General features: G+C 32.6%; 5 protein-coding genes and 3 long non-coding RNA genes across 10 annotated transcripts; 2 read left to right on the forward strand and 6 right to left on the reverse strand.

Annotated features, from left to right (window-relative positions):
• Positions 1-18430: 18430 nt before the first annotated feature.
• LOC130498556 (uncharacterized) lies at positions 18431-19066 on the reverse strand. The gene is made up of 2 exons (XR_008937453.1): positions 18884-19066; positions 18431-18786 (listed from the first exon to the last, which is right to left on the reverse strand). It is a non-coding gene; the product is annotated as an uncharacterized LOC130498556 (long non-coding RNA).
• Positions 19067-26140: 7074 nt separating this feature from the next.
• Positions 26141-30996, reverse strand: LOC108860563 (protein DETOXIFICATION 6). Its single transcript, XM_056991774.1, has 7 exons — positions 30670-30996; positions 30037-30581; positions 29877-29963; positions 27103-27159; positions 26778-27016; positions 26487-26692; positions 26141-26406 (listed from the first exon to the last, which is right to left on the reverse strand). The coding sequence occupies exons 1-7, from the start codon at positions 30922-30924 to the stop codon at positions 26344-26346; spliced, it is 1452 nt and encodes a 483-aa protein (XP_056847754.1). The 5' UTR covers positions 30925-30996; the 3' UTR covers positions 26141-26343.
• Positions 30997-37832: 6836 nt separating this feature from the next.
• On the reverse strand, positions 37833-42183 carry LOC108858252 (two-component response regulator ORR21). The gene is made up of 7 exons (XM_056991906.1): positions 41834-42183; positions 40130-40206; positions 39986-40040; positions 39342-39408; positions 39159-39234; positions 38491-39060; positions 37833-38404 (listed from the first exon to the last, which is right to left on the reverse strand). The coding sequence occupies exons 1-7, from the start codon at positions 42126-42128 to the stop codon at positions 38096-38098; spliced, it is 1449 nt and encodes a 482-aa protein (XP_056847886.1). The 5' UTR covers positions 42129-42183; the 3' UTR covers positions 37833-38095.
• Positions 42184-47130: 4947 nt separating this feature from the next.
• Positions 47131-47526, forward strand: LOC108839150 (uncharacterized). Its single transcript, XM_018611973.1, has one exon. The coding sequence runs from the start codon at positions 47131-47133 to the stop codon at positions 47524-47526; it is 396 nt and encodes a 131-aa protein (XP_018467475.1).
• A 3070-nt stretch (positions 47527-50596) lies between these two features.
• On the reverse strand, positions 50597-53095 carry LOC108805128 (glucose-1-phosphate adenylyltransferase small subunit, chloroplastic). The gene is made up of 7 exons (XM_018577097.2): positions 52768-53095; positions 51965-52531; positions 51719-51898; positions 51434-51649; positions 51246-51344; positions 51038-51157; positions 50597-50956 (listed from the first exon to the last, which is right to left on the reverse strand). Exons 1-7 carry the CDS (start codon positions 53026-53028, stop codon positions 50840-50842), a joined length of 1560 nt encoding a protein of 519 aa, XP_018432599.1. The 5' UTR covers positions 53029-53095; the 3' UTR covers positions 50597-50839.
• A 7975-nt stretch (positions 53096-61070) lies between these two features.
• Positions 61071-63178, reverse strand: LOC130498453 (uncharacterized). 3 transcript variants are annotated; one of them, XR_008937345.1, is made up of 3 exons: positions 62977-63144; positions 61460-62817; positions 61071-61370 (listed from the first exon to the last, which is right to left on the reverse strand). It is a non-coding gene; the product is annotated as an uncharacterized LOC130498453 (long non-coding RNA). The 3 variants fall into 3 exon arrangements; XR_008937347.1 differs by having other exon boundaries at positions 61460-61805; positions 61959-63144; XR_008937346.1 differs by having other exon boundaries at positions 61460-63178.
• A 1291-nt stretch (positions 63179-64469) lies between these two features.
• LOC108859252 (uncharacterized) lies at positions 64470-65746 on the reverse strand. The gene is made up of 3 exons (XR_001950461.2): positions 65395-65746; positions 64932-65230; positions 64470-64743 (listed from the first exon to the last, which is right to left on the reverse strand). It is a non-coding gene; the product is annotated as an uncharacterized LOC108859252 (long non-coding RNA).
• A 464-nt stretch (positions 65747-66210) lies between these two features.
• LOC108860013 (F-box/kelch-repeat protein At3g16740-like) lies at positions 66211-67574 on the forward strand. The gene is given in 2 exon segments (XM_018633921.2): positions 66211-67188; positions 67191-67574. Coding segments are annotated over 2 exon segments (1158 nt in total). The 5' UTR covers positions 66211-66315; the 3' UTR covers positions 67476-67574.
• The last annotated feature ends 4515 nt before the right edge of the window (positions 67575-72089 follow it).

The raw sequence follows: 72089 nt of genomic DNA on the forward strand, positions 1-72089 counted from the left end.
GATGAAACCTTTAAGACGCTAACATGGCTTCACGTTGAATCAGATCCTGAAGCCAAGAGGGGCCCTGGTGTGCAACATAAGATTGCCTCCGCTGGTCCTTAATCACGCTGTTGGAGATTTCCAAAGCTATTGAGTTACAACCCACCGGTACCCATCCTACATTGCAGGTCTCAAAGGAGAGAAACAGAGTGTATATGTTTGAGATACGATCTCTCACCACTGAGACTGTAGACCCCTGGTTGAGGAGGTGATGCAATGCTGTGCTTGAAAACTCAAAAATCATCTTATGGAACTTAAGATCTATCATCGCTTGCACAGCCCATGAGAAAGTCTCTATCGCTGCTTGAGCTTCCGATAAGATAGTTGAGAACATCCGTCGACTGTGACAAAGTACTTGACCCCTTGTATCACGGACAATCCAGGAGCTTCCACAAGTAGAGGTTGGCGCAGACCACGAGCATCCTAGCCTTGTTGGGGCTGCCGGAAGCTGTGTGCTTACTGCCACCTCCGTATTATGAAGCTTGTGCCACACGTTAGCCTCTTCTACGGCCTTTTCTAAAATTTCCACTGCTGAAAACCGGACCTGTTCAAAAGAGAGAATATTCCTAGCCTTCCAGATTTGCCAAAGGATCCACGGAAAGGCTAAGCGTATCTCTGGTCGCAGAGTCTTGTTCCTGCTACACATGAAAAGGTAGTGAATATTTAAGAATGTGGAGCTTAGTGAGAAGCCTGCCGGTGGGAGGGGAAGTTGGGACCGATTCCACACTTCACGAGCCCTTGGACAATGGAATAGCATATGACAGATAGATTCGGGAGCTTCTCCACATATAGAACAGGTCGGATCAATCTGAATTCCTCTTGTACAGAGCTGTTGTTTGACAGCCAAGGCTCCTGAAAGTATACGCCAGAGAAAGTGCCGGAGTTTAGGAGGAGCTTTAGCCTTCCACAAACTGCTCCATAATCTTCTTTCCAACAGAGGCATATTGTTAGAAGTCGGCGCTTGAAGGTCCTGAAGCTCCTGCAACAGCTTATAGCCCGATTTGGAATTGTAGAAGCCATTGTTAGCAAAGCACCATTTGAAAGAATCAACTCTCGACAAGTTAGGTTTGACTTTGAGTACTCGCTCCACATCTTCCTCTGCAACGATTTGTCTGATGAGATTTACGTTCCAAAGACCAGTATCTTGGTCCAACAAATCACTCACCGTCATTGTGAGGTCAACCATAGCATCTGGATGATAGTTTGGAGGCCTAGGAATCGTCTCCACAACCCAGTTGTCAAGCCATACTCTTGTTGCTTCCCCATTACCAATATCCTTCACTAGACCTTGCTTGAGAAGTTCACGACCGTGTAGAATGCTACGCCAAGCGTACGAAGGCCTACGTCCTACGACACCATCTAGGAAACCATCACGAGGGAAGTATCTTGCTTTGAGGATACCAGCCATCAGAGACTCCGGCTTCTGAAAGATCCTCCATGCCTGTTTAGCGAGGAGCGATTGATTAAACTTCTCGATATCATGGAATCCCAACCCTCAGAGTTCTTTATCTTTACATAATTTCTGCCACGCCACCCATGCAATCTTTTTCCTATTATTGCCACTACTCCACCAAAACTCGATCATTGTGCTCGTGATCTTGGAGCAAACTTCTTTTGGCAATTTGAAACAAGACATTGCATAGACTGGTAAGGCTAGTGCAATGGATTTCAACAGTATCTCTTTACCTCCTTGCGTCAACGACTTGGAGAACCATCCATTGAGGCACCCTTGAAGCTTCTCGCGAATGAAGCTCATGAGCTTAATTTTGGAGCCGCTAAAGCACTCCGGTAGTCCGAGATAAGTTCCTTCGCCTCCTTCTTTATGTATGCCAAGGATCTCTTGTACCTCTGCTCACCTCTCGTTAGAGATTTTTGCTCCAAAGATGATTGAGGACTTTTGAGGATTAACCATTTGGCCCGAGGCTTCCCCGTAAGAGGAGAGGCACGCAATGAGCTCCGATGCCTCGTCCTTGTTTGCTTTACATAAAAGTAAGCTATCATCAGCAAACAAAAGGTGATGAACCGAGGGACACTCCGCTGCAATCTTGATACCACTCAGTCGTCCTTCTTCTTCCGACAGTGTCAGGCGATGAACCAAAGCTTCAGCACAAAGTATAAACAAGAAGGGAGACAACGGGTCGCCTTGGCGAATGCCACGTTCTGGTTTGATAAAACCATGGGAGACTCCATTCATCAGGATAGAAAATGAGACTGTCCTCACACACGCCATGATCCATCGAATCCACACCCTATCAAAACCCATCTTTTCCATTAAAACTTCCAGGAAGTTCCATTCAACTCGGTCGTAAGCCTTCGACATGTCGGTTTTAACAGCCATCCATCCCTCTGCTACGGAGTCATTAGTATGCAACCCATGAATCATCTCGTGGGCGATGATAATATTATCTGATATTAAGCGACCAGAAACAAAGGCTCCTTGTGTATCAGATATAATATCAGGCAATAGACCTTTAAGCCGGTTACAAAGTATCTTCGATATGATCTTGTATTGGACAGAGCATAGGCTTATCGGTCTCATATCTTGAACCTTTGTCGGATTGGCTATCTTTGGCAGCAAGCTCAGTTGAGTATGGTTCCAACCATTAGGGATAATAGCAGACCTGAAAAACTCTTTGATTTCCTGTGTTAGGCTTGGTCCGACGATGTGCCAAAATTTCTGGTAGAATAATCCTGTAAGACCATCTTCACCAGGAGCGCTACTTCCTTTTACACTGAAAGCCGCTTGTTTGATTTCACTGTCAGAGACCAGTCTAGTCAGATGAGTGTTCATACTCTCTGTTACTTTAGGCCTGAAACCACGGAAGATGGATTCCAAATCATGAGGATTGGAGCTGGTGAAGAGGTCTCTGTAGAAGTTCACTGCAATGTTGCCTTTAGCTCCCTCTGAGAAATTTTCTCTACCAAGCTCGTCAAGTAGCATCAAGATACGGTTCTGAATCCGACGAACTTTCACACAGTTGTGGAAGTATTTGGTGTTGCGATCACCGGCACGTAACCATTCTTCACGGCACTTCTGTCTCCAGAATAACTCTTCCTCACGCAAGGCCTCCGCAAGCTCATGTTTCAAGGCATTCATAACAGTGAAGGATGGAGATCTTTTAGATACTTCTGCCTCAAGTTTAGCTCTCAGACGAGTAATTTTCTCTCTGGAATTCAAATCAGAGTTCTTCTTCCAGTCCATAATCTTCTGACGACAGCGTCTTATACGATCCACTGTTCTGTTATGGTCACCTTTTTTCCCCTCCCAGCTCTGTCTCACAAGATCTTCAAACCCTTCCCTAGAGATCATTCGTTTGTCAAAGAAGAATCTTGTTGAGACTTTCTTTCTCTTGAGCAAAACTGATGTGAATAGGTCTATGATCGGAAGCCCATAGCTCTAAGTATTCACAGTTTGATCTAGGATAGGAAGAGAGCCATTCACTGTTTCCAAAGCTTTTATCTAGCTTGCATTGGACCCAGTCATCTTCCCTTACACCCGCCCAAGAGAGGACATTTCCAGAAGATTTCAGTTCCTTAAGCTTGCAGTTCTGAATCATGTTCCGAAAATCCCAAAAACTCTTATCACTCCTCGTAGCTCCACCACTCTTCTCTTCATTAGAGACCAGCTCGTTAAAATCACCAGCAAGCAACCAAGTGATCCCACACCATCCTTTCTTCTATGTCTCCTTAGGGAGGTCTCCTTGTGAAACAAAACTCTCAAAGATGTAAGCACATGCTTTTCAGTTACCACCAATCGTGAAAACATATATATATATTACCTCTTCGGGAAGCAACTGAACGGAATACGACTATTTTATCTCGTTGAAGCTTTCCATACCATCCAGTGATGTTAATCGGTGCGATCTCAGAGGAGTTTCATGGAGAGACGCCACTCTGACTCTTTTATATCGTTCAAGACTGTCCACATGAGTCATGCATGATCTTATCACCATCTGCACGAATAAAATAAAACGTTAGGGCTCTGCTAAATGTTCGTCCGAAGTTTTTTTTGATGCTAGGATTATGGCTTTATCACGTATAGTATGATGAATTGCTTTAAAATATCACGTGAGGGCTCTGTTATTTTTGTCGATTTTGTATGGGCAGAAGTATTCGTCTAACACGATGTAAAAGGAATATTAGTGTTTGCATTAAATTCACAATTTTGGTGAGAAAAGTTCTGTGCATGACATCTAAGCATTTTTAAAAATAAATGTTTCTAGTGAAGCCACATCTTGCCAAGCAACTTTTAAGGTAAATTTTAAAAGTGATTCTCCTTTAATATATAAGGGATTAATACTTAAAAACTACTTTATACTTTTAGCTGCCACTTCAGTTCTATTTTAAAATCTAACTACTATTATAGTAACATGATATCGGACCATACTGAATAAATATTATTTCTTAGGTAACAACATCTTGCAGTTTTTATTATAACTAGGCCGTTTTCCGCGCTACGCGCGGATAATTGATTTTAAAGTTTTACAAACTCTTTAGCATGAGCTGATTTTGGATGTTTAAATCTTGAATGTAACTATGTTTAGAAATTCGTAAACTGTAATAAAAATTGTGTTTTATGAGTTTGCCAAAAGACCACGATTAACTTCAGAATACATAGACATCAAAATGTTATTTTTAGTTGGGATTTCTTAAAGATCGTCCTCAGAGTTGTATTGGCTTTTTTTGCTCGAACTCAAGCATTAAACTTGATTGTTTTTTTTTGTGATAAATTGTTGTTATATTTTCTGGTGAGGGTATTAAACTTGATTGTTTATTATACATCAGAATTTTTTGATGACTTTAATGTGTTATCAAAGTAAAACTCTAAAGCCGGTGATGAAGTAAGCAACAAATTGAATATCTTGATTTTATGAGGTATTCATCTGTTTGAATAATTAATTATCCGATTCGATTTGTAGCCATCGAGATATATGGTATCCTAGATAACGTAAAAATATAATTTTAATCAGATATCTGATTCTATCCGTTCAAATAAAACTAATATTAAAAATAAATTTAAAATTAAAATAATATAAAATAATAATATTTTACTACAAAAATAAAAATATATATGCTTTTAAAAATTCTGAACAACTAATATATAAATATTATATAATAAATTTATATAAAATATAATATTTATATATTATATTTGAAATTCTTTAAATATATGTATTTATTTATATGCATATAAAAGACTGTATTGGATATTCGTTCCTTATTTTTTAGTATTTGTGATTTTATTCGTTTCTTACAAATATTGCATATTCGTATTTGTTTTACTTCGTAAAATTATAGATATTCGATTTTTTGGTACAAATAGAAGTGAATAACAAATCGAATCAAAATTTTACGGATATTTTTCTCAGCCTTAATAAGAAAACCTTTTGTAAAATGCGTCGGTGGTTAATTTTGAAAGTTGTGTATGTAATTGTTGTTTAATTTTTTTTGTTTTTTTATAGTATTTGATATCTATTTATTTTAATAATACATTGTTGCAAAAAAAATATAACTCTCATGTTGTACTTTAGTGCACTTATCTAGTTATAACATTTAGTAATGAAAATCCCATTAAGATAATTTACAAAAAAAAAAACCCATTAAGATATTCAAAATGAATCGTCAACGACACACAAACCCATGCATTTCTTATTCTCTTCTCTTCACAGATAGTTTTTTTTTTGATAAATTCTCTTCACAGATAGTTAGTTACTTAGTTATTTCTATTCTTACATTGTAGATGTCAGGCTTAACTCCAGATTACCGTCTTTGGCTATTTAAAGAATCGTGCTCTTGGAGAACGACACTCCATGCGGAAACCATAATTTGTGATAAGTATCTTGTAATATCAGTGAATAAAATTTCCATGTTATTGTGGGCCAAAAAGTTTACGGGAACAGACAAAACCCATTACTCTAGATGTTGAGGGAAGTTCAGTGAAATGCAACCGACAAAAGCACATATGTCCATAATTCCATTACATCTACGTTAGTACTTCTGTATTAAGATGTTGAGTATTATGACATGGAGCTGACAGTCACTTTGAGAGAGAGAGAGAGAGAGAGAGAGAGAGAGAGAGAGAGAGAGAGAGAGAGAGAGAGAGAGAGAGAGAGAGAGAGAGAGAGTACTTTTTAGGCAACTAAATTTGACAGCAATGACAACACCCATTACTATGTTACGTAGAAGTCATTGAAGTGATGAAATTTTTTGATTAAAGCAACGATAGTGAGGTGACCTCCAAATCTTTTGGGATTCACTATGGTGTGAGCAAGAGAACGGGAAGGGTATTGCGACATGCTTCCCATGATTGGTCGTTGTTGGATGTTTTTGTTAGTTTGAGATGCCCTGAAACATATCCCCATTTTGAAAGAAGTAGACAGAAATAACTATATCAAATTTGTAAGATACTAAATAGACGACAAAATAAATGATATACACATGGCGGTTTATATATACCTCAAGAATTCACGAGCCTGCTCGTGACGCTACACCTTAAATGCTTGAAAAAGTTTTTGATGAAGATGTATATTCTGTATCAGTTCATGAAGTACTACAGGAGGTAGTACATGTGTGTGTCATGAAAATAGGCTGAGTTGGAGTTCGTGTCTTGTGATGTCCGTGGGCTTGTTAAACTTGGAGAAGAAGTAATATAATTACTGGAACATTTACATTAAGTGTAAATGGTATTACTTGGAGAGGAAAAGGCAAAAGAGTTATTCCTTAAGAGAAAAAGGAAAATTGTTTAAGTTGCTTTTGGAAGAACTTGAGGAGCAAGTTCTGGTTATCTATACAAGGAGGACGTGCCTCTATGGAGAAAGGTGTCTCTGCAAAAAAAAAACAGTTGAGAGATCGTTCTGGTGTTGCTTGTGTGATCAAGCCTTTGATGTCACTGTTCTGCGTTAGGTGTTGACGTAGTTGGTGAAGTACTTCCGAGAAGTGGAAGATTGAAGTCTGAACTCAAGGGGAGTTTAGCTCGGGGTTTGGAGGATCCTGATAAACAGAAGTCTAGACTCTAGGGTGAGTTTTAGCTTAGGATTGGGCTAATCCTAAAGGATTCTTGTAATAGAAAAGATTGGTGTAAGAATTTCTTGTTCTAGTGAATTCGAAAAGAGAAACTTGTGTCTTTTACTTTCTGCACTTTAATTCTCTGCTCTCGCTACATCAACAAGTGGTATCAGAGCGGGTCACCTAAGTTACTGGTGTGTGATCTGGGAGAGTGAGAACAGAAACTGGTTCAGGAAGAAGGACATAGTCTGTGATGGCGGCATATCAAGAGGGAACGTCTATGACAAAACCCCCACGTCTTGATTCATCCAATTATGGATATTGGAAGGTTCGTATGCAAGCTTTTATCAGTGGGCTTGATGAGGATTGTTGGAGTTCTATTGAAGCTGGTTGGAGTCCTCCGGTGATGCTTGATGATGAGAAGGTTGAAGTTGTTAAGCCAAGAGATAAGTGGACTGCTGCAGAGAAGAAGGCTTCAAGTTGCAACTCTAAGGCGAAGACTGCAATTTACAATGCTATTGATGCAAGCTACTTCAAGTTGATTTCTCAATGTGCTTCAGCTCAGAAGGCATGGAAGACATTGAAGAATATGTTTGAAGGTACTACAAGTGTCAAGCGTACCAAGCTAGATATGTTAGCTTCAAAATTTGAGAATCTGAGGATGGATGAAGAGGAAACTGTGGCTCAGTTTAGTGCTAAGTTATGTGATATTTCCAATGAATGTTTTGCACTTCGAAAGAAGTACAAGGACAAGAAGCTGGTGAAGAAGCTGAAGAGATCGTTGTCCTCCAAGTTTGAGTCAAAGATCTCTGTTGTAGAAGAAGCTCACAATCTGGATGAGATGCCTTTTGATGAATTTGTTGGGATTCTTCAAGCTTTTTAGCTGAGTAGATTACATGGAGGAAAGATGAGAAGCAAAGAAGATCCACATGGAATTGCTTTGAAGAGTTCATCTTCTGATGATCCTATGGTGTTGCTGTCAAGAGACTTAGCTGGTTATCTGAAGTGCAGAGAAGAGAGGATAAAGAATGCAAGAAGAAGTGATTCAGGCAGATCATCATCAAAGGTAAAATGCTATGAATGCAATGGATTTGGCCATGTTCGCAAGGAATGTGCGAATTTACAGAAGCTAAGAAAGAAGGATGACGTCAAGGATAAATCTGACAATGATTCAGATGATGGTGAGGAGTTGAAGAACTTGGTGGCGTTCACAACTTTTGTTCCTGGTTCTAAGAAAAAATCTGCGACGGGATCTGCGTCAGCATCTGCGTCAGGGTCTTCATGTGGAGGTGATGATGATGCTGTAAGTGATGATGATGATGGAGACTTTGATCTTGCTGGGAAATATGAGAGGCTGTATGAGAATTGGCTCAAGCAGGTTGATGCTAATTCACAGTTTGCTAAGGAGAAAGCTAAGCTAGAAGCTGAAGTTGCTGAAGCACTTAAGTATGCTTCAGAGAAAGAAGAAGAAGCACGACAGGCTGGTGCCCAACTTGCGGAGACTCAAAAGGGTTTGAAGATGCTGAATGGTGGGACGAAGCATCTAGATCATCTGCTCAGTATTGGAAAGAGTGATCGATGTGGCCTTGGATATCAAGGAGAATGTTCTAAAGCTGAAGGTATTTTTGTATCAGCAGGAAAAGCTGAGGTCTTAGCTACGTCTACTAAAAGACCAGAGGTTAAGGTGTCTGCAGAGAAGACATCTAATGGAAAGACTGCAGAGAAGACTGCAACTGATGTGAAGAACGCGACTGCTGCGCGTACTGCTACGGCAACTGCTACGGCGACTGCTCCAGAGAGAGTTTCTGGATTGAAGAGTACATCTCAACGAAAGTGGCGGCCTGTTTGTCATCACTGTGGTGTTATTGGGCACATTAGACCAAGGTGTTTTAAGTTGCTGAGGGAGAAGAATCAGATGGTACAAGCTTATGGTGCTTATGGTATGAGAAGTCATGGTCCTATATGTTATTCTTGTGGAGTTCAAGGGCATATTCGACGTGAGTATTTCAAGTCTGTTCAAGGAGCTAATCATGGAGGATGTGGGCTCAGGAATTCGTGGTCTGGGAGATTTGTTCACTATGGAGATGGTGGAATGGGATTTCCTCCTTACTTTGGAGGATATAGATCTTCATATTAGTTTTTGACAATGATGTGACTCATAGGGGGAGAATGAAGACGTGGTCTTTTGTCCAGAGGTGATGAGTTCACATGCGTAGTCAAAAAGGGGGAGATTGAAGATGTATATTCTGTATCAGTTCGTGAAGTACTACAGGAGGTAGTACATGTGTGTGTCATGAAGATGGGCTGAGTTGGAGTTCGTGTCTTGTGATGTCCGTGGGCTTGTTAAGCTTGGAGAAGAAGTAATATAATTACTGGAACATTTACATTAAGTGTAAATGGTATTACTTGGAGAGGAAAAGGCAAGATAGTTATTTCTTAAGAGAAAAAGGAAAGTTGCTTAAGTTGCTTTTGGAAGAACTTGAGGAGCAAGTTCTGGTTATCTATACAAGGAGGACGTGCCTCCATGGAGAAAGGTGTCTTTGCAAAAAGAAAAACAGTTGAGAGATCGTTCTGGTATTGCTTGTGTGATCAAGCCTTAGGTGTCACTGCTCTGCGTTAGGTGTTGACGTAGTTGGTGAAGTACTTCCGAGAAGTGGAAGACTGAAGTCTGAACTCAAGGAGAGTTTAGCTCGGGGTTTGGAGGATCCTGATAAACAGAAATCTAGACTCTAGGGTGAGTTTTAGCTTAGGATTTGGCTAATCCTAAATGATTCTTGTAATAGAAAAGATTGGTGTAAGACTTTCTTGTTCTAGTGAATTCGAAAAGAGAAACTTGTGTCTTTTACTTTCTGCACTTTAATTCTCTGCTCTCGCTACATCAACATTTGAGGCAGTTTAAAATCTTGGTTTTGTGCATTGGTTTCTCATCTATACAAAGAGATTTTGCTATACTTTTCTCAACTAACCGAGAAGCAGAATCTTGTTTCCTTCCCATGGGTCGCCTACCAAAACCAAATGCTATGTCAAAGATGCATAGCAACAAACAAAGGAAGCAAATTAAAAAGCTTGCAAGCAGTAGACTATATGAAACTTAAGAGAAATTTGATTGATAGGCTGATAGCAGATATCAGATATACATAATACGCGAAACCAAAGCCAGTACTCAAAGTGCAAGACCTAAGAGGAGGAGAGAGACTTACAGTGAGAGGAGTGTATGTGAGTTAAGGCGAAAATAGCGAAAGTGAGAGTGTAGGTGAGGCACTGAAGGACACTTCTGAGGTAGCAGGTATTGCCGAGATTCCGCAACCCTAAGGAGGGACAGTTCCTACGCTTATAACTGAGTAGACTCGCACCAGGAAAGACAAACTTGTATAACTTAATTTCTCTTTGCATACCTTTTATTTATCAAGAAAAACAAATTCTGAGTTACTGTGATTGTCTAAGGAATACAAACTAAATCTCGAAACACTTACTTGAGTGCCTGTCGGTACGTCTACGTTGAATTTTGCATCCTCTATTCTTCTATTTTCAGGAAGTTGTTCATGTCAAGATGGAAGCATCGCTGTTTAAAGTGGATTTCTAACGTTATATTTAAGAAAAACTCCAGGAGTCTTAAGCTTCTGATAAGCTTTGACCATAAGGTTTTTCACTTCTTTCAAAGCTTATTAGCTTCTGCAAAGACAAGACCACAGTCACGATAGTATACATGTGGATATCAGCGATAACACAATTAGCTTGAAGCTGGACGAAAGAATTGCTGAGAAGATTCTTAGTATCACCATCTTCACTCTGCAACTGATTTAGAAGCATGTTATAGCTAAATGGAAGACCCTTAAGAAAAAAAGAAACAAAACAGTCTAGGTTAATCATTTCATACCTTATGGATATAATTACACTATCAGATACTTAACAATGTACCTGTTCAGAAATCATCACTTCCTTTAAGCATTTTTATAGCAACAGTGGGTTCCTGGTTTTAAATGCCTGTGATTATAGGACCACATGAAAAAATTGAGAGTCTTTTCATCTACAATTTTGATAGAATAAACGAAGCATGTTTGGGAAAGGAAACGAAAACCTTCGTTCTCAAAAATGAGATGTGCTTTTAGCCTTGTTATCAATCCTTTTCCACTTTTGAAGAATTCCGCAAGCACCCTGTTACTTTGTACTGAGAATAAGCTATTGAGCCAAATTCATTAAAGCCGGAAGAGTGACAGGGGACTTCCCATTTGGTTTCATAGCCATGGATTGAGTTTAGAGCGGTTCTAGAATTTTGGTTTGTACACAAGGAAAGAAGATCAGTATATAAAGAAAGAGGAAAAGAGGGAGTTGAAACGAAATCATTAAGATGATATTGATTGATCGAAGTAAAGTGGAGTATTGATTGTGTAGAAGTTGATCGATTAGAACTCAGTCTCTATGGTATTCAAGCGGAGAAGACGAAGTGGTAGAGGAGAAGATGATCGTTTCATCTGTCGTCAGTTTGCTATCTGATTGTTGGATTAGGGCAAATAAGAAATCAAGCCCAAACGTAAGCAAAATCAAGCCCAAACGTAAGTCCACTCTGAAAAAAGGTGATGATTGGTTGATTATTTTTGATGACGTGGACTGGCTAGATGTTGAGAATGAAGGGCTTTTAGTATAGTACTGATTATCTAGACAATGAATGACTTTTTAAATAAAAACTGTGAGAATGCTTCTAATGACAATACCTATATAACTACGTGTAATATAGTTACAAATAATTATTAGTTCATGTTTTACTAATTCAAAAATCTATATAATAAGCGCTTAAGGGAATTACAAATTTAATATGGCGAACCGGGTTCAAATCCTACCGACCACACGGATATGGTTTATTGCTTTCGGCTTATTTGAATACCCAGGAGAAGGTCTATCCATGGACTGTATCTCCATCCGGGGGTTAGGTCTGTGTCTTTAATAGACCCGGATTTAACCCTTTTCTTTAATAAACAAAAATCTATATAATAAATAATTATTTATGTTTTAGAATAAATTTTAAATCAAACACAATATATATACATATGATAAAAAATTCATCAAAATATATATATGTTTATTATTGTGAAAAACTTTTAAAAGTACTTATATATTAGAAATATTTTAGAAAATATTTTATACAAATATTTTTGATTGATCAATATTTAATTATGATTTTATTATATCTTAATGTTTTATAATAAAAAATATTATTTCAAGATAACAACAAAGTATATAAATATATATAAGAATTATCTTAATTTTTTTAAACATGTTTCTATTTTGATGATTTTATTATACTAGTTTATAAAATCAATTAGCTAATATACCTTATAATCTAATATTATTAAATATACAATTATTTTTAATTATATAATATGCAAAAATATCTAAAATTTTCCATGATATATAATCAAAATCAATTTTTATTGATTCATATTTAACTACAATTGTTTCTATGTATTAATCTTTTATAATAGAAAGAATTATTTCAGATAACCAAAACAAAAGAAATATATATATATATATATATATATATAAATTATATTTTTTAAAATATAGTTTTGATGACTTATCATATTAATTTATAATCAATTAGTTAATATAAAATAAAACCTAATATTATTAATAGAATTTTTTTAATTATATAATAAGTTAAATACCTAAAATCATAGAGAACGTGGCACATAAACAAATTCACTTCTCAAATTATTTTTAACATATAATAAAAATATCTAAAATCATGGAAAACATGATATATAAACAAAATCATTTTTAGATTGATATATCTAATAATAAATTGTTCTAACTCTTAATCTTTTATAATAGAAACTACTATTTTCTAGATAACAACAATATATATATATATATATATATATATTATATATAATATAAAAATTTAAATATTTTTGTAATAGAAAATATTACTTTCCAGATAACAATATATATAAATATAAGATACAAAAATATTTCCTAAAATCATGGAGAAATTGACACATAAGCTAAATCACTTCATAAATAATAGTATATATATATATATATAAATTATATTTTTTTAAATATAGTTGTGATGACTTATCATATTAATTTATAATCAATTAGTTAATATAAAATAAAACCTAATATTATTAATAGAATTTTTTTAATTATATAATAAGTTAAATACCTAAAATCATAGAGAACGTGGCACATAAACAAATTCACTTCTGAAATTATTTTAACATATAATAAAAATATCTAAAATCATGGAAAACATGATATATAAACAAAATCATTTTTAGATTGATATATCTAATAATAAATTGTTCTAAGTCTTAATCTTTTATAATAGAAACTACTATTTTCTAGATAACAACAATATATATATATATATATATATATATATATATATATTTATATATAATATAAAATATTTAATATATATATATATATATTTATATATAATATAAAAATTTAAATATTTTTGTAATAGAAAATATTACTTTCCAGATAACAATATATATAAATATAAGATACAAAAAGTATTTCCTAAAATCATGGAGAAATTGACACATAAGCTAAATCACTTCATAAATAATAGTATAGATAGATAGTATTTTTTGTTAATCACACATTAGGATAGAGTTTATTGTTAATAATAACACTCGCAAATAATAAAAAGGGGACTGTAAAAATTACCATATGACAAATAAATACATGATAATATTATAATAATTATTACACTTGGAGAGCACGTTTCGTACCAACGTCTTGGACAAATCGTTAACAAGACGGTCACAAACGTGAAGCTGAAGTAGATGTAAGAGTAGCAAATTTCGTTTTGACTCTAGTGAAGCTATGAAATAATATATATTTATAAAATTTATATATAATATAAATTCATTATATAAATTTCATTAGTGATTTAGTGATTTGTCATCTTCAACGAGCACATTTCATTATATGAATTTTCATTCAATCCAGAGCATATGTGAAGACTTATAGGAATTCTCATTCACTCTTCTATGAATTCTCTTCCATAAATTTAAGAGAGACTTACCTAAAAAGACACATTAGGAATTTTGTTTACTCTATAAGACACAAAGCAACTTTGACACACTTTCTTATGCCAGCTGTCTTTATTTAGACTGAAATTGTCCTTGGTTGCCTGTAAGGAGAATATGTGTTGGTTTTAATAAAGCAATGAAACGTAACTAGAAAAACAGTATTTTAACATATTTTATTTATTCAGACTTTATTGTTAGTCGTAAGATGTCTTATTTAAATCTGATCTAAGGATCCTTGTTAACTTGTATTTTTTCTGTGACCTAACTAGTTTGTACTAATTTCACCGTTATGAGTAATTTGCTAATTTTTAATTTTTTTGAATATATATAGTAAATTTGATTGATACAATAAATTATATAGTTTTATTCTCTATATTTTAACATCTATTTTGATATAAAAAAATATTTTAACAATTTTCCAAAAATATATGGACATGATAATTGTGGATGATTTAGTAGTGGTTGAGAAAATTATAGACAAAAATACATGGACGGAAAAATGTGGATGAAACAGTTGTAGACATGAAAAGAGTCCTGATGGACATAGAATATGTAGGCTAGGATGATACCAATTACCGGAAAAAAGATCCATGGAAAATCTAAAAAGTCGTGTGATTTGTGAGTGTAGACTTGCGGAAGCACAGTATGGTGATGCGCTGACTTATTGGCCACCAGAAAGGATGGATTTTGCAACTGGACTTAAAACACCCTTGTATCCACAGAGCTGTTGTCCAAGTATCTCATGTCCACCACAACCCTATGCACCAATTTCTTGTCCACAAAACACATGTCCATCCATCTTCCACACATCGAAACTCATGTGTTGTTTGCAACAAACAAATTTTCCCACAATCACTTTCACATCTATTTAAAATTAAATATACCTCCATCCCTCATGCGTTACCAGATATACATGAGTTTGAGATAATTAAAGGATGTGTGATGTTTTTCTTGTTAGTTGGTTGAGAAAATTATAGACAAAAGATACATGGACGGGAAAATGTGGATGAAACAGTTGTAGACATGAAAAGAGTCTTGATGGACATATAATATGTAGACTAAGATGATACCGGTACATGAAGAAATATCCATGGAAGATCTTAAAAGTCGTGTGCTTTCTGAGTTTAGACTTGCAAAGCAAAGTATTGTGATGCGCTGACTTATTGGCCACAAGATAGCATGGATTTTGCAACTGGAATTAATCCCCCTGTATCCACAGAGCTGTTGTCCATGTATCTCATGTCCACCACGATCCTATTCACCGATCTCTTATCCACGAAACACATGTCCATTCATCTTCCATACATCGAAACTCATGTGTTATTTGCAACAAACAAACTTTCCCACAATCGCTTTCACATCTATTCAAAGTTAAATATACCTCCATCCCTCATGTGTTACCAGATATACATGAGTTTGAGATAATCAAAGGTTGTGTGATGTTTTTTCTGTTGGTCACCATCCACAAAACTCTCGTCCACAAATCTCCAATCCATGCAACTCCCATTTACCAATCTCCCATCCACCAAATGTCCATCCACAAGACCACAAGACGTCTCCGTCTCATCATGTCCAAGAACTGTTTTTCTGCAAAATTATATAAAAAAAGACGAGTTTTGTCTTAGACCTATAATTGGACTTAATTATGTAGTTGCTTGTGAAATTAAAAACTAACTTTCCATGTCGGAGATTGATATCAAAGCAAAGCGGCGGAGGCGAACACATGTTACAATTAATGAATCAGATTCTTGATTAGAGAAAATTAGACGACCCAATTACTGGATTGAGAAAGTGGAAATAGAAAAAAAGGGATTAGACTTTGGTTTGTGAGAGGTTGCTCAATTTAGGGAAGAAGGGGATTAGATAATTGTTTTTTTTAATATTATGTTTGTTCAAGATCGAGAAGATGTCGAGGAAAAAAAGATTAGATTCACTATGTGAGTCTTTTGTTGATTTAAAGGTTCGAAGAGATAATGAGATATTTGGTTAAAAAAAGGAAGAAAATAATAATTTGTTTATTAAAGAAGGCAAAAAGAAAATTGGTTGGCTCTAGTTAAAGAAGCTAACGAAAGATACATATTGGGTAGTTAGAGGATATTTGGGTAAATTTACTTGGATAAAGTGTGTCATTCTACAGATGTGTCCTTTAGTGAAATTGATAACTTGGATTGTGTCTCACAAAGTAAAATTTTCTAAATTTAAGCGATCAAACCCACAGTGCACCAGCGATAAGACTTCAATTACTAAAATGAAATCCATTGATTTTCAAAAAACTAAAATAGATTTGTACCACTGATGATATTCTTTTTTTGGCTTAAATTTGGCTGATGATATTCAATATGCCAGCTTTCAGGATTTAAATTATTAAAATCATCTATAAATAATATATATACCTACTAGTAGAAGTGTGGGCATGTAAGTTCAACCTAATCCACCCAAAATATATTTATTTCTCTCTAAAAAAGTGATTGTATAATATCTTCAAATTATGTGAGATTCGCGCCTTGCGCGGAATGAAATATTTATTTATTTTTGGCCGAAAGAGAAATATTTTGTTCAAAACTATCACTCGTTTTGATAAAATATATTATGAATAAATACATATACTTAAAATGTTATAATGTTTATGATTTAATTTATAAATGGAAAACATTTAAAATATAGAGTTCTTGGTATTAAATATATGAAATGTGGGACAAAGCAAATGACTTGTAAGAATACTTGGTATAAGGTCTTGATTGACAAAGCAAATGATAAAGCAATAGCAGTATGATATATAAGCAGTATGCTGCAGAAGTTGTATACTTTTGCTAAAATATTTAATATATTGATTGATAAAGCAGTGTGAACATACAATTTTAGATTATTATAAAATTAGTATATAATATATAATATATTTAGTTGTAATGAATATATTTCTAATATATATGTATATAAAAAATTAATATATAAAATAAAAAATATATAATTAATTTATAATATTTCCTTATTTCAAAAATTATTATATCAAAAATTTTATTTTAAAATAAATTATAAAATTAAAATATCTATTTAAAAAATAATATTTCATATTAAAAATATAACTTAATTTATATAATTAAATTAGATTATTTTAAATGTGAAATAGTAGTTTTAAAAACAAAATTATATTGTAAATTTATTTTAGAAATGAAATATTATTTTCTCGATATATAATAATTTTCTGATATTGTTAAATAAAATAAACTAATTATATATTTTTGATCTGATTTTTACAATAAAATAAACTAATGTGACTGACTTGGTATCCTTCTAAGTAGTCTTGTATAGCTTTTCTATTAAAAATTAGATTTGTTGTGTTGCTCGCTGATAGTATGTGAACAGTGTTCCTGCCAGAATATAGAGTGTTGTTTCTATTACAGTTAATTATAGCAACATCAAGCTATTCTTACAACTAAATTTTAAAATATAACATTCGCTGTTCTCGGTGAAATTTAAATCACGAATGTCATACCTGCCAGAAACAATCTTAATATCTGCACTAAGGTTCAAGCAGAGATTAGTTAGAACCAAATAAATATCAATTTTTTTTGGCCAAACAATTTAATTATCAACTTAAAACCAATCCTCACAAGAGTGGATCAAATTGGCCTACCAAATCCTTCGTAACAAAAGGATGAATCTTATCTCCCTGTTTAAAAAAACACAACAAACTCACGAAACAGATAGGTATGGTGGTTATTAGAAATACATAAAAGAAACTTACAAAGAAATCGACTAAGACCATCTCAATAATCTCTCCACCAGCTGAAAAATATTGTTTCCACAAATGAACAATCTTCACCTTAATTCTTTACATGGATTTGAAAGGTTTTTAATTTGTAAGTCTGATCGAAATTTAGCCATTGATAGTTGGGTGATATTGTTTTGGTTGCTAGGTTTCTCGGCTCGGGTAAAAGTGGTTCCTTTTTGCCGATATAATTCGCGTATATATACACAATTTATGTAAAGGAGTAAATTTCGGCTATTAGATTCAATCAAAACGATTTACAAATACAAAGTTTTGTCATTAGTATTAGCCTTCCTTTTTGGTGTAATTCGAATGATTCAAATATATAGGAGAATAATTGCTTGATTCAATTTTAAAAGTTTTGTCATTAATATTAGCCTTTCTTTTTGGTGCTTTTCGAATGATAGCATTAAACTACACACATAACAGTAATACAAACATTTCTATGAAACTTACATATATATATTATAACTATTAATTGAATGTATGTACCCGTTATATCATCTAAGTTAATGATAAAAACAAAGTAAATGACTATTTAAAAATAGAAAAGCGAATCAAACAAACCAGAAATTGGTAAAACTTTAAACCATACTAAACCATATTACATTTAACCAAGTTTCACCATTGAAAATTGTGATGCATCATGCATCCATAATAAAAGATTGAAAACCTAATATAAATTGTTGAAACAGTCGTTGATAGACATGTATGTATATGTTTCTTATATACAATGGTGTAGCTCTGGCATATGTTTCCCAAATCCAAACGGTTTTTAGTGGAATGTGTTATAAAACACGTCCGGCCTCTAGACTTCTGAAAGAAACTTGGGGTTCGAACTTGTGAGGAAAGTCTCCGCCTTTGGACGTCTCCGATGCTTCAACCTTCAACACACACACACACCAAGATCGAACCTTTATGTTTACTCTGTCACGCAACACACACAGAACAGAGCTTTCAAAAAAACAGAGTAGTAAAACACAAAACAGAGTAAGAGAGAACAGAGCAAAGCGCAAATGATAACCCAGTTACACCCGTTAACGAGGGTATTAGTCTGAGCCGGGAACGGTATCCCGGAATCCACTAGATATCAGAGATTACAAGTGTATTTTAACCTCAAGACCTTTTCAGTATCTATCTTGGTTTAAACCTAGCTTCTAATCTCTCAAGAACACTTACAAGCTTATACTTTGAGAAATGCTCTTGTTTTTGCTCACACTACTCTCTCACAACAATGACTCACTTAAATACAAATCTCATTAGACCTAGAGGACCCTTGATGCACCGCCAGCGCACGTTCCTTTCCATACAAGTCATTAAAGACTGAACGTTATCTGCTTGTCCATAACCCGACAAAACAGCTTGTGCTTTTGCCTTTATCAGACTGAGCCAAACGGCTCTCTTCCTTGTGGTCCTGCAATCCCAATGCATCATGTGACTTGTACTATGTCGCTTGTTGCCTTTTTTCACACCTATGAGTGTCGTTTTGCATTGATCTTCTTCACTAAGTTCCCAACAAATCTCCACCTAGTAAAGACAGATCAAAAAACGCCATAGGACTTAACCTGAAGTAGAGTAGCACTATCTTGGATTCCTGTTCCCGGAGCCTGAGCTTATTACTCAGAGTTGACCCTCAGCAAGTTCATTGCAGCTCTGAACTTACTGACTGGTACAATCTTGGTAAAGATATCAGCAGGGTTGATCAATGTTGATATCTTCGACACCTTTATAAGGCCCTTCTCAATGATCTCTCTGATCTTGTGATACTTGGTATCAACGTGTTTCGTTCTCTCGTGATACACGTTGTTCTTGGACAATGCTATAGCACTTTGAGAATCGCAGAAGATCTCAACGCATCCTTGATCATATCCAAAATCCATCAGAAGACCCTTGAGCCACAGAGCTTCCTTGCCTGCATCATTCATCGCTAAATACTCAGCTTCAGTGGTTGACAGAGTTACCACTTTCTGAAGCCTGGACCTCCAACTGATAATGTTCCCTCCAAGGGTAAACACAACCCCACTGATCGATCTTCTCTTGTCTCGATCAGCTGCATAGTCAGAGTCACAGTATCCTTTCAACACGAACTCTGACCCCTTTCTGTAACAGAGCTTCATGTTCAGCGAACCTTTGACGTATCTCATGATCCACTTTACTCCTAGCCAATGATCCTTGATAGGATTTCCCATGAATCTGCTGATGATTCCCACAGGGTAGGCTAGGTCTGGTCTTGTACATATCATTGAGTACATCAAACTTCCAACAGCATTAGCATAAGGAACAGTCCTCATGTAATCTTCATCGGCAAGCAACTGATCCTTAGTTGCAGAGCGAAACCTCATGTGAGCACCTAATGGCGTTGCAACCTCTTTCGCGTGATCCATCTTGTACACCTCCAGAAGCTTCTCCACATATCCTTGTTGAGACATCCACAACTTCCCATTCTTTCTGTCTCTTCTGATCTCAATCCCCAGAATTTTCTTTGTCGGACCGAGATCCTTCATCTCAAACTTCCTGCTGAGTTGCTCATTTATCTCTGTCACCAAGCTCTTGTCCTTTGCAGCCACTAGCATATCATCAACGTAGATTAGCAAATAGACCTTTGCCCCATTCTTACAGGTCTTCACATAGACACAGCTGTCTCCGTAGCTTCTCACAAACTTCAGTTCAGTCATGAAACTGTCAAATTTCTGATTCCATCTCCTTGGCGCCTGTTTCAGGCCATAAAGAGCCTTGTTCAGCAAGCATACTTGACCCTTCTTGAACTGACTTTCATAGCCTTCTGGAATCTCCATGTAGATCTTCTCATCCAACTCCCCGTTTAGGAAAGCTGTCTTCACATCTAACTGTTCCAGTTCAAGATCTTCCTCCACTACAATATTCAGCAGAATCCTTATAGATACATGCCTTACTACTGGTGAAAAAATCTCTGTGTAGTCTATGCCTTCCTTCTGAGCATAGCCTTTAGCTACAAGACGTGACTTATGTCTTGGTCTCTCAACCCCTGGAATCCCTGATTTCTTCTTGTAGATCCACTTACGTCCGATTACACGCTGTCCTTTTGACCTGTTTACCACAGTCCAAGTGTTGTTTCTATGGTGAGAGTCCATCTCATCATCCATACCTTCCTTCGAAAACTCCCAATCTTCATCATCTCTAGCTTCTTGATAGCTAGCTGGTTCTCTTGAGTCACCATCGACCGTAGTAATCAGAGACTCAGCATCAAAGCATTCTTCTTCATCATCAGTGTCTTCACTGAAGTATCCCTCAATGTCAAACCTCTTGGTTGCTCTGATTTCTCTACGTTCTCTGTCTCGAACTAGATGATAGCTTTCAGGTGAATCATCTGACTCTTCTTCCTGATATTGATCATGTTCTGATTCATGACCATCATCTCCGTTCTGATCTGAGCCTTCCTGAGTACCAGTGTTGTGCTGATCATCTTCTGAACCATCAGCAGCTTCATGAAGATCTCCACCTGAGGTGCTATCACTTGTCTCTCCGAGATCAATGTCAAACAACATTTCCTCAGACTCGTATTGATTGCCTGCCTTCTGCTTTCCCTTCTGAGTGACGTCTTTATAGACTGCACTCTCCTGAAAAATAACATTTCTGCTTATCTGGCATTTCTGTTCATCAAGCAACCATACTTTGTAGCCTTTTATGCCAGGAGGATAGCCAAGAAGAACTGCCTTCTTTGCTCTTGGATTGAGCTTTCCTTCATCTGCATGACTGAAGCACACACATCCAAACCTCCTCAGATAGCTGTACACAGGTGGTCTTCCATTCCACTCCTTGTCTGGAATTTCAAATTTTATTGCAGAGGAAGGGGTCTTGTTGATCAGTGTGACTGCCGTTTGTGTAGCTTCTGCCCAGAACTTTCTTGGTAAGCCAGAATCACTTAACATGCTTCTAACTTTCTCCAGTATAGTTCGGTTCATCCTCTCTGCAACACTATTTTGTTGCGGTGTGTAAGAGCACGTTCTATGTCTTACAATACCTTTCTCCTTGCAGAAGTTATCAAATCTTGTATTACAAAATTCGAGACCGTTGTCTGTTCTCAGTATCTTGACCTTCTTCTCTGTTTGATTTTCAATCATTAAGCACCACTCCACAAAGGTACCAAACGCTTCATCTTTATGCTTCAAGAAATACACCCAAGTCTTTCTTGTGTAGTCATCTATAAACGATATGAAGTACTGACACCTTCCTAGTGAGAACGGAACGCTAGGTGCTCCCCACAGATCAGAATGGACATAGTCCAGTTTGTCCTTTGTGTCATGAGTAGCCACAGAGAAACTGACCCTCCTTGCTCTTCCGTAGACACAATCTTCACACATATCAAACACTGACACCTTCTTCTTATCAAGTAGGCCTTTCTTTACCAGCAGACTAAGATTCTTCTGACTCATATGCCCCAGCCTTCTGTGCCATAGCACAGTATCATCGCTTCTCTTCTCTGTGACATACGACTGACCAATCTCTGGTTTCCCTTGTAGCAGATACAGCTTCTCGTGTCTTTTCCCCTGTAGAACTGTCTTGTTATCTTTATAGATACTCAAGACTCCTTCCTTGGATTCAAAACTGTATCCACTCTCCTCCATGGTTCCCATAGACAGCAAGTTTCGGTCCATCTCAGGGATGTATCTTACTCCGGTTAGTAAGAACATTGATCCATCTTCATTTCTGATCATGATAGTCCCAACTCCCCTGACCTTTGATGTTGTCTTGTTCCCCATACGAACTGTACCTCCACTGACATCTTTTAGCGTTTCAAACCACTCCTTTTTGTATGTCATGTGGTAGCTACATCCTGTGTCCATGACCCATTCATTCTCCAGATTTATGTCTGTTGAATAATGAGCTTCAAGAACGTAGAGACCTGCAGCTTCATTCTTGTTATCTTTAACCATAGCAGCTTCTCCTCTGCTGTTGTTTCTTGATTCTTTGGTTTATTCTGAGACTTGCCTTTGTTGGGGCAAGTACTCTTGAAGTGTCCTTCTTCACCACACGACCAACATACTTTCTTGCCTCTTGACTTTGAACGAGATTTCGACTGTCTTGAGCTTCTGTCTCTGCTTTCTGATCTTCCTCTCTGATCTCCTCTTTCCATCGCATACAAGCTTTCTGCTTGACCTTTAGACCCTTTCGAGTTTGACCCATTCTCCAACTCTTTTGCACATATTGCAGCAACAACCTCATCAAGCGTAAGCGTTGTTCTTCCTGTCCCATATCTCAGTGTGTCTCTCAGTTGATCAAACTGACGTGGTAGAGACATGAGAAGCAATATAGCTTGGTCTTCATCAGGTACTTGAACATCGATGTTTTCCAGATCTGTTATGAGATGAAGGAACTCATCGATATTCCCTTCAACAGATAAGCTCTCAGACATCTTGAAACCATAGAGCTTCTGTTTAAGATAGAAACGGTTTGGGAGAGCTTTGGCAAGGTACAACATGTCCAGTGCCTTCAGCATCCCTACAACGGTTTCCTCCTTTCTTATCTTCCTCAAAACTCTGTTTGATACACTGAAGACGATAGTACTTCTGGCCTTCTTGATTTTTTCTGCTAAAGCTTCTTCCTTTTCTTCAGCAATCTTCTTCTCTTCCGATGTTTCCTCTGGATCTTGAACTTTCTTCTTCACTCTGTCCGATTCTTCTAGGGATTTACTCAACCCTTGAAGATCCATCTGAGCTAGAAGCTTGTCTTTCCATAGCATGTAATCTCCGTGACCATCAAACTTTTCCAGCTCCACCACTCTTGATGTCGTCGTCATGGTCTCAGACCGAGACCAACCGCTCAGAACCTGGCTCTGATACCAATATGCGAGGAAAGTCTCCGCCTTTGGACGTCTCCGATGCTTCAACCTTCAACACACACACACACCAAGATCGAACCTTTATGTTTACTCTGTCACGCAACACACACAGAACAGAGCTTTCAAAGAAACAGAGTAGTAAAACACCCAGAGCAAAGCGCAAATGATAACCCAGTTACACCCGTTAACGAGGGTGTTAGTCTGGGCCGGGAACGGTATCCCGGAATCCACTAGATATCAGAGATTACAAGTGTATTTTAACCTCAAGACCTTTTCAGTATCTATCTTGGTTTAAACCTAGCTTCTAATCTCTCAAGAACACTTACAAGCTTATACTTTGAGAAATGCTCTTGTTTTTGCTCACACTACTCTCTCACAACAATGACTCACTTAAATACAAATCTCATTAGACCTAGAGGACCCTTAATGCACCGCCAGCGCACGTTCCTTTCCGTACAAGTCATTAAAGACTGAACGTTATCTGCTTGTCCATAACCCGACAAAACAGCTTGTGCTTTTGCCTTTATCAGACTGAGCCAAACAGCTCTCTTCCTTGTGGTCCTGCAATCCCAATGCATCACGTGACTTGTACTATGTCGCTTGTTGCCTTTCTTCACACCTATGAGTGTCGTTTTGCATTGATCTTCTTCACTAAATTCCCAACAGAACTTTATAAAATACTATCCTAAATAGTGGCTAATCTTTGTAACGCACCTATATAAAAATATATATTTTTGTAACACATATAAAAGTATCTAGATTATGAAAAATGGCTATGAGCTGAACATTAACTCTTAATATTCATTTTGTAGTTACAAATGTATATGGGATTCACTGAAGAACTATTATTCGACAATGGTGATGGTACGTTTAGATAAAAAAATGTGAACCGAATTGGTATATTCTAATAAATTATCATCTTGTAAGAGTATAGAACAAACAAAGCTCTGAAAAAAAAAATTGAATATCACCACAAAAGGAAGGATATTTTTTCAAAAAAAAGGAAAGATAATTAGACAAACGATTGTTGTTTTGTATGAGTATTTAGTCGGATGAAATTATTTTGGACAGTGGCATGACTTGTAATTTTTCTAGTAATGAAAGGCTATTCAAATAACTTGGCGGAAAAGAAATGTGAGCTTGACACCGTACCCAATTTTACTCAAATATTTCAAAACTTAATATATATATGTGATTGCCTTATACATAGCTTTTGAACTCAATTATATTCAATCACTTCCTTATTATTACACAAACATTAGTATGTTTGCGTGACCGCCTTGTAAATAGTGATCTATATATGCCAAAAATATAAAGGTCTTATTTATTTGATATATACAGGATCAATATAATGCCAAAATGGCTGCTCATCAAAACTTTCCAAAATTAATATATTCCTTATCAATCACGTAAATAGATTATGATCTCATTCTGTTTCAAATCTTATTATTACACAAAATTTAGTAGTCAAATACGTTAGTAATTTTAAATCATGGACGTACATTTATGACTTCCATTAGTATACACGTGATTGACCACAAATTAGGTAAGTTGAAGACCAAGAATTGTCAAATTTATGACTACGCGATGGGATTATGATCATATTCGATTTAATCATGCAATTATAACAATCGAAAATGGTCAAATCATACATGAATAAAAGTTATAGCAATATGATTCATAACATTATTTCCGATCATCTTATACCAAAAGATTATTTAACGGTAAACTATAATTTCACGACAATCTAACACCATAGAAAATTATATGTCATAGACTATAATTCCGGAAATTTTTATATTGAGTGCTAATTAAGGTTAATAGGCTAGAATTCAAACATTATATAGTAGACGATATAAAAAGAAAAAGGGTTTCTGAAAAAAAACTAACCATATTGTTTTAATATTTTCAAATATTATATTAATCAAAATAAGGATAACTGTATTCAATCGCCATGGATCTTCAAACATAAATTCATAATAATTTTTTTTATTAATAGTGTTAGAAACATTATATTAAATGCAAGACGCTATCAATCACAAATCTATATATCTATATATGGTAATACTTGACCGGAATTAGATTTCATAGTCAACGATTTCAATGATATAACATGATTATGAATATGAAACTACAATGGCATTTATATGTAATTTCTCTAGTAAGTTAAGGGTGATTTAATAAGTGGACTGAGAATGAATGTGGTGCTGCCACGTATGCATGGCACCCATGTAAATAACATACAACTTAAAGGTTACTCTCCTAAATTGCTTCTTGATTAATAAGAAAAGGATAGCTGGAATGAAGCTCTCTAATCTACGATTCAAAACTAATATTTTAATTTCATTTATTACAAATTCCCCAAAATTAAAGTAAATTAATTAGACTAAATATAACACAAAATGTATTTATATTTTCGAAAATTTGCGTGAGAAAGAGCTCTGTCATGTTTGATGTGCACAATTTAAGAATAATGGATAATCAAGTAAAGAGCAACTTTCAGTGTTGTAAGCGAGGGACTAAGGGTTGACAAAGTACGTAAATATAATAGTATTCCTACATTATCACCCTCCGATCTCTAGCGAAACAGCTGCCCGTGATATTATCCCATATCCGAAGAAAAGCAAAATCTCTGTGAATTGTATCAAAAATACATAACGAACCCTTCAAGCAATTCCATTGCCCAACAAAGAAGTCGCTGCAACTATTCTTTTTCTTGCCTTGGAAGCCTGCAATTTTCATATAGCAGCAGAGCAACTTCAAGTAGAGAAAAAAAAAAGTCTATAAAAAAAAATAGATTGGAATTGACCTGTTCGTTCCAACTCATGCAAGCAGTGACTATAGCAAGTATGATGCCTTGCGATGTAGAACCAAAGATCACACCGATCCATAGCCCTTTACCATTCATGTGACACCAAAACGCTAAGAAAAGTCCAACCGGAGCACCAATGAGATAGTAAGCCACCACATTTGCCCAAGCTCCAATATGTTGCCACCCACTTCCCCTAGCAACACCTATAGCCAAGTATATAAAACACAATGTGAGCTGCGAGATCGATTCTTCTCTTCCATCAACAAGTTGATATGGGTATCTTATTACCGCCAAGAACTGCTGAAAACCCGTCTACGATAAACGAGAGACAGAGTAAAGGAGCTAGCTCTGTCACATAGTCCACAACTTCTTTGCTGTTGCTAAAGGCGTATCCGAAAATATTCCTTGAAATGAAGAGGACTGTGCTACAAATGATAGCCTCTAGGAGCCAAAGGCATATACCAGCAAACACTGCAAGCCTAGCAACCTCTGGATTCCCTGCCCCCAATTCGTTTGAAATCCTTGTGCTGCCAAAGTAAAACAGGGCCCAACCGGTGTAACTAATATACAAATTCTCAAAACAAAACTTTGAGATGGTTAGTAAAAATCATACCTCACAGCAGCCGCGACACCCATTGGAATGACATAGTGTAAAGATCCTGTTGAAAGACTGTCATGAATACAACCAAGAGGATTTGAATATAGGTATTAGATTTGAATTCGTTTTCTAATTAATGAAATATGTAAACTAAAAAATTTGTTATCTTTATATATAAAAGACAGTTTAATCTCTCCTGGTGTTGCCACCTAGGATTCCATGTCACAAACTCACTGAATCTGCTACTGACACGTGTCCTCTTACAGCAAAACTTTGCGGTTCATTATCTCTGCGTTTCCTCCCCGTTCGGTCCTTAAAAATAATTCATTTGGTTTGGGCTTTCGTTGTTTCTTTGAATGGCATGCTGCTGGCCCATAGTTCATCTTTAACCTTTTGAAGGGTTCTTGACGTTCTTAAATCTCTGAAATTTTAAAACCGACCATAGAGTTCGACTAGGTTACGAGAGACGATTTTTTTTTTTTTTGAACAACAATTACGAGAGACGATTAATAACGGACAATCACTGGTAGAATTCGCCGTTCATGCCGATTCGGCTGGAGTTCTTCTCACAGGTAATGGAAACCGAAACCGTTACGGATACAAGCGTCGTCATTAACGTTTTCCTTAACTCATTTCACATTCAATGCTCTCCTCTTCTTTCAGTCGATGAATCTGAAGCTATAAATAGTTGAGTTTGTATTCGTGTAATTCATCATTCCATGCTTCACATACCGTTGTTAAATGTCTTCTTTTATTTGGATTTGAGCTCTCTGGCTATGGAAACGAATCCATGGATGTTTTTCTGTGAGCAAGTTGGATTGCAAGCTTATGGGACGTCGAGGATAATGGTTTTCTTCCCGGTAATTAGGTAGGAGAGAGTGGAGTCGGAGTTCGTCTCTGACAGAAATGGCGGAGGAGATGGTTGTTGAGAAGGATCTGGTGGTTGAATTGGAGTTGCGACGGCCGCTGAATTGAGGGAGCGATTAGGAGAGACATATACGGTGTGAAGGAAAGAGGCCATGAATGTGGAGGTTGGGAAGGGGATTGGAATGGTTTGGCGACGAAAACGGCGGTGGATGCAGAGGAGCAGATGAGCCTAGAGACGGAGAGAGAATCCCTAGCTGAGGCTCTTTGTCTTCTTTGTAACTTGCTCCTGGAAATGCAGATACCATCTATGGAATTTGGCGAGAGAGGAAAAATAGGTTACAGTGGCACATCCACAGACCACCGGAGACCCTCCTTTAGGGGATCAAGCTTATGATTTAAAACAGAATCACCGCCGCTAAAATTCATAATCCGATCCAAGCGATCACAAGAATGAGGTTATGACTCTCCCTCATGTGACTTCTTCAACACCATCATCTCTTCAATTGTATTTCAGTTTCCCGTGTGTCGGAATACTTTTGATATAATTATATACTTCCATCAGAGTTCTGAACTGTTCAAATTCATATTATTGTCACTTCTCGATAGACTTCTATTTGCTGGACATTTCATTTCAAAGCCAAGAATTCATCTCATGTGGGCTCCTGTTTTCAGAATCCTAATCATCCTAATTGGGCTCTTTCGTTTTGGATTTATTAGGTTAGTACTTATATGGATTTCAGTTAAGGATTAGGAAAATAACTATGGTTGGTCTTTGTAAGTTATCTTTACCAGTTTGACACATTAATTTTTTTAATCAAACATGCCACATTCAAGTATGTATATGCAAGCAAAGTTTCCAAAAAAAAAGAAGATTGTGTTTAGCGGTTCAATGAAGTCTTGACTTCTCGGATGATTTGATAACGAAGATGGAACTTAGAAGCCTCCGTAGTTATTGAGCCTGCTGTAAGTAAATGGGCATAATGTTGGGGAATTCTCCCGAGTGTATGCACTGCACTGATTTCTTAACTTTGATAAAACATATATATATATATATATATATATGTAGGAACATGCTAATTACTAATTAGCATGAAAAATAATAAGAAGGGATAAATATAAATTCAAGTGTAAATTCTGGTAGAAAACATATTATATTATCTCCACCGAAGAAATAAAGTAATATAATATCGTTGGTATTATGTAAATGTGTTTTGTTTACTTCCGAAGAAATAAAAATAAACACTATAGGAGAACGTTTCTGCAAAATAATCTGATCTTCTGTTTTCTGACAGTTAAAAATATATTTTGCCAATCATTGGAAAAGAGAAAGGGTAAATTGTTGCTAATTTGCAAAAATTTAAAGTTTTTAAATAGAATTTATTTTAATAAAGTAAAAGAGTCCAAAGAAAGTTATAAAGTATGTTTCCCCTTTAGATTTGGCATTAATTTTAATGTTGTTTACTACTAAGATCAAACCTACTAAGACATTTATATAATAATAAATAATGTGTTGTTCAAAAGAAAAAATAATAATAATAAATAATGCTAAACATTTGAAACTAAAATAAATATTAAAAATATAATGCTATTTATCAAAGAATAGTGAAGGTTATTGTTAGTTAATTATAAACAAAAATATCTATTATTACGATTTCAGAATTATTTCATTATTTGATTATTTATTTTTTTATAATATTTTAATCTATAATAATTTTTAAATATTTCATAAATTAATATAAAATAAGTTTTATTATAACTTTCCGCCCGTAGGGCGGGCCGACCCTAGTATATATATATATGTACACATTTTAACTCAAAACTAATCTTGTTTCAACAACATTTACGTGACAAATATATTAATTTAATCCTGATGCCAAAAAAAAAAAACAAATTCTAATCCTGAGATATGATGAAAAGAGTACCAGACTGAAAGAACAGAGGTCTCGAGTTTCGGATTAGGGAGGAGTCCTGAGGACAATATAAGGAGCTCAAACAACCACCATTCTAAGCTGCACACAGGAAAAGAAACAGACGAATAAAGCGAGAACGTAGGAGAGATAACGGATGAATTAATTGTCATACCAAGTCATTGCTGCTGATGGTATTCCAAATTGGAAAAACTGTTTGACGCCAGATACGAAATCAACAGACACGAAGCCACGAGTCTTCTCGCAAGAACTGGAGAGTCTCACATAACAAACGAGACTCAAGACGTTAAACCAGTAAGACAAGCTAATAGCCAAGGCGGCTCCATTGCTTCCGAGACCAAAAGTGTAGACAAGAATCCAACATACAGGTATATGGAACAAAAGTGTGCTTAAAGCACAGTAGAGAAGAGGTAGAACCAAACCCTGAGTCTGGAGAAACCTAGTTACCGGTTGTTGCACCGCTTGAGCGAACAGACCCGGTATAAGCCAGAGCGCATAGGAGCCAGCTACTTTGGAGATGTCATGGTCTTGTCCGACAGAGATCAATAGTTTGTCCATGTAAATCCAGAGAATCGAAATGAGGACGCAAATGGGAACGTTGGAGGCGATTGCAGAGTACGTGAAGGTTCCGAGTTTGGAGTATTGTTTGGCTCCGTAAGCTTGGCCACACAGAGTTTCAAGTGCACCCACTAACCCAAACTGCACAAAACAACCAAGAACAACCCTCCTTCTTAGACAAGCCTGGGACGGCTCTTGAAGTTAGCTATGTAGAAGGATATGTAATTACCATGATGCTGAAGCCGGAGACGTTAGCGAAGGAGGTGGCAAGAGCAACTCCGGAGAGCTGGAGCTCGCCACGGTGGCCGGCTACCATGACCGATATAAGAGGCAATAGATACTGAGCAACGGTCACGGTGGCCATAGGTGCGGCCATGCGGCTTACGTTCTTCAGCTCCGCCGTAAAATCCATCCGCCATGTCGGCGTCGGCTTTGGGTTCCCGGTGGTGCACTGCTCGTTTTCCGGTAAAAGAGGATCTTCCATTGTCTTCTTGGAATTGTTTAGTGTCGTGTCGTCGACCGTTTCTGTGTCTTTGGGACTTGTGTGAACGATATAAATGCACGAATCAAAAGATAACAGAGACTGACAAAACTAGTTGTATTTTTAAGAAAAACAAAAGTCAACGACGCTAGGTGAAGAATACATTTAATTGGTGGGACTAAAACAACTTGTAATAGCTGTTATCGATATCTGAAATTTCTTACTCTAATCGGACAACTAAGGAAGCATCTTGCTCAGTCAATTTAACAATTTCTCGATGACCATATAAAGTTAGTCTGACTACAATTTCATCATTTTAATTAGCAATTTAAATATGTATTCAGTATTCCCAAATCATATGCCAGCAGTATTTTACAATTTTCTCATTCAAAATATTTATTTCATAGTTACCTGAACAATAGTTTTTTTTGTCAACTCCATAGATCTAAAATTACTTTTTTTTGTCTAAATGGAGAAAGTAAATTTGTTGACTTGCCGCACCACATACAAAATCATTTGTTACTGTATTTTTGATTATTAGAAACTTTCAATCTTTATATTTCTTATTGTCTATCAGCCTAAACATACTCGATTAATACTTTGCTAACTAACTAGGGGATTCTGTGTCTATAAAGAAAAAGTAAAACTGTTGATGCCGAACACTTCGAGCAAGCTTGTTATCCTTTGTGTTTTGAATCCAGGGTACATACATGATCTCAAACATAGTAAATTTTTCCTTGATCCGACGTATTTTTTCAAGATAAAATACATATCCCGACCATTCTTCTAGTTCTGAAACTATATTCACTAGTTGAAAAAAATCTATTGCAAAATTCTCAAGAAATTATCATAGATTTCTCATATTTTATCTCTCAGATAAAAGATTCACATTCCGCATGTAATAGAGGATAGACTGCTTCTTGGATTTCTTGCCCCCGTCAATCCTTCAAACTCCTCTAGAGTATTATGCCAACCATTTTCTGAATAGGGTTCACCAACTTTCCACGCAAAAGTAAACTTCTTCTCTGCAAAAGTAGTTTTTTCTTTAGGTTCTGAAACCATCTTCACTTAATTGATATATTAAAATACATATACTTAAATTTGACAAGCTAATTAGATGTCTACATGTGTTTCTACAAATTTGTTTTTGCGATAAAATTTATTGAATTTGATATATTAAAATATGATTATTTCTTTGTTTCTCCTGGCTAGAAATTTTCTTTAACATTGACAAAATAACTAGTTTATAATATATTTACTATTATTTAGCCACAGATTTATTTTGTTAGGATTAATTTCTTATTTCTCACATTTTCTTGCAACATATTAATTCAACATATTACTTGGTTTTCCAAAGATTTGTTTCATTTTCTGTAGATTTCCTTAAGAAAGCTAATTAGTGCGTGGCTCAAATTTTTGATTTTATTCTTATTGGACGTTGATTTTTTTTTGACACACATGAATTGTTTTCAATGTAAACTTAACCAAACATTTTGGTTAAACCATATTGTACTGGCTAAGTGGAACCAACTAGAAGTTGTTAAGAAATTTTTTTAGAAGATATTAGATGTTTATTATCTATGTGCTTTGGAAAAGTATAAAGAAAAGGGAAAATAAATTTAAAACCTGATTAAAATTGTTGAATAAAATATAAAACAAAATAATTTTAAATTTCCTAGGTATCCTATTTGTAGTTTATTGATAATTTTGTAATTAACGTTTGTAATAATTAATATATAGAGATTTTTTTTTAATCTAAACAAAAGTATGTTTACTATCATCCTTTCAAACATATACATTTTTACAAATTTTAATATTGTTTCCTTGTGCTTCTCTTGCAGACTTTCATCCATGGAGAAAAAACTAGGACATACACGTGAAATCTTTACAATATGACAAACATGTAATGAAGTCTGTGGATTAATTTCATCTTTATTGATCATGAATTAAATTAATGCCTGCAATTTTATTGACACTTTATTTTTTATTTTAAACCATTATTTTAAAACAATTATGTTCTTGTCAATTGTTTGAACTCTAGGGTTGGAAGATTGAAGTTTCTATCATTCATCCTGAAATAGCCGGATATTGTGAGTCAGCACCGTAACAAATGAATTGGAGTCTGGAGATAAGATAGTGAATTTTTTCATGAGATGTGGTGCACACATCTTAAATCTGGTTGTCAAAGATGAATTAGAAGAAAATAAAGATTTGATTAGTCGAATATGTTCTGTTATTCGGTATGTTAGATCTTCTCTAACAAGGTTAGATAAATTAACATAATGTCTTCTTCACCTTAAGCTTTCGTCTACTGCTGGTGTGTTTCTTTATGTCGAGACAAGAAGGAATTCTACATATATTAGAGTTAGCCTTAAAACTAAAAAGAGGTTTTGATATGCTCGAGTTAGAAGATGATAAGGTTATGGTAGAACTTTGGAAGTAGGAGGTGCACCTACTGAATCAGATTAGGATTATGCAAAGACAAATTCACATATTCACAAGATTTTCTATGATTCCACTTTAAAAGTTTCAACAGCTCGTTATGTTACTGGGAATATGTATCTGAAGGAGTTAAATGGGGTTGGTTTAATGATACAGATTACGGAAGCTTGGGCTGGAAAATTTTGATCTGAATTAGAAAGCAATGGCTGTTGAGATGAAGCGAAGTTTGATAAATACTAGGAAGATATGGAGAACAAAAACTTAGTTTTTGTTGCTTGTGATATTGATCCTCGGTATAAAATGAAGTATGTGAGTATTTTTATCCGTGAAAGCTATTGTTCTAGTGGTGATAACATAGCTTTTCATGTGGTAGATTGCTGGAATCAAATTTTATAAGCCTTTGAGCTGTGTATATTATTGGATTAAATGTAAATAAAAATGTGAAAAGGCTGTTGGGTCCTAAATAAAAAAAAACTTTCACTTAAATGAAATGTTAGAATAAAAAAATTCACATTTCATACAACAAGAGAGATCTTATAGTATAAATGTGGCATTCCTTTTACAAGGTTCAATAGCTTGTAGGAACACTATGGAGAAGGGATGAGATGGGTCATTATGAAAACCACACACATACACAGCTAGGCTTGTGTCTTGGTGAATATGGGCTTTAGCACACAAAAATATATATTTGGAGCAAATTAATACCAAGATTTTTTGCATAATATCTTAGATAAATCTTAACAGATTGTATTTAAATATCTTGGTAAATCTAAAAATTTTAGATTGTGTCAAGATAATATGGAATACTTCCAGATAGTTTTGTAATACTTCCCAATAATTATCAATGTATTTTTATTACCTTCAGTTCACACAACAATAAAGAGTATTTCTCAAATATTCATTTTCTTTACCGCTTAAGCTTATACTAGATTTTGACCCGCCCTTTTAAAGGGCGGGTATTTTTTTGTTTTAATTTTTTCTTTGGGAAATTTATTTTTTATAATCATAATTACGTTTAATATAAATTTAATATAATTTTTGGTAAATATATTAAATATATCAAGTTGAATAACTATACACTTGTGCCATATGCAATTCAGAAATTAAGTTTGTAATATATTATATTTTTTTAGTAGTTATCTTATATAGTCAACAATATTCGTACCTTGAAAACCCGATTTGGAATCGACATGAAAATCAAAGTATCATACACTATTAGTCTGTTAGATATGACTTATATATTCGAACGGTTTTTAAAGTGTTATATCAGAAAACTAATATAAAATCAAACCCGTACCGAATATCGAACAAATATTTTGAAAAATATTTGAAAAAATATTTTTAATATATATGTATACGTATATGTGTGTGTAAATAGGTTAATATGGTCTTCAATAATTTTAAGTAAAATCACATTTAATAAATATTTTTAATCAAATCTAGTCTATTAAATTAGTTTATATATCTAAAAGTATATTCTACTAAATTAGAAACATGACCACTTCATATATGTTTAATCCAACTAATTTTTTCCACCATACCTATTAACAAAAATAAAACATATATTTTCTAACTGCATTTTAAAGTTAATTGACACTTTATTCATACTCTACTTTAATTCTTTAATTATAGGAACTTTAATTATAGGAATCCACTTATTTTCGGTAGATTTTAATTGTATTGATTTAAATCTATCTATACTATTAAAATAGTAGTCATGACTTCATGAACCATTCTCTAGAATATTTTTTCAAAATTTTACATAACTTAACTATTATATATTTTAATATCTTAATCTTTTATTTAAAATGCAAATAAAAAATTGTTTAAGAAAATTCTACGAAAATCTTTCAGAATCATTTTAAAATTATACTTACAAAGGTTATTTAATTTAAAAATTAAAAGGCGGGTATTTTTTGTTTTAATTTTTTTCTTTGAGAAATTTATTTCTTATAATCATAATTACGTTTAATATACATTTAATATAATTTTTGGTAACTATATTAAATATATCAAGTTGAATAACTATACACTTGTGCCATATGCAATTCAGAAATTAAGTTTGTAACATATTATATTTTTTTAGTAGTTATCTTATATAGTCAACAATATTCGTACCTTGAAAATCCGATTTGGAATCGACATGAAAATCAAAGTATCATACACTATTAGTCTGTTAAACATGACTTATATATTCGAACGGTTTTTAAAGTGTTATATCCGAAAACTAATGTAAAATCAAACCCGTACCGGAAATAGAACAAAATTTTTGAAAAATATTTGAAAAAATAATTTTTAATATATATGTATACGTATATGTGTGTGTAAATAAGTTAATATGGTGTCCAATAACTTTAAGTAAAATCACATTTAATAAATATTTTTAATCAAATCTAGCCTATTAAATTAGTTTATATATCTAAAAGTATATTCTACTAAATTAAAAACATGACCAATTCATATATGTTTAATCCAACTCATTTTTTCTACCATACCTATTAACAAAAATAAAACATATATTTTCTAACTGCATTTTAAATTTAATTGACACTTTATTTATACTCTACTTTAGTTCTTTAATTATAGGAATCCACTTATTTTCGGAAGATTTTAATTGTATTGATTTAAATCTAATTATATTGATTTAAATCTATCTATACTATTAAAATATTAGTCATGACTTCATGAACCATTCTATAGAATATTTTTCAAAATTTTACATAACTTAACTATTATATATTTTAATATCTTAATCTTTTATTTAGAATGCAAATAAAAAATTGTTTAAAAAAATTCTAAGAAAATCTTTCAGAATCATTTTAAAATTATACTTTCAAAGGTTATTTAATTTAAAAATTAATATCATAAAATATAATTAGAATTTCAAATAATTTTTTTATTTATGAACGAAAATTAAAAAAACACACACACACACACACATATATATATATATATATATATATATATATATATATATATATATATATATATATATTTTAATTATATTTTAATGATAATCACAATTTAAACTGATTAATTTTCAAAAATACATTTTATAAAGATCTTTAAAAGATTTTGTTAGAAAGAAATATCTATTTCTGTTTCAAATAAAACAATCTTATCCACCTTAATGGATTTCAAAAATAAAATAAAATAAGAAACACGTAGCTTGACTCCACCGATCTTCTCTCCACCTCCCTTGACTTCGTCACTGTTGCAGAGAAAATTCCGGCGAGCTTCTTCACCGCAAAACCACCGCAACGACTCTGAAACACCTTTCCCTTCAGCCGAGACATAATAATCAGAGGACCATGTTTCTGTGGTGTTAAACCAAAGGAAAATTAGATCGGACTGAAAACGGAATCTTTGTCGGACCATAACAAACACCGACTCTGCTGGGTCAATTTTCAAAAGACCTAACAAATCCACAAAACTCCCCTTCCTTTATCAAAGAGGCTTTACCAAATGCCTCAATGGATAATTTCAGATTGGTAAAGACTGATTCTTATCAAAAAGAAGTAAAGTTGATTCAGCAAACATGATACCAGATCAAAACGGTGAAGATGTGAAAAACTGTGAAATGTGAAGATTTCAACTTAACAGAAATAAAAGAAAACGGTGAAGATCTGTTCCTGAATAGTTGAAAATTTAAAAAAAACTCGTCAAAACAAAACCAAAATCGCCGAGCAAAACTTAAAATCTGACAAAGCGGAAAACAAAATTCGATCGAATAGCTATAATACATCGGAAAAAAAACCAGAACTCTTTCTCTCCCCGTAAACTAACTCTAACCTTCTAAAGATCTAATTTTGAGAGGATGGTTGAGTTTTGAGAGAAAAATCTCAAATAATATATCTGGTATTTACAAAAAAAAAAAACTCTCTTTGACCCATTGTTTAAATTCACGAGATACTCGATAATAATATATCTGGTATTTACGAAAAAAGAAACATTTAATCAAAAACTTAGACTAAAAATATAGCAGTGGCATAGAATGGTAAATATGTTTAAAGCAGAAGGGCACCTCAAAAAAGGGCCTTCTGTTTTAATAGTATTGATTGTCAATCAAGATTTCTTCATATATAATTATATGCCTAAGCTTTCATTATTTCATATGCCTTAACGCAAATAGAAACTTTCAGAAAAAGCCCTAGTCTTCATCTTAGTGTAAGTATCGAAAGTATATCATATTAGAGTTAGTATATGCTGTTTTGGGTGTTGCAAAACAGTCTCATTACATTTTTATTTTGGGATTCAAAAATTGCACATAATTGTCACTCATTACAGGCGTTTTATTGAGTTAGGAAAAGAGATCAAATCGCGATTCCATGAAATTCATTTAAACGATTTTCTAAAAGGTTTCTTCCTTTAAATTGTTGTTTCATATATATATATATATATATTTATGTTTCATGATTTTCAATCAAGACTTTCGCGGTCCTACAAGAGAGAGGCCATTTAATATTATGAATACATGAAATTTTTCAAGGGAAGACATGAGAAAAATATTTGGTTGGTGACGGCAACATAGTGTTGACGACGGCAACATGGTGGTGATGAAGGCAGATAAATAATATGTGTCACAGTTCTAACTTAGATTTGTATTTATTATGTAAACTTAAACCGAAAAAGGTAAATCAAGTTCTTTGACTCTATAATAAATGCCTATTATAATCAACATATAAATCACAACAATACTGATAGTTTTACGATATTAAGGTAAATGACTTACTCAAAAACCTAAAGCCATGAGTGCTTCAACTGGATCAAGTTCATCAATATCCACTTCGTCATATTTACCCCAGTCAATATACATATCCACTGGATCTTCCTCATCATCCCTTGTGGCAGAAGACAATAAGTTGGTTTCACGAGAAGGTGCTGCTTGAATGCGGCTTGTGCTTGAGTATTGTAATGCACTGAGCTGGGCTTTAACCCTTTCAAGAGTGTTGTATTCAGGATAATTATAAGTACGATTTGGAGCATGTGTTTGTATAGGTTGTGATGTCGTCAATAATGGAAATGTGATGTTAGAAATAACCTAAAGAAGTAAAACAGTCACCAATAAAATAATTTATAGCAATTGTGTGATATATGCAATATCAGTTGTCGAAAAATTGTGATTACCTGATGAAGGGAATCAACTGTTTGTGGTACTGCGGTAGGTAGGAAACTTGGATTGGGATATGAGTCGTGAATGACGCAATCATCGTTGAGCTGAAGTTTTGCCTGATTTGTGACAATGGATGAGCCAGGCATCGATTGTGGCTCAGTAGTCACACACGGATTGATGAAACCTTGAGTGATGTTGTAGTTGAGACTGCTGTTAAATTGTTGTTCTTGAGTTGAGGTATTCATATGCTGTGGCTGGTACATTGAAAATGTATTACTTGTCTCCTGAGGTAAGTCACACTTGGGTAGACAAGTGGTAGTTTGTAGAATCATAGTAGTTGGTTGTTGTGAATCACTGGTCTGTCTTCTGGAATAGCGTTCTGTTAACCACTGATCTGATGTTTGTGATGAAGGCTGTTGAGTTGCAGGAGTTGTTGTTGAAATATAGTTTATGTGTTGATTGGTTATAGTTGGAACCATGCTTGCTTGCAAATATTGTGCCTCCAACATTTTACGGTTATTTTCTATTTCAAAAGCCATTTGCATTCTTTCTGCCTCACGACATCTTTGTAAATTTAGACCTTGCTACAAAATGTTTTAGAAATTAGTTAAAAGTAATTCGATATAAATAAATAAATATAGATATATATGTTCCAATTAATGAAAAATAAAACAAATTTTACCTCTATAAGCATGTAAAGTGATCCATGGTCTTCTTTTGCCTTCTTTGGCTTCACATCTCCTATAACTTTAGGTCTTCTGCTCAATTTTGTATCATTATATTTAAAGATCTCATATGACCAGTTTTTTATAGAAACATATACTAAATTATGAGATGTATATAATTGTTTATTTATTTATCTTACATGTTTACTTGTGCGCGAGGTGAATTTGATGCAGCATATGCTTTAAAAATGCGCCGACCTCTATAACCTTAAGAAATAAGATAGAATACAAAACATTCGATTCGTTAATGTAATTTTATGTATATAAATGCAATATATATAGATATATATTGTAATTTTATGTATATATATATATATATATATATATATATTGACGTTTGAGTAAATAAATATAATAGAAGAAGCAATAAGTAAACGATACTGAGACCAGGAGAAAATGCCCAATATTTATCTCTATTCTTACATATAATTTTAACTTTTATAAAATAATATTTCTAATACCTTTTTTACTTAAAAATATTGTTTTATATCTTAAAATAAAGTAGAAACATCAGCAAAAATATCAACTCAATGGTTCATAAATTATGAATATATATATATATATATATGGTTTCTAAACTGAACAGGAATAATTATATGATCATTATATATATATATATATATATATATAAACAGATGTTTGATATGTATATATATTTTATATATATATATTACTCATCTTTTATTTTATTTTTAAATCAATAGTTAAAATGAACTTTCGAAAAAAATGATACCAAAGAAAAAAACATGGAAGCGAAAACTTAAGGTAATGGAGCTGAACATACGTTTATGATATTGATCCGTTTCATCCCGTATGTTACATCTTCCAAGTCTAAACTTCTGGAAAGATAATATTTGAGTGTTAAATAGATTACAAAAAAACTCAAACTTAAATTTAGATTCATATGAAAAAGATTGGATAATATGACCTGAAGATGACTCTTAACATGGTGAAGTCCAATTCCTTCAACTTCCATCATGTTTTTGACAGCTTTTGGTGTTGCCTCTGCAGAAACATAAGTATATGTGATATAATTTTTTTGTTCTTTTATATGTACCAAGACATATTTATGTATGAAGTTAGTCGTCTCACCAATCATACTACAATCTTTTAAAAAAAATTATCTGTTCACGTTAACAATTCCTGGACTCGTAAGATCTAATGAAAAATAGGATATATATATATATATTGCAATTTTCTAATCTAAAATTAGATTTGGACTGATATACGATAGTATATTTTCATAATATACAAATGTCATGTCGTGTGCTAAAATGCTAAAAGTAAATATTCATCAATTTTATATCAGGTAAAAATGATATTTATCGACAGACCATGTATCAAAAAATTCAAGATAAATACATTGAAAATAAATAATTTGTCAACAGCATTATTCGAAAAGTTATTTGCCGCAATTAAAATTTGAGAAAATCATAAACATTTCCTATTATTGCTACAGAAAATTAATTAAGATCCAATATTAACAATTAAATTCCTACAATACTACATAGATTCAAAGCTTTATGTGTCATTAGAAGTTATACCTTAACAAGTTTAATTTCAAAATAAATACAAAAACAAATAAGAAGGTAGACATGTTTAAAAATATTTGAAACAACAAATATGTGTGATCATGTCTTAAGAACGAATCATTCTAGTAATAACCAGATTTGAAAACAAAAATAAAATGAAACTCGTCTATAAGAAGCAGAATGTTTGTACAAATGGTTTTTGGTTTTAAAAAAAATAACTTAAATATTAGTATATACCCCCTCTTTTTGTGCAAAAGTATATACCCTTTTAAATCACATATGTACTTATATACATATTACTTTCTTCCTTTCTCATTAAGAATGATTTAAGGTTAATCAATCTAAACTAATGAAGGAATAAGTGTCATCTATTTACAATTGTTTTATTTTTGAAATAAATAATATATTAACAATTGTATTTTTAATTACATAAATAAATTTTATAGGTTTTTGTGTTTATGATTCGGTTAAAGTGACTTTACCGAAAGTTCCAGAATTGAACTTGGTTAAAGATCTTCAGCCAAAAAGTACATGAAAACTAAACTGGAGTCTAAAGAAATGGTAAAACCAGAAACAAATTGGTCGGTGGGTTTGGTCTAATAAACCGAACAGCACCGGACCATCAATGACATGAAGCCGCACTATCATGAAATTCTTGCAAACTTATAATCTAGAAAAAGAAGGGAATTGTAGCCAATATTTTCTAGTATCTAGAAAAATCATACGTATCTTGAACTCTTGGAAATTTATAATCTAGAAAACACAACATTGTTTCTCATTTTTCCTCTTATAAAATATATATCTTACACAGGATGAACCCTAGTAACTGAAATATTTGTAAAATAGAATAAACTCACATAGAGATGCCGAGCACAAATATAGAGACAGGTCAGTACTATCATCCTAGATTACATCCATGCATGAAATCACGAAAATCTTAAAACTCAATGAAAACATAGAAACCATGAAAAGGTAGAAATTTTAAAGATGCCTATAACATGCAAAATTAAAGTAGATCAATAAAATGAATATTTAAGTGAAGAAACAAAGAAATCAAGCAGTATAATGTAAATTTTATAAAGAAGAATTTTGTTACTAACTATCCGGTCCACCAAGTTTCTCAACGGCTTTGACAAAGCAATCATGAAGGTCGCTTGACCACCGCAGTCTCGCCTTTTCATCTGAAGTAAAGAAAATGCAAGGCTTGATTTTTGAAGATGAACTCTCCTTTGGTTGCGTACCAACTTTCTCAGCATTATCTTTCTTATTAGCTTCTAGGAGAGCTGCTATTCCCTGCTCACTGAAATACATGGAGACTTCGGAAGTGGTAGGTTTTTCTTCGGAAGTGACAATTTCTTTTCCTTTTTCTTTCTTCTTCAGCTCTTGAGAACTCATCTCAAAAACTTTTAATCAACGAGCTATTATAAATATCTATCAACTTCTCTCTCTCTCTCTCTCTCTCTCTCTCTCTCTCTCTCCTTTTTCCTTTGGTTTGATTTGTTTTCAAGTCAGAGTGAATAAAAACATTATAGGGGAAAATAGAATTAAAAAAAAATCAAGCTGTACCATGCACTAAAGAAGAAAACAAAAAATTAAAGCGACTTTTATAAATCCCAAAAAGACAAGGTTCAATGAATAATAACTCAGGGTGATAGAAAATTAAGTGACCATTAAGAAATAATTGGCTTGTCATTTTTGAGACCATCATTTTAATGGGTGGGGGGTTACAGACTTGTTTTCAGAGAATGACAAAACTGTTCTAAATTAAAGTTAGAAGAAGCCAAGAAATATTTGCAGTGGTTGTTTAGAACTTACTTTCTTGCGAAAATATCAGAGTAGCAATTTGTGAAGATCTTTGAAATTTATCTAAATACGATTATGATTGAACACTGAGGTACTATCTAAATTATATGTGTATATAATATGTGGATCCATGTATACACAATAATTCTATAAATTCAGTATAAACGTTTTTTGAAGTTATAGTGTAATTATATATCATACATCTTCTAGAACAAAGAATAAAGCTTTACAGTATGTTCAGTGATAATTCAAATTTTATATGTTTATTCAACTTTTGAGAACAAAACGTTGGCAAAAATATACAAAAACAATAAGCAAAAAACATAACCAATATATAAAAAACATAAGAAAAAGAGAAAAACAAAACTCTTTAAGGTCAAAAAGACAAAAATGGAGATTTTAATTTCACATTTGAGACATAAATCAAATTATATAAAAATTAACAAAGTAAATTGTTTTCTAAAATAAAATAAATTATAACAGTATTGTCTCCGGTGGTTGTTTAGGTGGTTTGTTTAATAGACTCTTCCAATATCTTATTATATAAAGTAATGATTGTGCACATCTATATATATAAATATATATACTCGATAACCTGTAATCTACAAGTAATAAATACGTTATTTATTTTAAGAAAAACAAAAAATACTTTATTTAATATAGGTTTCAAAAATTTGCATTCATAAACTATTATATGAAGTATTAATTAATATGATCATTAAGTTAGTTTATTGGCTAGATTTTAACATGTGTAAACCTTGTTTTAACATAAAAAATATAAATTAAAATATACTTATATTAAAAAGGAAAATATATTATAAATGTATATAAATTATTAATTAAATGGATATAATAATGTTAATAATAATATTCTGTTAAGAATAAATACAAAGTATATAGTTAAAGTTTACATATTTAAAATAAAAATTCTACTCAAAATATAAAATAAAAATATTTATAATTAATATCAATATATTTCGATTAAACTGAAATAAAAATTATAAACTATAAATAAAAATTATAAATTATCACTGAGTCAATTTAATAAGAGATTTTGACAAATTAAATACATCATTAATAAGAATATATATATATATACGGAATATATTGATATTAATACTAACTTTTTTTTTTGTTAATTTACCTATTTAATATATTTTTAATATTTACACTTCTATTTTTATATAATACGGAATATATCATAGAATCTATAAAAAAGTTAGTATAAAGAATTTTTTATTTTCTTTTTATAATAAGTTTTAGTTAAATTTACTTATAATAATATTATATTACTAATTTCGAAATATATTAATGTGTTATTTATTAAAAAATATTTAAATTTTAAACTAAGATTTTGTTAGATTCTTTCTCAACTGATTTTATTATAATTAAAAAATCAAATTTTTGGTTTATTGTTAATATATTTATAGTTGGTTTATTGTTAATACAAATAATCAAATATGTCATATTGACTAATTCTTTAAGTGGTCCTACTATGACTTGTTAATAGTAGATAAAAATAGAACCCTAAATTAATAGATTAGATATTATTTATTTTCCTTTTTATCGATATATGGTTTCATACTCTAAGTTTTTGGCGATTTTTCCAACAAATATATAAAACACCTATGCTTTCATAGTATAATTTTATGATAATCAGATCCAGCTTTCCATTTTTATTTCCATTTCTTTTTCTTTAATTTTTATCTTTTAAAAAATTAAGTTATTAACTTTGCAGATACATAGTTTTAATCTTTTATCGTTCATGAGCAATTTAGAAGTGTACATGTGGAATGCGATCTTACGCTTAGTGAACCCAAAGATCTTGTTCATGGAAGAGAATTGAAAGGTGAGAGGACCTGACACAAATGAACACAAGAGTTATGATAAGAGTAAAGGAGGTAATTATCCGTTTAATCTCCGTTGCTCAATTTAGTATCGACATTTGAATAGACAGAGAGAAGATACATAAGGCTTTTATAGTGAATGGTTTTTTTTCTCAGCCCAGAAAGATATTAAAATAACTTATATATCTTTATTTTATAATGTAAAAGATATCTAATACATAAATTTCTATCTACAAAGTTTCTTTATCTCGTCAAATTTTTAAAATTTTCACAGTTGAGGGATCACTATAACTCACTCCATTGAGTTTACCACCATAAACTTTAACAGTTACACCTGCTTTTTGACATTATATTTATATTATGTCTTTCTAAACGAGATGTCTGCTCAAACAATTTGGTCTCTGTCTACCAAAACAACTGGAAATATTTCAAAAAAGTAGACACACACGTACAAAAATTTCATGCCCTTCTTTGTTTCTAAAGACGGGGTGTATTAATTATCCAACATCTATTCCATCCCCATTTTCCATTGAACCCACTCGAAATAACCCCCTCCCCTTTTTGCTCAATTATTACCAATGTAGGATTATACGTTTTTAATAAATGCTTTTCTTTTTATTTTTATTCGAAAAATGATAAAAACCTAATTAGTGATTTGTGAATTCAGCAATTTAGTAACTTTTTCACTCTTTCATTTAAACTAATAAACTTCTTCTCTCTTCTTCCATATTCTTTTCATTCATCTTTTTCTTATTATGTTTCTTTCAATATTATCTTTCGATTTTCTGTTCTTCTTATTATTTTTTTTCTTCTCTTTTGATTTTACTCTCTTCTTCTCCAGTCATCTACTTTTATTTTATCTTTTTTTCTCTTCCATTTTTATTCTTCGGGTTCTTTTTCATTGTTTTATTCTATCAACAGATCAGGATGGTTGTAAGAATGATTAAAAATGCATAAGTACAACCTAGGATCATAAGAAATTTATACTAAGTTGAACAATTTGTTTCGTACAAATTAGTATAATTGGTTCAAAAGTATAACCAGACCAAGACAATATTTATAACATAAGTTGTACGAGATAAGCGGTACAACTAACTATGATTACTTGTTCCACAATAATTTAGTATAACTCAATATAAATATTGTATAAAACAGTATTTATATGTACTATGTTGTATCATGTTTGTTAAGGAAGATTAAATAGGAAATTTGAAATTTAAAATTGACTACTTAAAATTTTGAAATTTGAGAAAAGTACCAGTGGAATTTTTTTATTAATTCATTAATAATAAAGAGCATGTGAAATTAAGTGAGAGTATTGTAGATATGTTTCGATTTTTAAGTGTATCTCAGATTTTGATCCATTTTCGACGTTAAAAGGAAAAAAGCTTAGATACTCCTAAAATCCAATCTATCATACTTCCATTTGGTCTCACATACTATAATTTTAATGAATTAAGAGAATTCTGATTTTTCTCTTATGTTTTCTCCTTCAAATTTAATCTGCAATATTAATTCTAAATTTCGTCTCAATTTTAAAATTTAAGGTACAAACTGATGCAAATGAAACAATTCTATTAGATTACTATGTTGGGTTATACTAAGTTTTACTTAAAAAATTATCCTAATTTGTATCGTTGTCTGAATACAATTCGGTATAATTTCATAATAATCATACAACTAGAAGGAAGTTACGTTTGTAGTTACCAATATGTACGTAAAAGTAAAATGAGGAAAATTAGAGGGAAGAATGAAAAAAAAATGCAGCTGCATGCGTGTATACAAACATATGATAATACTAAGTGTTGCTTAGTAAGAAAGTTCTATAAAAACGTTTCAGAGCAGTCCATATAGTAGTCATGAAAGAAATTCCTTGTGATTATACTTAAAGAAAGGATGATTAAGATGATTGATTTTTGGAAAGGCTATGGAGAGACTACGATGATCTATAATAGAGATCATTAGCCGTGTATGAATGTTGGGATCTATGATCCAACATACCAAGAATAAGAATATGATATGGTCAGAGAGAATCCATCAGATTCATGACCAAAGAATTCATATCGACTAGGATCATGTCCGACCTAGCTCGACCTTAATCATCACTGGTCCCGAGCAGTCTGTCCCGTCCAGCTCGTTCCTACCAGTTCCTCTAGGTCTTGATCCGACCTAAACCATCCAAGTGAGAGGAACGTTCTATTGACTCAAAAGTGGCTTAGTTTTGATTAGCTTCAAACTATAACATAGTAGCCATTCATGAACAGACCGTGGGCATATAATAAAGAAGGTTCATGAAAGAGTTTTTGGTCAAAAGTTGTGAACGGCATACATATTGGGCGAGAGCATGACCCGGACAGGTCAACATTGGACGAGAACATAATCCGGATGGATTATGGATGATGTCATGATCCGGACAGATCATGGACATATAAAGGCATTCATGGTCGAAATTTATCTAAGAGAGATAAACCATATGATCCGAATGGACCATGAATATCATGAAAGCATTTATAGTCGATATACCCCCATGTATAGAAAGTCCATATGTTCTGATCGAGAACCATAGAATATGTCCGACCATATTTATGAAATGGACGAAGTACTAAGAAGTACATATACCTCGTATTCACTGAAACAAGTTCAGATGAAATACTTAGCAATTGAATGACATTGCACGAAGGTACAAATCAGGGGGACTTATTGGATATGTGTTCACTCACGGAGGAACAGCCATTTCCTGGCGGTCCATGAAGCAGTCACTTGCTGTTACATCATCCAACCATGCGGAGATCATCGCCATACATGAGGCGAGTCGAGAGGTGGTGTGGTTACGGTCCATGACCAACCACATCCGAGTGGACAGTGGCTTATCCGAAGGTCAAGATGCTCCGACCATCATCTATGAGGACAATGCAGCATGCATATCTCAGCTCAAATATGGATACATCAAAGGTGACCGTACGAAGCACATCTTGCCTAAGTTCTTCTCCACACACGATCTGCAGAAAGCTGGACAGGTTCAGGTGGTCCAAGTCCGTTCCAGCGACAATTCAGCATACCTGTTCACCAAGTCACTTCCAACCGCAATATTCAAGAAGCTTGTGCATCAGTTTGGGATGCGTAGGCTTAAGGATCTACACTGAGGTCCAAATCAGGGGGAGTAGTCTGTGTTGTACTCTTTTTCCTGTCTTTGGTTTTCCTTTTTACCACATTGGGTTTTGGGTTTTCCAGAAGAAGTTTTATTGAGGCAACATTAAGCACACTACGAGCTCTAGATGGTTTTGGCATCCAAGGGAGAGTGTTATGAAATCTATTATTGTGGATGTTACAGCAACCGTAGATTGTACTAGGATTTACTTACTAGACTTTGGCTCATTAATGACCCATCTTGTAACTGGCCCATTAGGATTTCAGACATTATAACTCCCTATATAAGAGTTCATATTCGACATTAATAATACACACATTCACAACAATAGCAAAAGAAAAACTAAAGCTTGTCATTACTAATCGGACGCTATACTGATGTCATTTTGTTCTTTAACCGAAAATATGTCCTTTTACTTTCTTACACGTTTTAGACAGATTTGGATTAGTGGTAAAATTATCTGATTTTAATAAATACTAGATCTTGATCCGTGCGACCACACGAGTATTAATTTTCTGTTTTAATTTTTATTTATTTATACTAAATGATGTATTTGTAATACTTGATCGTTTTACATTGACTATGTTAAGGATTTGTATTTGGATACCCACTGATTCGGTTAAAATCTATTTGGGTTTGAGATTTCCGAGTTTAAAGATTTCAGCAACATTCAAATATTTATAAATTTTGGTTTCGGTTTGATTCAGATATTTGCGGGTTCGGTTCGGATATGGATAACCCGTTTGAATTATTTTAAAATTTTCAAAATTTATATATACTTTAAATTTCTCAAAACATATAAATTTGAGTAATGTAAGCCAAAATACTTAAATTAAAAATTAAAAACAGGTTGAACTTCAATATTTGGATGGAGAATAAATATATATTTTAAATATTTTTGGTGTTTGATTATTGTTTATCTACTTTTTATGTTTACTTTTGACTATTTTTATATTTTCAATTAGTTTAGACAACTTTAAGTTGACAAAAAAATAGCTTTAAAACATCATTAATTGTTGAAGAATAAAAAAATAAAATACATTAATCTAACTAAAAAGACAAACATTAAAATAGAAAAGAAAAAAATACATTAATCTAACTGAAAAAGACAAGCATTAAAATAGGAAATAAAAAGAAACACATTAATATAACTGAAAAAAACAAGTATTAAAATAGGAAATTCAATTTAATTCTCAGTGGCATGCAATTGTAAGTAACACTGAAAACTAAGGGGTATTATATATGTGTACTTCTGTTCTAATAAGATAGATGCAATGTAAATATATCATCACTGAATAAAAAGAAACAACAGTTACAAACCACTTACCCTATTAAAGATCTTACACAAAGGTCGACGACAAATGTTTATTTGAAATAAACATGTGGTTAAGTTAGAAACTATGTTACATGGAAACGGAAGCGGAAACGTGGAAGCGGAAGCGTATGGAAATGTGGAAGCGAAATTTTTCAAAAATTTAGGAAGCGGATACGTGTTGGAAGCGTGTATCTATCTGTCTATATATATATATTAAAATATAAGAAAATTTTATAAAATCTTAAAATAAATATTATATGATTTAAATTTAAAATAAATCACTTATTCTTTTATAATAATTTTCAAATGATTTCATATTAAAGCTTTGAAAACACACATAAATAAGTTTAAATAAATTACTATATTAATTATTTTTATTACTTCATAAATAATTGAAAATATATATTTTAATATATTCTATATATTTAATAAAAACCTTAATACAAAAGGATAATTTATAATATTAATTTTAGAGTTTGTATATTTCGATTCTCTCTATTTCATTACTATTAAATTTTGGATTTTATATAAATTAAAAACTATGATTTTATATTTTTATTGATTTATATCATTGTGTCTTAAAAATTGGAAACGTGATTCCAAAACGGAACCGTAAGCTTCCAAAAGATATTTAAAGAGAATATTTTGGAAACGCTTTGGAAGTGAGTTTCCGCAAGCTTCCACAAGCTTCCGATTCCGATTCCGATTCCGAAGCGGGAAGCGTACGTCCGATGAAGCTTCCATGCAACCTAGGTTAGAAAAAGTAAAAGTAAATGAAAAAAACAAATAGCTTAAATCCAAACCGATAAAATAAACAAAAATGAAGGCAATTAATCACATTTCAGTCGTGTGTAACGGATAAAAAATCAAAGTTTCTTTCCACTACATATTTTTTGTGAACATAAAAAATATTCAGTGGTCGAACTTCTATTTTTGGCGTTATAAGCTTGTGATCTATTATATTAAAGATCTACATTATCATAATGCAAAAAAAAAGAGCTTCTAAAATTCGTTTCAACCTCATGATAATATAAGAGAAAGCTCTTGTGAGATACAGAAAAAATGAATAAGAAATGGTTAAAGTGCGAACTAACAAGGAGAATGAAAACCTTGCATCTTCTATTCCATGCAGTGAATGGAAACAAAGCGGGTTTAACTTGGAGAAAAGAGCACAGTCGGAACAGAGTACATTGGTGTAAAATATTTTAATGGAACCCAATTTAAAAACGTTTTTCTTCTATATAAATTTACAAAGAGACATGTTCTTAGATATAATATTTTGACACAAAAATAAATTTCTAAAAATTATATATAACCAAAATAATATATAAGTAGTTGATAGATAAAATGTAATAGTTATGTGATTATATAATTTATTTTTAGAAGGTAAACTTTAATTTCATTTTTGTTTTGTTTAAATCGTTTTCTGTTTTCTATAGGCTTTTCGAAATATAGTTTTTATACTAGAAAAATAAGATTGTAGACATCTATGTTTGGCCATTCCCTTAATATAATGGCTTGCTTAGGGTGTGAACATTTCTCCTATGGTTCTGAATGGTATACAGAGCACTAAACGACCCACATGAATGTATAGAACATACAAAGTGGATGGTGGTCTACAAACGGATCTAACATACCTTCTCATTAGTTTTCTTTGACCACCTGTCCCCAAGTCTGATGTACAAATTAAACCAGTCTGCAGATTGGCGATCATGCAAAGTTTTCAGAATTTTGTTGCAATGCCCCAAAGTATTTGCTCACCTTTTAACGATTTCTGGTTGATAGTTTTGTTACATAGAGGGCAAGTTCTGCATTTCTATGCATGTATATCGCCAAAGATCTAGAATACAAAGTAGAGATTATTATTTCGGGATAAGGGAAGAGGATGAATAGGCCCTGACCGCGGATAACATTACAGATAGCATCAGTGGAAGCTAACACGAGGTCAAAACCATGAGATATGTAAGAAGATTGTCAAAGGGGGTGGTGTCTCTTAGATAACAGTTCCACTAGGAATGAGAGCATCCTTGATCACTGTAACAATGCCGCTCTTGATGAAGTATCCATCCGTCTCTCTAGCAGCTTCTTGCACATTGTCCGTGTTGATGATCTGAATAAACGCAAAGAGTAGAGGATGTTAAAATTGTGAGCCCTCTCGACAGTTGGAACAAGTAGTTAAAATGAAAATGACCTTGACGTTGTCACCAATACGAGCATTCTTGTCAATGATAGCTCTTTTAATGTGTGAGTCTCGGCCAATGCCAATCGGAATGCTGCCTTTTGCAGCCAGGAGTCTCCTATCCGCATCAGTCTGAAGCCAAAAGATCAAAATAACATAAATGAATTTTTTTTTTAAAAAGGATCCTTATTCAATCAAATGGACTGAAACTGTAACAAACCTCGTAGTAGTCTGCACCCATCAACAAGGTGTCTTCTATTATAGCACCCTCCGATATGCAAGACCGAAGACCAATCACGGAATGGTGGATTTTGCAATTCTGGAGAATCAACAAGATGTAGAAGAAATCTAGAGCCTTTATTTTCACATATGAAAGGGTACAAGGAGAAAAGGGTGTTTCTTTTTTACCTTGATGACACAACCTTCACCGATCACACTGTCGGTAACATCAGCATCAAGCATCTTGGATGGAGGTAAGTACCGAGGCTGTGTGTAGATTGGTGCTGAACGGTCGTAGAAGCTGAAATCTGGTACTGGTTTCTTGGTGATCCCAAGATTCGCATTGTAAAACGCCTCAATGGTACCAATGTCTTCCCAATACCCATCATACAGATAAGCTTGCACCTAACCGAAAAAAAAAACATAAAATCAGATAGGCATAGAACGAATTCATCAAAGAAAGCGAACACTTACTCTCAGTCCGAGATCAGTAGCACCAGGGATAACTTCACTCCCAAAGTCATTAGCTCCAGGGAACTGGTCTCTAAGCAAGTCCAACATCACATTCTTGCTAACAACATATATTCCCATACTAGCAATAAAAGGCATCTCTTTGGCTCTTTCGTCATCAAGTCCCAAGATTGTTGTATCAACCTAACAAACTCAGATGGTCATTAACAAAGTCCATGAAGATCTACGCAAAAAAAGAAGTAAACTCACCTTCATAGCCTTTAACTGCTCTCCTTTAGGCTTCTCAGCAAACTCAATGATCCTTCCTTCGTCATCAATCTTCATCAATCCAAAAGCCGTAGCTCGCTTCTCATCCATAGGAAGAGCAGCAACAGTGATATCAGCGTCGGTCTCACGATGCGCTTGAATGAACTTCTCGTAGTCCATACGGTACAAATGATCGCCAGCAAGAACCAAAAACTCCAACACATTGTGCTCTTCGAACAGCCACAAGTACTGCCTCACGGCATCAGCAGTCCCCTGAAACCAGTTAGGATTCTCGGGACTCTGCTGAGCAGCAAGAACCTCGACGAAGCCTTCGTTCTTGTAACCACCCATGTTGCTGGCGTAGGCTCGGGAGAGATGACGGTTGAGAGAAGCGGAGTTGAACTGAGTAAGGACGTAGATCTTGGAGATGTTACTGTTCAAGCAGTTGCTGACTGGGATATCGATGAGACGGTAGTTAGCGCCGAGAGGAACAGCTGGTTTCGCTCTCTTCTTCGTCAGAGGATACAGTCTCGTCCCAGCACCACCTCCCAGAATTATCCCCAACACACTCTGCCACATTCATTAATAAATTTTAAATACTCTAAAACAGGGCCGGCCCTGAGATTTTGGGCATCTATTACAATGTTTATGTAAAAAAAAATTTTAGGGACCAAAAAAATATTTCAGTAGGTTTATATCTATTTAATTTTCTTTAAAAATTTTGGGACATGTTGCAAATGTTTCACTACGCATGGGCCGGTCCTGCTCTAAAATCGAAATCCAAATCTAAAGAAACCACCACTTACTCTGCTAGCGTCAGGATCAAGGCAGGTTTGTGAGTTTTGCGAGTCCGAAACTGCTTTTGGAGAGACGATCGATGGTGCTCTTCTCTCATTGCGACGTGGGAGATTGGAGATGATCTTCTCCTGCTGCGTGGGGTTGAGTTTCTCTCCGGTAAGAGAAGACGACGAGAAGGAGAGAGTTTTCCGTTGAGAAGATGAAGATGCTCTACGGGTGTGGTTCGAGGAAGGAACTGTTAAGGATCCGATTGCAGCCATTGTTGCCATTGTTGGTTGTTCGAGAGGAGGAGCTTCACTCTTCTTCACTCTTCTTCTACTTCTGTCGCTATTATTGTGTGAGGAGATCTTTTTTATTTTGGCATAAATCTTAAATGTTGTAATTTACCTATATATCCCTATGTTTGGCTGATATTAACGGGAATGGATGACGTGGTGTGCTCGTATATTCCAAGGAAGAGAGGTTTATTCGTCAAATAAGGGTGTTTATATTTTTTGGCGGTGAAAATATCTTAGAAATATAAAATCGAGGTGGTTGGTGGATGTGAGCGGATGCAAAATGAACGGTCTATTTACTCCTGCTTGCTGCCTTTTGTTTTCTTCTTCATTTTTTTCTTGTGGTCTGGTCTATAATTATCACGCCCGAGGATTCTCCACCGTACGTTGTTTTCTTTCAAATATCAATAATATATGTTTTTAGTGTATTGCATATTTGACTCCCTAACCTTTAGAGTTATACTTTTAACACCTCCCCCCCCCCCCTTAATTCTGTGTGTTTTCCATATCCAATTAAAAATAAAACAACCGTTTATTCGCAAACTTAGTATTAAATCATGGTTGTATCAACGAGTATTAAGGAATTTTATCTTCAAACTATTACTAGATGTAATATGCGCCTTTTGTGGAGTGAACTATTTTAACTACGATAACATTTAAATATTATAAACTATATTCATTCGATAACTTTTTCACATTTAATTAGAGATGACATTTGACTATCATTTGGTTCAATTTATTTCTGTTTAGTTCGAATTTTCGCGGATTCAGTTCGGTTCGGTTTGAATTTTTGTGAGTTTGGTTTGAGTTTGATAATCTGTTTAATTTTTTAAAAAAATAAAGTTCATATATACTTTTAGTTTCTAAAAATCTAAAATCTAAAAAAATAAAAAATAATATATAAATTTGAATAATATATGTCAAAATACTTAAACTTAACATAAAAATTGGTTTAGCTTAAATATCTGGAGAAAATCAATAGCCATTTTAAGTATTTTTGGTATTTTGAGTATCTTTTATCTATTCTAAACATGTACTTTATTTATATATATTTTGGACAACTTAAGAACATCTTATGTATTTTGTATTTTTTTTTGGATATTAAATTTAAAAATAGTTAATATATTTAATTATATAAATTTGGTTCCAATATATTTGGACACCCGAAATATTTCGGTCCCGATGGGATTCGGCTCCGATTCTCTAAATACCAACATTTTGAACCCATTTGGATATCTAACCAATTTTGGTTAAAGTTCAGTACTACTTTTCATATTGGATTTGGTTCGATTTTTTGGATTCAGATTTTACCTAACCTATATTTTTAATTGTAAAAAAAATGAAAATGATGATGGTTCATATTTATTGTGGATATGCAACAATTTTTATACAAAAACACAGTTTACTATGTACATGATCCATTTAATTAATCATTACAAATTATTCTAAACCCATTTAAAAAAACGAAGGAATGTACTAAAAATGTTACTACTTCAGATTGTCAATTTCCAAATTATTCTTTGTCACTGTCATGACGAGAGAAAATGAGTTAGGATTAGGAAAACAAATTTATTGTGCAATTCATGTTCTCGTTAGGTGATTTCAATAGCTTCTAGATACATTTAAATCTTGTAAGATTTTTGAAATTTATTAATTAATAAGATAATATACTTGCTGAAATAATCAATTGTTTCTTAACTAATATATATATATATATATATATATATATATATATATATATATATATATGAGATTAGAATAATCACATAAATCAAAACCGCCTGTTTATTTACAATATTTTTATGGTAAATAAATAAAATAATAATTTTTATATGGTATACAATTAAATTTGAATGATATTGACACATATATATATATATATTATATTTCAACATAGATATTTATTATCATATGGTTTTATTAACATTTGTATATTTTCTGTAAAAATCTAAACCACTAGTCCCAATTCTTTTTTCTTTTTGTCATCTAGTCCCAGTTCTTTCTATGTGATAGTTTTTTAATGCAAATTTTAAAATTAACATATTTATGTATTTTTATACTGTACATATTTTAATTTAAAAATAATAATATATGAATACATATAAAATGAGAATTCATATTCATACAATTTTATGATCATTTGCATCTTTTTATTATCAACGATCATTTGTATCTTATTATAACAAAAATAAAATACGTTCATTGATCACAAAATTTCAAAGTGTGATTTTTAACATTTTTAGTAATTTATAGTTATTTCAAAAAATTCAAAATATAGCATATAAGAAAAATTTATTTTTCACTCTATGTTTAATGTGGTTGTTTGACTTTTTATAATATAAAATTAAATAAAAATGAGAGAGGATACAAAAATTATTATCAAATATTTATTATTTATAATCATTACCTATTGATATAGGTGTTGTCAAACTATTTTAATACAATTATTAAAATATTTTATTAATCATTTCAAAAAATATTATACAAATAAAAACATAAATATGACTAAACACACAAAAACAATTCTAAAAAAATGTAAAACAAAAAATATATTCACTCTTTTAAGGACGAGGCATAATCTAGTAAATATTTTAAATTAGCAAGGAACGTGCATTGAGTTTTGGATATTTTAGGTAAATTATTAAAAAATTAAGAAATGTGATTACAATTTTTTTTGACAACGATTACAATTTTATTTAATTTATATATGATTTTATTTTTATTATTTATAAAAAAATTGTCGTCAGTTGAAATATGTATAAATAATTACTAATGTAAAACGCTCACATTATTTTATTTTATAGAAAAAATTATCAACGACACAATTCAAAATATTTAATGCACGACATCAATCAAATATATGTTTAATAATAATCAACCCAAATACATTGTTCAACAACCATCCAATTTGATTATTACTTTTGCATATAAAAATTATTAGTAGTAATGCTTTACAAAAAAATCAAAGAACGTAATAGTGTTATACTATTATTGTAAAAATTTTAGTAAGATGATTTTTCTTATATTTTAATAAAATAAATTATTAAAATAGTTTAAAATAAGGAAACTACATTATTCATATATTAGAAATTATAAAATATTACTCGAACCAAAGTGTTTTAGCTTTTATTTAGAAAACAGTTGTCGTTTGTTTCTATGATTCTTTTTTTTTTGAAAACTTGTTTCTATGATTCTTATTCAAATATTAAGAAGCTACATCATATGTTCCAAACGAAAGCTACATCATATAATAAATCTACCAAACATAGTATATAGTATATTTAACTTTATTTTACGAGTATTTAAAACTTTATGTTCAACTATTTACACAAATGTCTTAAACATACAAACATATTCTCATAATATTCACGCGTATATGTACTCATATAGGATGACATCATCATAAGATGTAACAAAAATCTTATTATATAAAGTTTTGTTCTTTAAATTAGTAATTAATAAGATCACAACACATGCCAATTATATATTTAAAATTGTAAGATGTGTTAAATAAAGATTTTCTTTTAGAAAGCCAAACCAAAAAAAATTTAAAAGTTAGTTTTCTTTTTTTTCAAAAAGTCTTAAATAAAAAACTGTAAAGACACAAATATTTCCATATAAATAATTATTTAATAATGTCTTTTTAAAAAACGTGGGTTTAAAATAATTATAAGATACATAAAATGTTGTAAAATAAATTTGTTACTGATTAAAATATTTTTTATAAACTTATTATATAAAATTTGATTGTTCAAAGTTTTCACGATCATGACACATGACAATCATATATTTAGATATAACATGTGTTAAATAACAATTTTTTTTTTTAAATTAAGCCAAAATAATTTAAAGCTTAGTTTCCTTTTTCTAAAATGTCTTAAACAAAAAACTATAAAGAAACAAATATTCTCATATAAATAATTATTTATTTATAGTATTTGTTTTTCAAATGTGGGTTTAGGATAATTATAAGATACAAAAAATATTGTATGATAATTTTGTTACAAATTAAAATATTTTTTTCTTATAAATATTTAGTATTATTTTTCATGTTAAAAAGATATTAAATCAATGAGAACAGTAAAAACGTATAAGTTAAATAAAAAAGTATTGGGTTAAACATTGGTTTAATAGTGACAAAAATAATTATAAGATGAGCTTTTTGTTATATAAAATTTGGTACCTGAAGGTCCTAATAAGCATAATCATGACACATGGTAATTATATATTTAAGATTATCATATTTGTTAAATAACAATTTTTTAAAAAACTTAAACCAAAAGAATTTTAATAGTTTTTTTTTTAAAGTCGTAAACAAAAAAATGAAAAGAAAACAAATATATTTCTATATGAATAATTATTAATAAATTATTCTTTTTTTTAAATGTGGGTTTAAGATAATTACAAAATACAAAATATTATTTTCAAGATAAGTTTCACTGCAGATTAAAATATTTACAAAAATATTTTTTCTTATAAATATTTAATAGTATTTTCCTGTTAAAAATATTAAACCAAAGAGAACTGTAAAAAATATTCTTATAATTTTACTTTAGTTGTGGTATTCATTTTGTAAAGAACCTTATTTTCAAAGTCAAATAAAATACATAATTTCAAAATAATTACAAAGTAAATATTAGTAATTAAAAAGATCGCGACACATGTCAATTATATATTTAGGATTGTTACATATGTTAAATAAAAAGTTTCTAATAAAAAAAAAACATAAACCAAATAATTTTAAAAGTTAGTTTTTCTTTTTTTAAAAGTCTTAAACAAAAAACTATTAAGAAAAAATATTTCATAAAATAATTATTTAATAATATTTTTTTTAAAAATGTGACATGTGTCAGAAATATGCTAATTATATAAAGTTTCGTTCTTCAAACTTATTAATTAACATGATTGCGACATGTGTTAATAAATTTTTAAGATTGTGACATATGTAACAGATATGATATAATTCTATTTGGTTTAGGATTTAAATGAGTTTTAGAAAAAAAATTTCATTGCAAAAATAGTCTTTTAAGGTTCTCCGTAAGATTTTAGAAAAGAAAAACTATTCTTACATAGTTTTTTACATTATATATTGCTAAAAATATTTGATAGTAATTTTCATTTTTAAAACAATTCTAAAAAAAATATTTGTAAAAATCTATTTAAAATTAATTTTGAAAATGTAGCATGTGTCAAAAATATGATACAATTCTCTCTGTCTAGGATTTAAAAAAGATTTAGAAAACAAAATTCTCATTACAAAAGTAGTCTTTTACGGTTTTTTTACGATTTTAGAAAAGAAAAATTACTAATAATTTTTAATTTTAATTAAACTTATAAAAAAATAATTTTAAAAATCTATTTGAAAAGTAATTTTTCTTTTTTTTACAAAAACAATATTTGCTTTTAAAGATACTAAAGAAATATAATTAGAGAAGATAAATATTAACTTTAAAAAAGTTACCAAACAAAAACTTATTTTAAAATCCTAAAAGTACAATAAATTATTTAATAAAAATCATGAAGATAACTAACTATAAAATAAATAATATTCTTTATTTAAAAGATTAAACAAAATAAAATTGTAGAAGTACTCTTATTATTTTCTTATAAATAATAACTTTCATTTTTAATAGATAATTGTATGTTACAAAATTATAACCAAAAGTATCTATATTTCATATCTATATTAAACTTATCCAGGGCCGGCCATGAGCAATGCATAATGAAACATTTGCAACAGACCCCCGAAAATTTTGAAGAAAATTACATAGACATAAACCCCCAAAAAATTTTTTAGGCCCCCAAAATTTTTATTTACATAGACAGTGTAACAGGCCCCCAAAATCTCAGGGCCGGCACTGAACTTATCTTATATGAAATAATTTTCTTAATTCACTATTTAATGATATATTTCTATAACAATAGTTTAACTAAAACTGAATTAGAAAAATATGATATAGTAAAAATGTAATAATATAACTATGAAGTCTAAATTGGTATCAACCAATATGTCAAATATTTTTAACAAAGTCATTGGACACTGATTTAAGATAAAAAAATTTCCTTATAAACAAAGTAATTACAAGATTAGATTTTTTTATAAATATTTAAGAGATTTTCCTTATAAATATACAATTAGTAGATAGTTATTTTCCTTTTTACAAAATCATAAACTTAAAATATTTATATAATTTTTATCTTATTATATAAAATTTGGTTCTTAAAAATTGCTAATTAACAAGATCTTGACACATGACAATAACTGTAATGTAATGAGTAATGACATGTCTTACAAAATTCATAAATATGTAATAATTTAATATTTGATAAGTAGTTTTCCCTTTTTGAATCCTAAAATACTGTAAATCTACATGAAACTAATTTTCCTTTTTAATAAATCCTCATTTACCTTTTTAAAATCCTGAACAAAAAAAGAATTATAAAAGAAAAACAGTATTTTAAAAATCTTCAAAAATTTATAAAATCCTAATTTTTGATTGCTTACAAATATTATAAAATCCGAACTTTTAGATACATTTATAATATATGAATGTTTTATTTTCCTTATTTTCTATTATTTTAATATCAATATATGTCTCTCTTTTTCATTCCCTTAATATAATTTTAAAAAAAATTGTTACTACTATTCTTCGTATTATATTTTTTTATGTTTTTGGTTTTATATGTGTTTGTTCATACGGAAATCAGATACATATTTGTTATTTTTTCAGAGTTTGGTCACTAAAATTTTATTATTAATATTATTATTAGTATTAGTATTATTATTATTATTATTATTATTATTATTATTAGTATTATTATTATTATTATTAATATTATTAACGCCCTAATTGATCTCTATATGTGTTCGGTAAAAAAAATCAAATTTTATGCATTATTTTATCATATTTTCTGCTTTACTATGTTGTACTTCTTTTATAGTTCATTTTAGTTAAGGAAAATCACTATCAAATATTTTATATATAATTAGTTTTTTAAATATGTTACTATATATAAAAGGAAAATTTCTTTCACGTAGCTTTTATTTTTTGTTTAGGAATTTAAAAATAAAAATTAATATCAAATATTTTTATTAATAGTTATATATTTATGATAATAGTTATATATTTTGATAATAATTTTAAAACTTGTCATAATCTTAAAATATTTATTTTTATATGTCATGATCATGTTAACATATTAATTAGTAATTTTTGAAGAACTAAGCTTTATATAACGATATACAAGATGACAGTCCAATTGGCGTTGGTAAGATATGTTGTTTTGTTTCCCGTGGAACTATATAGGGTTGGACAAAAAATTCGGAACCGAAGAACCGACCTGAAACTGACCTGTCCCGAATCTGATCAGATCCGATATAAATAATTGAATGGGTTCTAAACTGATGTATCCGAAGAATTGATATGTAACCTGATCCGAACCGAGAACCAAATAAGTATCCGTAGATATCTGAAATGTAAATATATATTTGAAAATATTATTTATAATCATATGTATAGTTATTTTAAAAATTAAGATTATAAATTAAATATATTATTTGTTTTAGTGTATTTTCGGATAAAATATGACAGTTTGGATAGAAATACTCAAAAAACCGATGTCTAATGTGTATTTTTGGTTATTTTGTTATATTTGGGTAGTTTGGATACAAAATATCCAAACGGAATCGAATAATATATTTACTTTGAAACTATTATCCAAACACGTTTAAGATACATTAGTTATTCGGCTATTTTTTAGTTTTTTATATCAAAACCGAACTCACCCAAATTTGGGAGGATCCGATTCAAACCCGAATCAAAATTTTATAATATCTGCATGGAGCCTAATTTCTAAACCCAAAAACCTCAGTACCCAAAAGAACTACTGTACCGGAATGCCAATGTCTATAAGACTATAACTATAGAATTTAGTTGTTGAGAAAACAAAATAGTGTATCAGGCCTAAATTTGTTAAAGCCCAAATTTATGAATCCATCTATTAATTAGCAATCACATTGTGTACTTTGGTCGGAACGGAAATAAATCAGAAGTGATTTGAACAAACAAAAAAAACGGAAAGAGATCAGAAGTGCTATGTTCTGTCTGTAGCAAAATTTAACAAAACTCTCTAAATTCCACTAAATTTTAAAATCCTCAAACCCTTTGAGGAATATATGCCTCTTGATATTCCCATTGATTATCTTCTGCCATAGAAGTACGAGCATCTGTGGTATCGCCTAACCCCACTGTATTATTTCCCTTTGCAATATTTTTTCCATAGATCTTCTCCAGGTCTTCAAAATCTTCAAACGTGTATTTATCTTTCTTGTGTCCCTGTTACGAATAAAAAATGTTATTATCATACAAAACAAAAATATTTACATAAGCAAATCATGCAACATAACTTTTAACAAATTATCTACCTGCAAGTAATCATTCCATACTTCATCTGGAGCAGTAAATCCTTGTCCCAACCAAATCCTGAACTAAAACGAAGAAGATCTACAAAACTCTTGTGTCTTTTCTTCAGAATCTTTGTTTTGTTTTTGTATTGGGAAAAGGTTTTTGTAGATCCACAGATTCTGTTCAACTCTGGTAGTATTCTTTGTTCCACGGTAAGTTTATTGAATTTACCGCTGGCATCAGTCCAATTCTTATTAACTCCATCAACCAACAAGCGCAACAATGTTTTGGTTTCTTCGGGCGGCCAAGAAATATATTGATTTTTAATTTTTCCTTCTTGATCTCCCATTTTAGTGCAGGAGATAGCTACCCAAATTGTTAAAAGAAACATAAAACATTATAGAAAACCTAGAAGAACACAACGCAACTGTATAATTCAACAAGTAAAACTTTTCACAAAACCACTCATGTTAATGTAGAAAAAGAAACATAAACAATAATAAAGATAAAAACTCTAACCTTTCTTTTTCCAAAGAAGCTGCTGCACGTCTCCACTTCTATTGTTCAGGTATGATTCTTGGCTTTGATACACATCTATATATATGTGAAAATATTTGTGAAAATATTTGTAACTAACTAATGAAAAGATAAACTCAAACAATCCTTATCAAAGAAAAAATATCATATCTATATTTTCAATGATTATCAATATCAAAGCTAACATATAATCAAGAAAATAAAATGGACAAGTGGAAATATATTTTTCTAGAAAGATATTTTTCTAAATAAGTGAACAGACTTTAAGAAAATGCCAACGGTAACATTAGTTGTTGTTGTGGCTTTGACTTTGGAAACTTTTGGTTTGTTTCAATAACCAAATAGAGAGGATCTTCGAGGTCTGTTGAATTCTCAGTGTCTCAGCACATTTCATTCAGGGACACAATAGTTTACTAATGAAATCATTTTAAGACTTATACACATTTTTCCCAGAGCTGATGAAAGCATCCACAAGGATGATTCATGCTCGACGCCAACGCCAACCACAATCAAACACACAATGTTGTGTATGGGAGTACAATGTGGCCTAACTATTCTCAGATGGTATAACACCACTTAGTCCATTGCTAGACAGATCTAAACCATACATATAAGGAAGAAGGTGGAGAGAAACTTGAGTTAGTCCTCCAATAAGGCTCGTGAGGGCCAAAGGAAAAGTCAGGACTTGCAGAGTATGATCTGTCTGATTTTGCAGCCACACAACAGAGCGAACCCATCTGAAAGCTCACAACAGCTTTTGTCTAAAGTCTCTCCAAATCAAAAGCTTGAACATATTTACAGTCGGCTTTGTTCCTCGTCTTTAACGTTAGCTAGCACGCCTCTGAAATCAAGTAGCACACAAAAAGTTTCAAATTTTCAATCATCAAAATAAGCATTCACGAATCCACAGGAAAAAAAGAAAATCAAATCTGAAAGCGAATGAATCAAGCCCCACCAACCAATAATCTCTCACTCATCCTATGACAAGCAAAGATCTGACCTTTAGTTATCAAAATGCTATCTTTTCTCCACCAAATAAAGCCAACATTTGGTGAAACCTGGGTTGCGAACTAGTCATATGAACCATCTCTGAGATTGATGATGGTGAGAAAAGTGAGAATTGACTCTCTTCCCATCTCATTTATTTTTGAAAAAATTGCCAAAACGGAACAAAAAAACAAGTACATTGTCCCTTTGCCATAAATCACTTTTTGTCCGTTTTAGACTCAGCTACCCTTGGATAACTTTAAAAATTCATATCAATTATTTTAACAGTCAGAAAAATATGGAAAAATATTCAAAATGTACATAAACAAGAAACCATCTTATGAAAAATAATTTTATAGACTAAATATTAGTATATCAAAATTTCATATTTTGTTCTACGGACGGCAGACAACTTAATCTACTAGACACAAACCATAGATTATACATTTCGTTGACAACAAAGTTATCTACATATGGTAGAACAATCTTATCTACCATTATATACAACTCTACCGTCGTAGAAGAATTCTGCTACCAATAAATACAACTCTACGAAGGTAGAATTACTCAGCTGCCAAAAAATACAATTCTACGATGGTAGAGTTACTCAGCTGCCATTTCCCTTATTTCTTGAATTGTATTTATTGTCATTTTCTACCAAAATATTGAATTCTACCGTAGCAGGTTGTCTAAACTTCTTTTATATCTACTTTCTGCGGCCGTAGATTGTATATTCTACCATCGTAGAATTGATTATTTTCCTAAAATCTCTTCAGAATCTGTTGAGAATATATTATTAATCAAATCTTTCCATAATTTTCATTTTTCCTAATTTTTTTTTTAAAAACGTGTTCTTCATCTTCATCCATCGATCTCTACTTTTTTTTTTGAAACACCCAAAATTTTTGAATCTCTTGTTGAAGTATATACATATTCTAAATCTATAATTTCCATACTTTTCGTTTTTTCCTAAGTTTTTTCTCTCTTTATGTGATTTAGGGTATAGGGTTTGAACCACATAAGATTTAGGGATTTGAACCATATTAAAATAAAATCGTGATTGTATAACCTAAAGTCTAGATTATAACTTACTAATCATATAAACGAAAGTAAAATACTAAATTCCAACTTCTTCCCTCTTTATGCAATTTAGGGTATAGAGTTTGAACCCTATACGATTTAGGGGTTTGAACCATACCCTATATGATTTAGGGGTATAATACTGGTTGTTGAATTGACAAGTTCCATTGAAGATTTAAATAGCTGTTTCATCATCGTGATTAGTAAAAAAATGTGTATAGCTTGCTTGTTAACTCGCACAGATATCTGAGTAACACATGTACAATCATGTAAACCCTGAAAAGTGTCTAACCCTAGTCATAACTTTTGGAACAATGGATTCTCATTCAAAAATATGGGCAAGCTTTCTTTTTAGGTGTATCGAAGACATGCTGCAAAGTTAATAGAGAGCCACAAAGTTCTTAGAATGGCTTTTGTGAGAGAAAATCATGAGAAAAGAGTGAAACAATTCACAGCTAAAATTCATTTACTATTGTTTACAAGAATCCGACGTAACAAATACATAACGATTACCGGTAACTAAATCCAAAATCATAACAACTCTCACTAAGTATCCACTAGTCAAGCAAGGAAAGTGTAGTCTGGTGCATGCGTAAGACCAAGAACTTCCCATTTGGAATGGTCTATTATATAAGAAACCTTTACCCGGAGGTGGAACTTGAAAAGAAGACAACCATTTTAACAACCTCTTGTGCATATCCTATGAATAAAAACACAAAATGGGTCATTCGTTTCTGATGGTCTGATACAGTTCCAGGGTGATACACGGAGAAAATAAACAGAGAGGCTAATGATAACAAAGTATTCAAAATTTAATCAAACATATATCTCTCTGCTACTCCTCTACTGATCTAAAATTGAAAACCAAGAGATATTAGAATATTTTACCTTAAATATGATGACAGTAGCCACAATAGTCAACAACTTGAACATAACATAGTGTATGGGAAAGAGCAAGGAGAGAACGATTAATTTAGGGTCGCCAGAGGTTACTTTCTGCACAAGAACATAGAGCAAGAACACTTAACCTTCAAGGTTTGAGTCGTGACGGTGGATGATGAATCACTCGTTCTCTTCACAACCTCGTCTCTACAGCTTCTAATTTTTGGTAAAGGAAAGAAGTCAGTAACCAAATGTGAAGCTCCACACTCTGTGATGAAATCAAGGATCGTCTTCACTGCATCACCCTAAATTACAAAAATCAAAAGTTCATCTTTCCCTTAATCATAACAATCAAAAGTTCTTTTGTAGTGTAACAAAATCTATCCTAAATCACTCACACAATTAAAAATAAAGACATATGAACATGAACATTAACATGTAACAAACGAAAGACAGCCGAATAACTTACTTAAAATCGATTAGGTCGAGGAATCAAGATGAAAGGTAACAAAATCGAAGATATCTCTGTTTGAAACGGCAAGACGCGGACTCGAGATTCCGGTGAGGTGATTCACTTTGTTTCTGCGAGAAGAGAGTGATTAGATTGAGATACCCAGATTTCTTGTAAGGAGAAGGAAGATGAACACCGACGACAGGGAGGAGGTGCAACGGTGAGTCGATTCACCGGAGTTGCAGCTGAGATTTGCCGGAGTGGAGGAGGGATTTCTTTGGTGATGAGACCAAAGTGGGGGACGGGAAATTAGGGTTTGTCGGGTTAGACCATCAGAAACGAATGGAGGAGTGGAGGAGCGATTCTTTTCTTTTTTCTTTTAATTTTTTACTTTATTTTAAAATAATTAAATTAACAAAAACGTTTAATGAATTTGATTAAGGGTTTAATTGGGTTTACAGAATAAATTATGGCATATGGACAACTTATAGTTTATATTATGGCATAAGGACAATTTATTAGTTTTTTTGTTCCATATTTACAATTTTCCCATTATTTTTTCTGTCGTAAGAATGAAACAATTGTTTTAAAAAGAAATTTCATCTCTGCAGATGGTATTTGATTCTACTGATTTTGAAGAGTAAATGACAGTTTTTAATATCTAAAATACCTTTTGATGAATCTCATTTATGAAATCCATTTTTTTCCAATAGAGGGTGATTTACTAGGATTTTTATAAATGATACATCCAATAAGGGGTGATTTAATAGGATTTTTATAAATACTTTGTCTAATAAGGGAGGATTTGACAAAATCCTAAAATTTTATAAAATCCCAAGTTCAATAAGCCCCCTAAGATATATAAATACAAACGAAGATCGAGAAGAAATCGGCGGAACCTAATTTTGATTTCCAATACGAATTCGATATCTTGTGGCGATGATATCCGATCTTCCAAGGGATTTGGCGGAGAGGGTACTCTCTAGGCTTCCTGTGACATCTCTGAGAGGAGTGCGATGTACATGCAAAAACTGGAAAGCTTTATCAAAAGACAGGATTTTTACAAAGAGGCACATCGGTGAAGCAAAAGCAGAAGCAAAGAAGAGGAAGGAGTTTCAGGTGGTGATGATGCTCGATTTTAGGGTTTATTTATTCAACGTCAATCTCCTCAATCCATCACCTATGGAGCGTATAGGTGAACTTATCAGCCTAGATCGCATCGAGATATCTCGAATCTTTCACTGCAGCGGTTTGTTGCTATGCATCACCAAAGACAAATCTAGGCTTGTTGTGTGGAACCCTTGTTCGGGACAAACGAGGTGGATCGAACCTCCGAGAAATTCTCATTACGACATATTGGACAGGTACGCTCTCGGTTATGAAAAGTACTCGCAGCAGCGTCCTAGCCTCAAAGTGTTGAGATTTGTGGATGATGTCGACACGCGTGTGAATCGTCGTGTTACCAAGTTTGAAATCTACAATCTAAGCTCTAACTCATGGAAGGTTGTTGATGGTGTCAATGATCCGGACTGGGAAATAGAATCTCACCACTATGGCGTGTCTCTCAAAGGAGGCAACACTTACTGGTGTGCACGACAGAAGCATGATCCACCACGCCCGGATTTCCTAATCTGTTTTGATTTTACGACCGAGAGATTTGGGCCCCGCCTGCCTCTGCCTTTCCGCACTTTTTGGGAAGAGACAGTGACTCTTTCTAGTGTTAGAGAAACGCAGCTCGCCGTTTTATGTCAGAAATCTAGTTCACAGGTCTTCACCGTCAAGATATGGATTACTAGTGAAATTGGGCCCAATACAGTGTGTCGTGGAGGAAGTTGTTCTTAGCGGCTGATATGAAACCACTCATCGGTTTTAAGTTTATGTATGGCAGTTTCTTCGTTGACGAGAAGAAGAAAGTAGCAGTGGTTGTTGATAAAGACGGCCATAGATATCCTCCAACTCGCAACATGGCTTATATCATTGGAAAGAATGGATATGTCAAACAAGTTGATCTTGGCGAGTCTAGAAACTTGACTTGCTTCCCACTTGTGTGCTCTTTTGTTCCGAGCTCACTGCAAATCAACCACCGTGGCAACCACTAACACACTTTGATTTTCTTATCTTTAATTATTTATTTGTATCTCAAGACAGTTTCTCTGCTAGAAATTGGGTCGGCTCTTTTTTCCTATAAATTGAGTGCGGATCAGTGCAAAGAGAAGCAAAAACGCAAATGTTATGTAAGTTTAATCTTTCTTCTTGCTGACCACAAACCCATTCCCTTTCAGTACAAATCTCACCTTGTGCAGTTTGGAAATTTAATCATTTGATTCTTTATATTCATGTTCTGGTCCATCATATTCTTTGCCAGAGAAATCTGCATTTGATTTGATATTTTGGTTTCTTAGAGCAACATCCACTTAGTTCTTGTTGTTGGTCACCCATATCTCTTCGTCCTCTCCTCTTATAAAAACTTCTCAGTCTCTTTTTTCACTCATCTAAAGCGGAAAGAACAACAAATCTCAACTCTCAGTCGAATTACTGGTACCATCTATTAGCAAACCGTGACTCAAAAAAAAGACTTGAAAGGAGATCTTATTGGATCGGTGATTTGGAAGAATTCCAGCATTAATAAATTCAAAATAGCTTTTAAACAAATCTGGGATTTGAGCAAAATTTTTGGAGGGTTATTAGCAAGATTTTAGGAGTTATGAAAGCAAATGTATAACTTCAAATTCCTAATAAATTAACATAAGATTACATTTTCTTTTGGTTCAGTGTAAAATCACCATCAGTGTTGTCCACCACTGTCTCTTCTTCATTGAAAGTGGTAATTTTCCGAGGCTCAGAATTCTCTTGGATTGCTTGTTCTAGCTAAAGTTGATTGACTTGTTCTAAACATTCAAAATCTTGAGTGCCATATCATTGTCTTTCTTCTTCAAACCTTCTTTGCAAATAGTTTCATTACCCTCCTATCTTTCTTTTTGTTTGCCTACTTGGACTAAACTATTCTCAGATTCGGATATAATTTACAAATAAGTGAATAGCACACAACATTATTGGTATATATATGAATGCTTGCATTGTGTTTCCACGTGTCGGTCATCTATCTCTAGCGATGCCGAAATGTTAATTTTCCAGTAGCCGGAACTCGAACTCTGGTGGCTTCACCGTATTGTGCTTTTGCCCTCAAGTTAATCACCACCAGGCCACAAGTCCTGGTTCACTTCTCTCTTCTCAACTTGCATATTACCTCAAAACACCTTACAAACTGACCAATTTACTTAATATGCAAGCATAACGAGAGAGAAAGCTTTGAATCTAACCAAGCTAGACGCTTCTGTTGTGCAAATATTTCTGGACAAATGAATTCGATGGCTCAATTGGGATTTCAAATGAAAGATGATGCCAAGCAGATTTGATGCAGAGATGACGAGGCTCAAGGCGGTCCACAACATTCCCTTCCCAAAGCCCTAAAACGACGCCATATTCATAACCCACTGGATCTCGAGTTTCTTCCATTTCCCATGAGTCTGAAATGCTACGATTCCATAAACCAGAACATATTTTTAATCACCAAAGAAAATAAACAGCTACATTATAGAATGCTTCGACTAATTAAAATGAAAATATTTTTTTAGAAAATATTTTTTATAATTCTGAGAAAAACTTTGGCTAACAAGTATATAACCATACTAAATTGTTATATATATTGTATTAATTAATTATGTTGATAAAACTAAGGGAGATTGGCCAAATTACCCCCAAAAAATTAAATACGTTGTTCCAATATACCTTTTTTACTTTTATCCTATTTTTTCTCTAAAATACCCTTAATTGAAAGAAAAAAATATATAAAAAATTGTTTTTAATTTTTTTAATGAAAAAAATAAATACACGTTTTTATTGATTCTATGATTGGTTTGAAATTATTTTCTTAAAAAAATATATATTTTAAAAAACTTACAAAAAGTTGATCTACTATCTCGAGAATTTACATTCTGAATTTTTATTTATTTCTACTAGTGATGGAATGTACATTCTGCGACTAATCTATTGATCTACTATTTGGTATAAAGCAATTTCTACCACTTCTACAGAATTCTTGAAAAACTAGAATATGTATTCCACCGTTTGTTCTTTACTCTACATGTTTTTGAAATCACTTTCCACCGTCATCTACCAATGTTCTTTTGCTCTACTCTTCGAAGAATACCTTGTTCTACCTCTGTGCTTTTGTTCTACGTGGGTATAAAATATTTCTACCAATACCGTTTTGAAATTCCTAAAATCTAGGAAATGCAGTTAGCAAATCTTATCTTCAGATTTCATTAGCAAAAAACACTCTCCTTCACAATATCTTCTTCTTCCTTTCACGTCTTCTGTTTTTCATAGAGAAAATTTGTACTAAATCATTAATTCCTTTGTTCTTTATTAATCTTCATCTTGGTTAATATGATTCATGTATTTGTAAGTTGCGGTGAATGGATATTGGGGGACAATAATGGATGGAGCTTTGCTGTTGATGCAGAAAAACGTGGAAGACTCATTCCTTTGGAACCAAGTACTACTCTCAGTAAACTGAAGACAACAGTTATGGAGGATTATAAAATCGGTAAGAAAAATTGCAGTGTCGTGTTAAGCTTTTTGCCTGCTGAGATGATCAATATTGCCGCTCCTGTTATCATCTTTAATGATCGCCAACTCGAAAATTTTGCTGTGTATGCGAAGAAGAAAAAATCAGCTCAGATGTGTGTGACTTTTACACATGCTCAGAAGAATAAACAACACTGGACGGAAGCCAAGTAGTTCAAAGGCTGTAGATGATGTGACTCCGGTTGAGTCAAGGAAGCAAATGAAACACCATAAATCTGAAAATGCACTTCATGTTGGTGATGGTGATGATGTCGAGAAGACTGAAGGAGGAGCAAAGACGGTTTGGTTTTCTCTGGTGGATGCATCAAAAAAAGATCAATATTTTCAAAGCAAAAGAGCTCTCAAGGATGCTACGGAAATATGTGCAATGGCGAACAACTTCGACTACAAGATTGTAAAATCTGACAAAACATTTTGGTGTATACGATGTGCAGACAGTCTTTGTAACTGGAGTTTTCGTGCAGTGTGTTTGGAGGGGTCTTCATGTTTTGTAATCAAAAAGTATGTGGCTGATCATACTTGTTGTCCATCAAACAAAACAAAAGTAGGTAAGACAGCTTCAGCAAAGACAATTGGCAATCTGATCCTGCATAAGTTTGAGGGTGTCAATGAAGGACCTAAACCGAGAGATGTTATAACGATTATGCGTGAGCATGGGTGCGATATCTCTTATTCTTTAGCTTGGATGCTCGTGAGTATGCATCAATGTCGTAAGAGGCATACCAGAGAAGAGTTATGAAAAAATCCCAAAATACCTGCACATGTTAAAAGAAGCAAATCTTGGAACGCACTGTCAGTATGAAATAGATGATGATGGAAGATTCAGATTTTCTATTTATTTCTTTCGGTCAGTCAGTAAGAGGGTTCAACAAAGCCATTCGTAAGGTCATCGTTGTGGACGGGACATTTTTGAAGAATAAATATAAAGGAGTTTTACTTGTTGCAAAGGCTTTAGACGGAAACTCTAATTTGTATCCAATTGCATTTGGAGTTGTTGATTCAGAGAATGACCGTTCATGGGAGTGGTTTCTTAGGCAACTGCAGATTGTTATTGCAGACGAGCTTGGTTTGGCATTTATATCAGATAGACATGGTTCAATAGCGAAAGGACTATCAAAAGTTTATCCTTTAGCTATTCAAGGTATTTGCATTCACCATTTGTTGAATAATGTAGTCACATTTTTCAAGGGAAAGGGTCTTGTTGGATTGGTGGCAAAGGCGTCAAAAGCATATAGAGTGCCTGATTTTCAGAAGCTCTTCACTGATATTTGCAAAATCAGTCCAGCCATCGGAAAGTATTTGATTGATGCAGATGTGAGAACATGGGCGCGTTGTCTATTTCAAGGTTTCAGGTACGATATTAGAACTACAAACCCTGCTGAGTCGATAAATCTGCATTGCGATCTCCTAGAGAATTTCCAGTTATTCCCTTGTTGGACAGCATTAGAGAGAAAGCTTTGAATCTAACCAAGCTAGATTCTTCTGTTGTGCAAATATTTCTGGACAAATGAATTCGATGGCTCAATTGGGGTTTCAAATGAAAGATGATGCCAAGCAGATTTGATGCAGAGATGACGAGGCTCAAGGCGGTCCACAACATTCCCTTCCCAAAGCCCTAAAACGACGCCGTATTCATAACACACTGGATCTCGAATTTCTTCCATTTCCCATGAGTCTGAAATGCTACGATTCCATAAACCAGAAAATATTTTTAAGCACCAAAGAAAATAAACAGCTACATTATAGAATGCTTCAACTAATTAAAGTGAAAATATTTTTTTAGAAAATATTTTTTATAATTCTGAGAAAAACTTTGGCTAATAAGTATATAACCATACTAAATTGTTATATATATTGTATTAATTAATTATGTTGATAAAACTAATGTTACATGGAGAAGCAACAAATTATTTACTGTTAAATCATTCAATTTGTGACTGTAATTAATCCAAAATATACATATATTTGAAAAATAGAAACTGAACAAAAAACAAATATGTTAAGAAATAATGACTCGTGGGTCCCCATTTTACTCTTCTTTACATATTAAATATATTAATAAC

This window comes from Raphanus sativus, chromosome 8 (genome assembly GCF_000801105.2).
Source record: "Raphanus sativus cultivar WK10039 chromosome 8, ASM80110v3, whole genome shotgun sequence".
Classification (NCBI taxonomy): domain Eukaryota; kingdom Viridiplantae; phylum Streptophyta; class Magnoliopsida; order Brassicales; family Brassicaceae; genus Raphanus; species Raphanus sativus.

Coding starts and splice junctions, on each gene's coding strand:
- LOC108860563 (XM_056991774.1), bottom strand. CDS start 30,924: ATGGAAGATCCTCTTTTACCGGAAAACGAGCAGTGCACCACCGGGAAC. Junction 27,160..29,876: donor ACCTCTGTTCTTTCAGTCTG/GTACTCTTTTCA, acceptor TATTCATGACAG/TCTTTCAACAGGATCTTTAC. Junction 26,693..26,777: donor GTTTTCAGCAGTTCTTGGCG/GTAATAAGATAC, acceptor ACTTGGCTATAG/GTGTTGCTAGGGGAAGTGGG.
- LOC108858252 (XM_056991906.1), bottom strand. CDS start 42,128: ATGAGTTCTCAAGAGCTGAAGAAGAAAGAAAAAGGAAAAGAAATTGTC. Junction 40,041..40,129: donor ATGTTAAGAGTCATCTTCAG/GTCATATTATCC, acceptor TTATCTTTCCAG/AAGTTTAGACTTGGAAGATG. Junction 39,061..39,158: donor CACTTTACATGCTTATAGAG/GTAAAATTTGTT, acceptor AACATTTTGTAG/CAAGGTCTAAATTTACAAAG.
- LOC108839150 (XM_018611973.1), top strand. CDS start 47,131: ATGAAGCAGTCACTTGCTGTTACATCATCCAACCATGCGGAGATCATC.
- LOC108805128 (XM_018577097.2), bottom strand. CDS start 53,028: ATGGCAACAATGGCTGCAATCGGATCCTTAACAGTTCCTTCCTCGAAC. Junction 51,158..51,245: donor TGGGTGCAGACTACTACGAG/GTTTGTTACAGT, acceptor TTTTGGCTTCAG/ACTGATGCGGATAGGAGACT. Junction 50,957..51,037: donor GTATTGGTGACAACGTCAAG/GTCATTTTCATT, acceptor GCGTTTATTCAG/ATCATCAACACGGACAATGT.